Source organism: Misgurnus anguillicaudatus, chromosome 7, assembly GCF_027580225.2.
Source record: "Misgurnus anguillicaudatus chromosome 7, ASM2758022v2, whole genome shotgun sequence".
NCBI classification, from domain to species: domain Eukaryota; kingdom Metazoa; phylum Chordata; class Actinopteri; order Cypriniformes; family Cobitidae; genus Misgurnus; species Misgurnus anguillicaudatus.
The window spans coordinates 26,623,670-26,695,758 of NC_073343.2; the positions used below are offsets into that span (position 1 = coordinate 26,623,670).

Genomic DNA, 72,089 nt, shown 5'->3' on the forward strand with positions numbered 1-72,089 from the left:
GACATAAACCAATACATCATAAACATGATATAATTATCAAACTTAAGAAACCTTTATGGGTTAACATTACATTAAAATGTTATTAAGTGTTAATATGCTTTCAAAAAGTTTTATAACAGCGTTATTAATATTTTTCTTGACCTCAGTGGTACAAATTGAACTTGTCATTAAAATGTCAATAAGGGTTAATACTATCTCAAATCATTTTAAATACTGTAACAAAATGCAACAGACATGTCAAAAGATTATACTTAACTTTATGTATGTGCACAATACACACAGAGGGTTCTGAAATTTTCTGACTTAATGTAATTAACTGTTTTCCAGTGATATGGACCCAACGCTGCATGGCTTAACCCATTCTTACTGTTTTCATTTAATTTTAGGTGAATTAGTCTTTAAATGCAATAAAATATAATTGTATTAATTTTAATTATTATTGTTGTTGTTGTTGTTGTTGTAGTTGGATGATTGATTTTATTTCTTAAACACCTGGAGGAAACTTAAAAAAAACATTATGAACTGAAGAATAGGCACGACGCTGTTATAAAACTATTTACCAGAGTATTAACACTTAATGACATTTTAATGAAAAAAATCATGTTGTCTTGGTAAGGTCAAGTTGTCATGATAAGTTAAAATGTATTGATTAATAGACATTTCAAGCAATGTCATCTTTGCATTAAAAATGGCATAATTGAACGAATGACACTTAATGACAGTTGTCATAAACATGCATAAAATCACCTTTATGTTCATTACACATGTCATGTCGTGATTATGAAAACCCCTTTAAGTAAAGTGTTACAGAATATTTTTATGAAAATTATTTATTCATATATAATTTGTTAATGAGTTCCTGTGCACTCTCAGAATAAAATGTACAAAAAGGTACACTGAAAAAATTATTCATTCAATTTACTCAATTTTTTAAGGTAAGTGGTTACAATCAATTTCTTTAAGCTATCAATAAAAGTTTTTGTTTTGTTTTGTATTTCTATTTTTTGTTTAAATGTATCTTAAATAAATTGATTCCGACCACTTAACTGAGTAAATTAAATGAATATTTTTTTCAGTGTACAAGCCTTTTTACCTTATCAAAAAGTAGACTTTTGTATTCTGGTACCTTAAATGAACACACTGGTTCATACTGGTTTTTCAGTGGTACATATCTGTACCAAAAATGGTGTATATACTAGGACATTTTTGAAAGGTATCATCCCAGTAACAACATTTTTAACTTTTTTCTGAGTGTGCATCAATATTTATATTTAAATATTTAAAATGAATTTGGTTAAAATCCTATCAAATTTAGCAAAAATATGTAAGGCATACCATGACTAGAATTTGTGTTACCCTGCATGCCAGTGTGTATTGTAATGTAATCAACATTTCTAAAATTGTGAATCTATTCTGAAAGTGGCGGTGAAATTGCAAGAAGACCGCAATCACTTTTCAGAGCCATTTCTGCCGTGATGATGAGCTCATGAGCTAGAGTTAGGCTGTTATCAATGCTAAAATAAAGCTGTGTGATCAGAGAAAATTCAAAGCAATTCTGGAGATATTCAGTTGACGTCACATGTTTGTGCTGGGTCAGCTGCGTTACGTTAGCAATGTTTATATTAGTAATGTTTCAATAAAGAAACATTTCTTTTATCCCTCGAGTCATTGTGACTGACAATATCTTGGCAGCAGGTGTTTTGCTGGATGCCGTCCAATCACGGGGCATTTCTGTGTTCTGTGTGCCGGAGCAGAAGCCACTCAATTTTAGAGAGAGAAATGTTTCAACCGTCTCATCATCCAGCTGAGTCCCGTTCAAAGCACTGTTCAGTCATTTCCCTATCACCAACGCAATATGCCTTGCGTGTCTCCCCAATCCCCAATTCTTTGGTTTTACTCTAAAGAACTTTAATTGGAACAGGCGAGTCACAATATTTTGCATCTGTTTCTTTATTGTAAATGCACCGTGGGTAGAAACTGTATAAAATGTAATATTGCACAATATAAATCAATTGCACTTTCTCAGGATATAACGATGCATCTGTGTTTATGCTACAAGAATAAGTTATTCAGGTGTGGTCCGAATAAACAAGAGGTTTGTATAAGAAAGAAGATATTGTGAGGTGAGCACATTACATTTTTTAAATATTATATATTCCCAAAATATTCTTTAGTTGTGAACGAGGTTTCTTGGGATAGTAACTAAATAAAGCATTTGGCACTGTTGTAAAAGTGAGTGTATTGAAGCTAATGTCTGAATATCTAAAACAAAGCTAAATATATGCTAAGCTCTATTTGTATATACTGTACATAGCCCTCTGTATGTTACCTGCATCATTAAACTCCCAAACTTGTTGTGATCATTTAATAAATATGATTTAGGCGGGGAAACAAGCACAAGATTTCAGTGATTGACTGCCATCATATTGAAAATTTAATGACAAGATGGAACAAAGTGGTGTGTGTTATAAGATAAAGCCTAGATATATTATATTGTGTTCTTGCTTGTCTTCAACATAACACTGCCGTATGAAACACAATTTGTTTAACCAGTCTGGTGCAATTTTACAGACTTATGGTATTAAATCCAAACAACAGAGTTGATGAAAAATTGAGCTGAGTTTTTTTTCACGCTTGGGTTATAAATACAGTGTTATATTTTTCTAAAACATTTCAGAGTTGAATAGCTCCGAAGTGAGCTGATAATTTAATTGTTGTAAATACTTCTGTTGTCCCAAAAAATGGTATTGCAAAAATGCTTGTGGAGTATTATTTGATATATAAATCTAAAGACAATCACAGTATTTTCATTAATTAAATAATTTTTTTTTCATCTTTTTTGAGAACACCAATTTCATTCATACATTTACAACCAAACCATTTCTGACAAACAAATTGTGCATCCTTAACATTTTCCAGCAAAAATATTTCTACAAAGTCATAGATTATTAGTGCATGCAGTCAACTGATACTGCATTCACTCATTAGATATAATCTCTTTATTCTGTTATTGAATAATAATCAATTTTATTCATTTTAACCCTTTCTTTCTAAAATTGAAGAAATGGCCTTAAAGGGATAGTTCACCCAAAAATGAAAATTCTGTCAGCACCTTACCATGCCCATGTTGTTCTAAACCTGTATGAATTTATTTTTTTCTTTTTTCTTTTTGATAAACACAAAATAAGATATCCCGACAAATGATGGTAAACACACAGCTGATTGACTTCTCGCTAACACATTTATCCCAGGGGAAAAACTTTCCATTATTTTACTCTAAGTCAACGAAAATCGTGCAGGACCAAAACATTTTACACCTGATTGTTGTCAAAAAATTTAGTGTTTTGATTAATGCCATTAATGTTTATTTTTTAATCAGTGTATACCACTAGTCAATTAAATGAATATATAAAGATGAATGCAAATTTATATATTGATTCAATAGATTTATAGCATTTTGAAAAAAAAATGTATTTATTTGCATTTTGCAAATTATTATTATTATTTTTTTAAATAATAAATCTTTGAAAATCAAATTATGGATTGGATTATGAAAATGCTTTGGAAGTTTGTAACAGAAAATTGTGTTTTTTATCTGGTCACTTTCTTGGTATAGACGGTTTCAGCAGTAACAACATAAACAAGCGACTGTCGTGGTCCGCACGTAACTTCCGGTAAACTCCGCTAAAAAATAAATATCAACAAAGTTCTTTAAACGTAGTTTATTTATATAAAAAGCAAAAAAACAACACATAGATTACCTAGGAAACCAACACATTTGTTATTTTCGACGAGGCATTTGTTCAAGAGATCAGTTTAGCAACTAGTCAGACCATTAAAAAAAAACGAAACCGGAAGTAAAGTTCGGATCCAGACATGTACCGCGTCAGCACATGTGCATCCAATGAAACCGTCTATAGAAAATAAATTTTTACCAAAATTCGTCAAAATGGATTTATTGTGTTTTGGAACCAAAATTTTCATTTGTTTTCCTACTATGGAAGTCAATGGTTAAGGCAGCTGTGTGCTTACCATCATTCATCAAAACCTCCCCTTCCGTGTACATCAATTAAAAGAAATTCATACAGGTTTAGAACAACACGATGATGAGAAAATGATGACAGAACCTCACTTTTGAGTGAACTATCCCTTTAAGAGAGACGTATGGAAAGAAAGAAAAAAAGAAAGAAAGAAAGACACACACAAAGACGTATGATCTCAAAAAAGGTATCAAATCTACATTTTAATTCTTAAAAGTTTGTGCTTTACTGATTAGATGCCTTTGATGTAATAGATGCCTCCAAAGTATCATTGTGGCAAACTAGATTAGCTTTGAAGTTTCATGTCGCCTCTGCAAAGACCCTAAAGTAAAAAGAGATAAATGTAGAGAGGAGAAAGAAAGATCTCTGAGTTAAACATACGTGAATATTGAACAAAGACATAAACATACCGCATCCCTGCACTCTTACCTTACTAACTTGTTTAAACTTAAGGACCATTGTGTAATCCTTTAGAAAAACGTGATATTGAATCACAGCAGTTCCCAAACACAGCAGGGTTTATCAGAGGATTATGTCAAGAAAACAATTCATATTCCTTTTAAAAATCCAGTCGTATGTTCCAATACAGCGAAGAGCTGTGAGTATTTCACCATACAGGGTATTTATCCATAGCAACGCAGAAATCCACTTGAATTTGCTTGCTGTTGTGGTCTGATGAGGCAGGGTTCCCAAATACAAACAAAATCCTAGCCGTACGTTAGAGGAACCAGAGTTTCCAGCGAGCGTGCTTCTTGGACTCAGTCTTGGTTTTGCGTTTGGGTGTGGAGGTGAACACTTCATGTGTGTAAGGCAGAGAGGGATAGGACGACTCTTCTAGAGGACACAGTCTCTTTATTAAGGGCTGGAGTTTATCCTCTTGAAGTTTAAAATCCAGTTCCACACTAAAAGAGAAAAAACAGCAGCATTTTATTGATGATTCACTTATTGATGTCAAAACAGACGGATTAGACAAAAGTGCCTGATTTAAATAATAGATATAAATTTGTTGTATTGAACAGCACATACTCAAAATAGACAACATTTTTTTGTTAGCACACATCCCTGGTCTTGTTGTACATGATTTATAGGTATCTATCAGACTGTTTCAATAAAAAATATATTTTCCTCTCAAATGACTTTGTATTGACTTTATCAGTGTAGACCCTCAGGCCAGAGTCCTGCATGTAGGTGGGTGAACCACTAATATTTGATGTAATGGCTGGAATAATATTAACGTGTCATTTGCAGTCAGTAGGCATGGGCGGACTGTGGGTCTAAAATCCAAGACCATTTCGACTCGATTCTGTACATGCTGTTTTGAAATGGTCATGTGCTTATTTGTGTTCACGCTTTGTCTGAAGACTGTAAAAAACGTTGTAATGACAGCACTATTTGCAGGTTTGGGTCGCGGTCTTTATGTCAAATGTTAATGCTGCTGTCGGATAATGGTTTGGGTGTTTTGTTAATTACTGCGGGTTTATCAAACAGGCCGTGTGCAGGCCTCAGGCTACTGGTTTTAACAGAGAGGCACCCTTCCGATCTCTCTGATGAAGCCAACATGGAAGTGACTTAAACTACAATTCATTGACGGGCCGTTAGAGGCGGAGTCAATACCTATACACCACGTTAAAGAAAAACAAAACCGCTTTTCAATATTTTACTATGTTCTTCCCTCAACTTAGACAAATTAATACATCCCTATTTTTTTTCAATGCGTGCACTTTCAATCTTTGTACAGCGTCTTGTGAATGTGTTAGCATTTAGCCTAGCCCCATTCATGCCTATGGCTCCAAACATGGATGAATTTAGAAGCCACCAAACACTTGCATGTTTTCCCTATTTAAAGACTGTTACATGAGTACTTACACGAGTAAGTACGGTGACACAAAATAAAACTTTTGTTTGGAGCCATAGGAATGAATGGGGCTAGGCTAAATGCTAACACATTTACGAGGTGCTGTACAAAGATTAAAAGTGCACGCATTGAAAGAAAGGTATGTATTAATTCATCTAAGTTGAGGTAAGAACATAGTTAAATATTGAAAAAAGGTGGTGTTTTCCTTTAAAATTTCCAACTTTACAGCAGAAAAAATATGTTTACAGCCTAGTACAAAAAGTGATTTTGGTCTATATTAGAGATGTCAAAAGATTAATCGCTTACAAGATAAAAGTTTGTGTTTGCATAATATATTTGTGTGTTTATTGTTTGCAATTATTATGTATATATACTGTAAATACACACATACATGTATAAATTTAGGAAAATTTTTGTAAAAATATATATTTTTTAATTTATATATAATAGAAAATATATCAAAATATATATATCCATGTAAATTATTCTTAAGTACATACATGCATGTGTTTGTATTTATATATGCAAAATAGTTGCACACAGTGCAAACACATATATTATGCAAAAACAAACTTTTATTTTGTATGTGATTATTCATGATTAATCTTTTGACAGCCCTAGTCTATAGCCCTAGTATTCGTTTGTAACTCATCCGTTTCAATTATTTTAAGCCTTAAAGTTATGCATAATTAACTCTTTCCCGCCAGCGTTTTTTTTTTTTTTTAAGTTGCAGCATTTTTTTATTATTTTTACAAAAGTTTAATGCCCTCCAGAAAATTCCTTCTTTAAATATATAAACATACTATATTTTAAATGAAAGAACAGACCCTCTGCATTTAAACAAAAAAGTTGCATCCTATCTTCATTAATTCTCTTTTTATCATCTCAGAAAATATGGGTAGGTTTCTTCAACATTACCAAATTTTGAGCAAAAATAAATGCATTTTTGTAAAGGACTTTTATTAGAGATCAGAGTCAGAGCAATAAGCAAAACATACACAAAGTTTGAACTGTTTTTGGCCTTACCGGATTTATAAGTTGGGTAAGAGTGCTACCTGGTGGATAATAGCGGAAATATGGATTGCTGTAAAAACTCGTCATTAGCAGGAAATCGCTTTCCAATGGCGGTGAAAGGTTAAGGGCGTGGCCAATTGAGTGATGGGTTAAGTGCCACTGCTGTCACTGCCATCAACCTAGGTGGGTGTGGTTTCAGCAACCAGTCACCTCAGCTTTATCCATGTCCCGCTTTACCCATTTTCAGTTATATGCGCTGACGCGCTGCCAAGATGGGCGACAGCAAGCCCCGACAACTTTTGACTTCAAAAAAGCTCTTCACAAACCTATGGGTGACGTCATGGACACTACGTCCATATTTTTTACAGTCTACAGTTTTAACCTACAGCCAAATAATATTACTATTTATTTAAGTTTTTAGTAAAATAAAACACAAATTCCTGATGGATAAAATCAAATGTTACATGAAAATGCCATTTCATGTTAAAATTGACTTTTTCCTGCTGTTCTCTAGCAAATGCTGACCTCAAATCACCTCATTCTTTACCTGTCACATTATAACTAAACTGTCCGGCACAGTCTCATTTGGAGTGTCTATGTTTGTGATTGTCCTCGCATATCCAGCTGACCTAGTATTTCCTCATAATCCCATGACGCTCATCTGTCACTGCAGTGGCTAAACTCCCAGATTAACTGTCACAGGCAGCTTTAATCTGATCCTAATGAAATCATTTACAAAGCAGCAGGGCCGACCTCTTTGACTCAGCAGTATGAAGAACACAGAGACTGATCTCCACAGGTCATACCACTTACTTTAAACTGTCCAATTTTTTTACTTTCCTGCACTACAAATGAGCATATTGGAAATCAATGTTTTGGCTCATCAGCTCCATCCATTTATAGTATTTATAATAGATTTGTGCAAATAAGTCTCTCTAGCCAAATTGCTAGGGGGTTGATTATATTTATCTGACCTTACAGTGGTGATTGTTTTGTTAAACAAGAAAGGAATCCTTATGCAGTACCGGGACAGTATGCATTTAGAGCATACTCACACTATGCATACCGTACCGTACCCGAGTACGTTTGACCACCAAAGTCTTCGTTTCACTAATGTGATGCCTCCGTACAGTACTCATGTGCTGTATGCTTAACCATACCCTGGTGAGGTGCGTTACTTGTGCCATGCGTTACTTTCTCCCCAGTTGAAAAAAATGTAGCTCTTGAACTATGTTTGTTTGGATGAAAGCTTTCTCCAAATGCAAAAAAATATAAATGTAACATACTGTTTAATCACTAAGAAATCCCAAGCCAAGGACACTTTACACTGAGCATTCTAATTTACAGTCATTTTTATTGCATAATTTTCCAAGTCTACACTAATTGCGAGCACACCACACAAAACCCACAAAGATATCTGCATCTCATTTTCAAGCCTGTCCTGGATTTTCACAAACTATCAGAAAAACTTTTCTTAGGAATGGTATATTTAGTTGCTGCAGTGTTCGGTTTGTCTATTTACAGAACTTGTGTGATTGTCTGCGGCACTTTCAGATGGAGAGAGAGAGAGAGAGAGAGAGAGAGAGAGAGAGAGAGAGAGAATGGAGCAGCATCGTGTTCCTGCACCGGGTTGAACTAAAGTACTCTCTGTAATTAATCAAAGGGAAAACCCGAACAGTTACTTCATTTGCACATATGGGTGAACAATGCACAGTAAACAGCTGTGGTTGGACAGGAAGAATTTACAAACCCAGCTCTGAGAGGTGATGACTACTTTAAATGCAGATTTGACTAAATAATAAATCCAAGGTGATAATTTTTTACTGTAAATGATAAACAGGAACATGAAACAGCACACGTTTGTAAATACAGTATGAGAAAATCACCTTTAAAAAGTGTCCGAAAGAAGAATGATGATAAATACATGTCTGTAGAAATTACAGTATTAATGGGTATTACTGGCAACTAGCTGCCAGTAACTTACTGTAGATTTTACATTTATGTTATTTACTGGCAACATTTAATGAACATGAAACATTTTTTGACTTTATCTTCTACAAGTTACTGGCAACCAGCTGCAAAATTACAGCAAATTTTTTAGAATGTATCTTCATAGAACATGATCTTTACTTGAAGTTAAACGATTAGTTCATTTTCTTAAAAAAAAAATCCAGATAATTTACTCACCACCATGTCATCCATTCTTTCATTTTAGAAAGAACAGCTCAGCCATTCTGTATTACACGTAAAGAAAGTTTTACAGGTTTAGAGCGACATGCTGATGAGAAAATAAAAACAGAAATCTCATTCCTGGGTGCGCTGGTTGTAAATTCCCAGGAATGTTATTGGAAATTGATTTGAATAAACATTGTGGGTATAGAGAAAGGTGAATGTTAACTCCCTGTTGTTAAATATAAGTGGTCAAGATATTGCTCAATTATTTGCTTCACTGCCTTTCTGTAATCACACACACATAAACTTAGTCATGATGGGGCTACATGTTTTTAATCACAGTAACGTTAAAGATTATCCACAGGGACTTACTACAGTAAACTTGATTCAGGATATGAAAAGCTATTTAAAGTTGTCATACAGAAAAGTTGTCTGTCATTGACACATTTATTTTTGTGCTAAGAAAAATGAATGCAAACTTTCAAGAAACAAACAAAGATATGAAATGAGATTAATAAAAAACACACTAAAAATGAAAATAATAAACTGAAAGGCAAACATTTAAGATGGATTTAAAATCAACCACAATCGGTAACACTTTACTTGAAGAGGTGATCATAAGACTGACATGACACCTTCATAATCATGAGATGTGTCATGAACATGAAGGAGATTTTTTGCACATTTATGACAACTGTCATTAAGGGTCATTTGTTAAATTATGTAATTTATTTAATGCAAAGATTACAGTTTGAATTGTTTTTGTTATGACAACTTGACATCCTGTAAACCAATACATAAACATGACATAGAAGAAAAATTATCAAACTTAAGAAACAATCTAGATTTATGGGTTAACATTACATTAAACTGTCATTAAAATGTCATTAAGTTTTATTACTATGTCAAATAATTTTAAAAACCTTAACAAAATGCAACAGACACGTCAAAATATTATACTTAACTTTATGAATATGCACAATACATAAAAAACTGACAATTAACAACAGAACTTGTTCTTTCTCAGAGGGTTCTGAAATTTTCTGACAGAAAGAAAAAACTAACAAAACATTTCATTTGTTTAATCATTTAGCTTTGCAACGATATGGACCCAATGCTGCATGAGCTTGACCCATTATTGTACTGTTTTCATTTAATTTTAGGTGAATCTGTCTCCAAATGCAATGAAATAATTTTATTAATTTTAATTATTATTATTATTATTGAATGATTGATTTTATTTGTTAAACACATAGAGGAAACTTAAAAAACATTATTAACTGAAGAATATTCATGAGGTTTTTATAAAATTATTTGACAGAGTATTAACACTTAATGACATTTTAATGACAAATTATATTTGTACAACTGCATTTGAGAAAAATATTCATCAAGAAAAATATTCATGATGCTGTTATAAAACTATATTAGAGTATTAACACTTATTGACATTTTAATGACAAATCCAATTTGTATCACTGGTAAAAAGTGGTTAGTTATGTTGTCTTGGTCAGGGGCATCATGCGCCAATTTTTTTTAAGGGGGCACAGTGTCAACAGCTCACAGAAATTTGTGCATACACAGACAATCAATAATGATTTAAAAAAATATGTTTAGATAAAATTATTAGAGGAACGGATTTTTGCATTAAATTTTACCTCATGTGAGCATGTGAGATTCCGCGCCGGCGTGAACTCTGGCGAACTTTGGCGTTGTGCCAAGAAGATGAATCTCTACTATATAACGTTAGACGGTCACATTTAAAACCATACATTTTCTACACAAAGGAGGTTAACTGCACATTACCGTACTGGGGTTTGGAAATGTTGTGAGCGTTTCTAACACGTTTTAATTCCTCAGATAGCCAAATGCAGCAGCAAGCCAGCAACAGCAGAGAGCTCGTGAGCGCGCCCAGACGCTGATGACGTCTGTGACTGCGCTAACTGCAGCGCCAGCTGCTGCCAGAATATAAGTAATGTAACATGATCAAAACACTATCAAAACGGCGAAAATCTCCGAAAAGTGACAAGGATGCAGCACAGAATGTATAATATTGTGCATATTAAACAGATTAAAAGTCAAATAACAGATTAATGGACGCTTATTTGATTTTGAGGTTGGATGCAAAATCCATTGGCTCAAAAAAAACCAAGGGGGCAGGTGCCCCCTCAGTTTGAAATGGCATGACGCCTCTGGTCTTGGTAATGTCAAGTTGTCATAACAAAGACATCTTAAACAATGTCATCTTTGCATTAAAAATCACATCATTGAACGAATGACACTTAATGACAGTTGTTATAAACGTACATTAAATCTCCTTCATGTTCACAGCACGTGTCATATCATGATTATGAACGTGTCATGTCAGTCTTATAAACACCCCTTTAAGTAAAGTTTTACCCCACAATCTTTCTTAACTGTTTTTAAGCAACGTTTTTAGCAAATCAAGGTTTATTTGTTCACTGCCAGAGTTTTTGTTAATGCTTTACAAGTTTACGTTCACCATTCTGACACAAAGCTCTCGTGTGGGCGGGACTTAACCGTGCTTTACTCTCATCAAGATTTGGATTGACAGCTCTCTGATCATGAAGTTTTAAACTGCAATGGAGCAGATTTTGTACTTTTACATAGATTTTTAATGAAATGACCTTGCAGATATTTTTGTATGTTACCCTTTAACCCTTTTTCTGTTTCATGAATTGTTTGTGTTTAAATTTGTTTTTTCCAAAACCAGAAATACTTTCGCAAAGAAAACCACAGTGAAAAACATTTGCCGGAGTAAAAACTGTAAAACTACAGTAGCCCCTTTCTCCCCTTTTAAACGAAAACCTCAACCTCTTGACCGCAAAGCAAAGCTTCTTGACAAAGCGCAACATTGTCAAATATTATGTTCGGCTGCGAGTGCAGATGGCAATTGATTTCAGAAGAGGGTCTACGGGTCTTCAACAGACTGAATGAAGGTCAGAGTGAAAGATCAGCAGGATCACTTCTCAGGGCTTTAGAGAAGAAAGTGGATTATTATCAAGCCATGCCCGTAATTGTTGTTTGAGCGGCACCGCTGTCCATCTCCACCGTGCACATTGCTAGTATCTGTGCCATCTTTAATTCAAAGCGGCCTGCTTTGCCCTCCCCGCTGCCAGCTCGTGACCCATTTGTGTCCATTTGCAGGGATTCACATGCTGCCACGTGGGCATGCTGAAGGACAGCTCCGTGTAATTTGACTGATCGGAGAGTTGTACTTTCAGCCTTGAAATGCACCAAGGGAGCTGCAGCAGAGTCGGGCATTTCAATCAGCACTTCCTCTCTGCCCACTCCCAAGGCAGAATTCTGGCAATCAGACAATCAGACTTCCTCTTGTCTTCGGTTTTCTCTTCCCTGTTTAGCGGCGAGGAACTGGCCTGCTCATTAACGCAGGAAATGTTCAGCAAGGTATGCTCTGGCATCCACAAAGCACAAATGTGCTCACTTTCACGGTTTAGGAAAGTTCTAGCATCCTCTTTCTCTCTTTGTGATTAGATGCATTTCACAGAGCTGCGAGGGTGTTAGGCTCAGACTATGTGCAAGGAGTGCGAAAGAAAGAGAGAGAGAGAGACCTACGCTTTTAAAAACTGTCTGGAGCTTGTACGAAGCGTAAGATTTACTCTGTGTATTTTTGGTCCATAAATACTTAATAGAAACTGACTCTGTGCTTATAATGAGAAATACTGCGGCCTTTGAGAGCGAGAGGAGAATATCTGCATTACACCACATCTTAATAATTCATGCACGCAGGACACTTACAGTAAGTAATGTAAAATACCTTGTGGGGAGACCAGGAAGTGTAATGGTAACAACATTAGTTTAATAAATTAGAAATTTGCTACACGCATGAAATCACGTTTGTACATGACCACGCTCAGAACAGCAGAAATTTGAAGTCTCTGTATAGAAATAAAAAGATTTTGCAGGACATTAAAACTATTTTAAGGGAACATAGTAAAAAATCGGCATAAAACATTAATGGATGTTGAATGACAGAACCCATCAAGCAACAGCCAACAGTTAATCGGTATATACAGATGGTAAAAAGGCTTGTCCTAGAAACGTATGCAACTTAGACCTGTACACATTTAACTTGAATCAAGAGGGCAACAAGATGCGGTTTATCGCGTTTACACTGTGACCTGTAAATTTTTGCCTAGAGCTGAAGCTTTTCATCGACCTTTTCAACAATACAAATATAAATATAACCAATGCATAGTTAAGGCCCTTTTGGTGACTTTGAGATGATATATAATCTTTCTGTCTCCAAAACTCATCAAATGTGAAATGTCTCCTACTGTGTCACCAAATGTTGATTGTTTGTCCGAGTGGAGGGGGAGTGGCTTAGCCATAGGTCAATTTGCTAATCGCTGCAATCTTCTCCCGGGTGATTTGCGTTTTTAATTAAAGATTTGGAAGGCACATTAATTTTTTTTAAATTATGAAGTTCAAAGATAAGTCATTTGTACAAACTGATCTCATGGAAAGTTGTGTTATAGTCACAAAAAATGTGATTAATTTATTCGAGTCCATGGAACGAAATTCAGCTTTTTCAGCATTCAGCACAAATGTCTTTTTCATGTCAATTTCTATAAATAGTTTTTTGTGTCCGTGGCACGGCTTTCTTTTTCGTGGCATTTTATTTATTGTTTTCTCATTGTTTTTCATACTTTCGTACCATTGTCGCTTGTGGTTAGAATCACTTTTTGTTACATTTTTAGACATCCTAACCCAAACCCCAACTCTAACCCCAACTCCAGATGAGAATAGTTTTAAAAGCAGAAGAAAAAGATGTAGAAACCAATACATAAAAGTACATCCCAACCAAACCCCAAATCTAAACCCAATCCCAAGCGACAATGACTTAAAAATAGGAAAAAAATATGCGAAAACAATACATAAAATGACACAAAAAATAAAGTCGTGCCACGGACACAAGAAACTATTTAGAAATTCGTGCTGAGTAACACGAAAAAGACATTCGTGCTCAAGGCACGAAAAAAAGCTGAATTTCGTGCCATGGACACAAATAATTTAATATAATTTTTTGTGACTATAACACGACTTGCCGTAAGATCATGTTGCATTTGTAAAAAAAAAAACACAATATTCCAATTGCTTTTTCATGTCACTTGCACAAATTTCTATAAATAATTTTTAGTGTCTGTGGCACGACTTTTTTATGTGGTATTTTATGTATTGTTTTCTAATTGTTTTTTTTTTTATATTTTCATACCATCGTCGCTTGGGGTTGGGGTTAGAATCACTTTCTGTTACATTTTTAGACATCCTAGCCCAAACCCCAAATCTAACCCTACTCCAGGTGAGAATAGTTTTAAAACTGAAAGAAAAGCATGTAGAAACCAATACATTAAATTACATCCTAACCCAAACCCCAAATCTAACCCCAAGTGACAATAATTTAAAAATAGGAAAAAAACAATGAGAAAACAAAACATAAAATGACACGAAAAAGTAAGTATTGCCACGCACACAAAAAACTATTTATAGAAATTCTTGCTGAGTGACACGAAAAGGACATTAGTGCTCAAGGCACGAAAAAAGCTGAATTTCGTGCAATGGACACAAATAAATTAATACAATTTTTTGTGACTATAACACGACTTGCTGTGAGATCATGTTGCATTTGTAAAAAAACACAATATTACAATTGCTTTTTCATGTCACTCGCACAAATTTCTATAAACTTTTTTTATAACAACTTTTTTGTGGCATTTTACGTGTTGTTTTCTAATTGTTTTTTTATATTTTCGTATCATTGTCGCTTGTGGTTGGGGTTAGAATCACTTTCTGTTACATTTTTAGACATCCTAACCCAAACCCCAACTCTAACCCCAACTCCAGGCAAAAATAGTTTTAAAAGCGTAAGAAAAACATGTAGAAACAAATACATAAAAGTACATCCTAACCAAACCCCAAATCTAACCCCAATCCCAAGCGACAATGACTTAAAAATAAGAAAAAACAATGCGAAAACAATACATAAAATGACACAAAAAAGAAAGTTGTGCCACAGACACGAGAAGAAAAAAAACATTCGTGCTCAAGGCACGAAAAAAAACTGAATTTAAGTATAAATTAATCAAATGTTTTGTGACTATAACACAACTTGCCGTGAGATCATGTTGCATTTGTAAAAAATATTCCAATTGCTTGGTCGGAAGGTTCTTTTGTTTAATTTAATATTTACTGTAAAATCCACTGAAGCTTAACATATAAACTGTTTCTTCACCAGATGTGAGCCGTGCAACACGGCAAAGACAGTAAATCCCATTACAATCAGTTTACTGTCGGGGACTTGTCACATTACATTGTGTCGTATCCAGTGTAGCCTGGATTGCTGATTTGAATGAGTTATATTGTCTTTGATCGCGTCACCTCATGCCACCCGCATCCGGTGTGGACATGGTGATGCTTTCCGAAGAACGTCTACTAACTAGATTGTTAACCTGCATTTGTTTGAAAAATTATTCGCATTTGCTCAAGGCATTTGCTGAATTAGTTTTTTTAGTGTTCCCATATGTGCAGACATGTAATGGCACATTTTGTACTTGACACTAATTTACACAAGAATGAAAAGTACGTTTCAACAGTACTTTGTAGCCGATAAATATGTGAATAATGTTTGAGGCATTCTGAGTTATAGACGCTGCAAACAAAAAGTGTAACAACAGTCCTTGTTCTTCCCACAGAGACAAATCAAAGCACAGCACAAATGTATTTGGCACCATTAATAAGCCGTTTTTAAACCTTAAAACAACAATGGCATTGCCAAAAATGGATACCAGCCAGGCTGTGACAATAAATAAATGAAGTTGGTCGGTCGGTTCATGCAAACGTAGGGAGTTCTGTTGGAGTCTGATGGTTGCTGCTCTTTCAAAACGGCAATGGTTATTTTTTCCTATTTCTGATGAATGAGTCATGCCTGTCAGCTCACCATGAGGACAGAGGCCACGGGTCAGGCTGTCCACTATGCCACTATATGTCTCAGTATGTGTCCAACGGAGAAAAATCACACATTGCTGGCTTTCCTACTGGCATGAGAATGTAAAAATATACAGAAGTGCATGGGCTGCTGTGACATGTACAGTTGCCGCAATTTTACACTGGGCATGATGATACTATTTTGTCATTGTCACATCTTATGCAAGATGCAAATGGCCCAATAATTTTGTTTTACAATCTTCTTTAATCATGCTATGCAATGCTGCCGTTTGTTTTGAAAGTGTATGGCTATCAATAGATTTGTTTTACAGTATATACTCTTGTCAGTGTTTTATTATCCAGCCCAGTCTCAAGAAATTACGTACCTATAGACACGTATTTTTTTTAATACAAATTTCCGTGTTTTTTCGTGATCATATCACAAATTTCTGTTTACGTGTCATTGTCACGTATTGGTTGCTAAACTGTTTTTCCTATTTTCTTACCATTGTCGCTTCGGTTTAGGGTTAGATTTACATAAAATGACATCCTTACCCAAACCCAACTCTAACCCTAACGCCAGGCAACAATGGTTTAAAATATAGAAAGTATTAAAGAAATCTGAAAAAATTGTATAAACCAATACTTAAGGCCCTAACTTGCACCCAGCACAATTGACTTTGTCAGTGACGCATGTATCATTCGTAATTTGCACCGGCGCACAGCGGGTTTTTCCCTCCACAGACGCACGTCGGCAAACTAGGGAATGAACTTGCGCTCCCTGGGCGGTTCAGCGCAAAAAAGGAGGCGTGTTCCGGCGCAAAAAAGGACCATCTCTGATGCTAATTTGCAGTTTCAAAAAACAATTGCGCCACTGACCAAAAAAACTAGTCTAAAGTCAGTGGCGCGTTGCGCGTGGTTCATTAGGCTATTTTAAGGGCGCATGCTTGACCATAATATATAGTGTACACAACGCGCACACACCTTGCATATCTAATCTACACAGATGCAACAGTTATTTTTGCAAATCATAAATTGTTGCAATAAAAAATATTAACACATGAGATAAGGGAAATCATTGTGATGAGCATTGGTGATAGTTTTTATTTATTGTGTGGCTGCGTTAAAAAATTCTCATGCAAATAAGGATTAAAATATTTTCATAAGTTTGTTGTGTGGCTGTATTACGTTTATTTTATGTAAATAATAATTAAAATGTATATGAACTTGATTTGTAAGTGTACTTTGGGGTTGGACTGCCCCCACCCTTCAACGCTTTCTGCGGTGAGGGTGGACGCAGCGATGTCCTCTGCTGGCGTCAGGTCGTGTGTAGAGGCAGATCCACCTCCCGTTACACGGCGTGCCCGATTTATGCTGGCAAGCTTGGGATTCCCCCGTCTCCTGACATCATTATAGCGCTTGCCGCAACGATGGGGATGCCAGCTGATGAGACAATTGTGGCTATTTCCTCTCACGCCTGTTTAACCGACGCTGATTTGGGCGGGTTTCTCCTATCCCCATACAAAACAACTTCTCTGTCTTTGACTGCTTTTACAAGAACGTGGGTCTCCTCGGCTGTGAACCGCTCCTGGCGTGCGCCTGGTAAATCCGTCATAATAATAGAAACCCGCCATGGAACTTGCGCCTTTGCGTTTAAAGGGAATGTTGGATAGCGTTCTGATTGGTTTATTTGACGTTATGCCCAAACCACACCTATGAATAATGAACCTACTTCAGACCAACCCCTTATTGATTTGCGCCTGGCGCAAGAGTTATTTCTCCCCCCGGGAAAATAGCAGCAGCGCCCAAGATCCGCCCACAAAGTCATTTGTGCTTTGCGCTTCGCACTTGCGTTTCAGATCGTTAAAATAGGGCCCTTAAAGTGACATCCTAACACAAACTCCAAATCTAACCCTAAACCAAAGCGAAAATGGTTTGAAAATAGGAAAAAGTAGTTGAGTAACCAATATGTGACAATGACACGTAAACAGAAATTCGTGATACGATCACGAAAAAATGCGGAAATTTGTGCCAGGATCACGAAAAAGAATAAAAAATTACATGCCTATAGGTACGTAATTTTGTGAGACTGGGTAGCAGCATCATAAATCATAACCTATGATGTATTCTTTAGGTTACAGGAGGTCTTTTTTAACTAGTGCACATGTTCTACTTTAAAATGAATATTCAGTAAATGATGTTGCTCAGTAAGGAAAAGTCCCTGTTTTGCCATATGGTCTGCTTTATGGGGCATTTGATTAGTGTTGCTGAAGCAATTTTCTGTGAGATATGACTGTAAACCAAAGCACAAACAATTTCAGCTAAACTGAGCTGATTCAATCTGGCAATATCTTGGAAGCATGCAAAAACTAACCAAGACTCCAGAAAAGGTCATGTTGCTATCATTGCTTATCGTGCTTATTATACAATCTATCAAGAATTAAAGGCCACCTAATATGCAAAATACACATTTGGACATACTGTAAGGGCGCACTCACATTATCCAAACCAAACCAAACATGCCCCAGCGCGATTGTCACCCCTCCCTACTCCCCCAGGTGCACGCACTCACACTGTACTTTTTATCGATCCGAGTCCGGGCGTGCTTTCGTCTATAAAATGAGATTGTTTTGAAAAAAAAAAACAGGAAGTAAAGCTCTCTCTTAAAACTGGAACCCCCCGTAATGATAAGTCTGTGTTTTTTATTCGGAGTCGTTTGGTGCGCGATTACAGACAGCCTTCTCACATGTCATCATATTGCTTAGTTGATCTGTCACGTGCGCAGCTCGGACATTCACGTAACCCCGCTGCGCGCATCAAAAGGTTTTTACGGCGGCAGATGAAGGTGAGTGGTCGCGCACCTGACGTCTTCACCTTTTGAATCGCGCTCAGGCGCGAATGCGCTCACACCACAGCCTTCCGCGCCTGAGCCCAAGTGAACCGCGCTCCGGCCCACCTCTGCAACCCGGCCGTGGCACGATTAACCAATCCGCGCCCGGGCGCGGAACAGAGCGATAACACTTGTCAAACAAACCAGGCTTTGGGGGTCAAACGCGCGTGAGCGCGGTTTGGTTTGGATAGTGTGAGTGCGCCCTAAATGTGTGTTGGCAATGTGTGAACACAACCAATGACAAAAATCCCCATTAAACCAAAGCAGTCTCATTTAACTTGCTGTTTTGATTCTCTTATCAATGTGACATCACAGTGATAAAGCCCAGACTATTCTAAATCATTTGTATAATATGATAATGTTTTATTCCAGAAAAGCAAAGACAAAAAAAGTTCCCCCAATTTTTACAGAATTACAGCAGATTTAGTAATCATGTCTGCATAATGATAACTGCAACATTTTATCCATGCTGATGTTTGGAAGCCTGAATGAAAGAAATAATCACATAATGTGTGTTATAAAGTTTGTGTCAAGGATGTGTCATTGTTTAAAAGAATGCAGTGGTGCAGTGTGCTGCAGCTAACCAGTTAGTTGTTTGCTAGAAGCATTTAGCTTACTGTCCCTTATCTGTTGCTTTGAGAGAGTTGAGATGGAGTAATAGTGCGAGCTCTATCACATACCATGCTGGGATCTATTTTAACCCCTGTATAAGCCTTTATGGGTCATAAAGAGTCCATTGGATGAGCACTTAACTATGGAGGACATAGAATAAAGTTACTGTATAGTATCTACGTAACTACACACACACACACACACACACACACACACACACACACACACACACACACACACACACACACACAGACAGACTGCTTTGATTCATGAGCCCCAACCAAAGCATCTCTCCCCTCTTCACCATATCATCATGGTGACTATGACAACCACATCATCCTCACTAACACCAGGGTTGTTCTGATGGCCTTCAGCTCTTCTGCATTGTTAAGGTCATGGAGTTAATGTCAAGCGAGTTTGCTGGCCTATTAAGAACAGGGATGCCATGGTCCTTAAACTAGGTACTGGTAGCTTTGGCACTGTGTGAAGGTGCAAAGTCCTGTTGGAAAATGAAATCTGCATCTCCATAAAGTTGGTCAGCAGCAAGAAGCATAACGTGCTCTAAAACTTCCTGGTATATGGCTGCGTTGACTTTGGACCTCAGAAAACACATGGTGGACCAACACCTGCAGATGACATGGCACCCCAAACCATCACTGACTTTTTTACACTGGACTTCAAGCAATGTGAATTGTGTGCCTCTCCTTTCTTCCTCCATACTCTGGGACCCTGATTTCCAAAGGAAAAGCAAAATTTACTTTCATCAGAGAACATAACTTTGGACCACTCAGCAGCAATCCAGTCCCTTTTGTTTTTAGCCCAGGGACCCTGATTTCCAAAGGAACCCTGATTTCCAAAGGAAAAGCAAAATTTACTTTCATCAGAGAACATAACTTTGGACCACTCAGCAGCAATCCAGTCCCTTTTGTTTTTAGCCCAGGGACCCTGATTTCCAAAGTAACCCTGATTTCCAAAGGAAAAGCAAAATTTACTTTCATCAGAGAACATAACTTTGGACCACTCAGCAGCAATCCAGTCCCTTTTGTTTTTAGCTCAGGCGAGACGCTTCTGACGCTGTCTGTTGTTCAAGAGTGACTTGACGCAAGAAATGCGACAGCTGAAACCCATGTCTGTCATATGTCTGTGCCAAGTGGTTCTTTAAGCACTGACTCCAGCTGCAGTCCCCAAATTTTTGAATGGGTTTTGTTTCACAGTGCTCTCCAGGGTGCGGTCATCCCTGAAAAAAGTGCTTGTACACTTTTTTCTACCACATCTTTTCCTTCCCTTCGCCTTTTTATTAATGTGATTGGACACAGAGCTCTGTGAACAGCCAGCCTCTTTTGCCATGACCTTTTGTGTCAACTGTCCAGTCAGCAGACTTCCCCATGATTGTGTAGCCTACAGAACTAGACTGAGAGACCATTGAAAGGCCTTTGCAGGTGTTTTGAGTTAATTAGCTGATTAGCGTGTGGCACTAGGTGTCTTCAATATTGAACCTTTCACAATATTCATATTTTCTGAGATACTGAATTTGGAATTTTCCTTAGTTGTCAGTTATAATCATCAAAATTAAAAAAAATAAACATTTAAAATATATCAGTATGTGTGTAATTAATGAATGAATATAATATACACGTTTCACTTTTTGAATGGAAAAGTGAAATAAATAAATTTTTTGATGATATTCTAATTATATGACCAGCACCTGTATAATAACCAATGGTATTTAGCATCCTTAATTGTGAAGTATTTTAATGTATGTAAATTATATTGCACAAAACAGTGACATATACTGCCTAGCATGGCCTTTTGTGTCAAACAGGTTTTTATTGACCTAAGGGTGAATAATTTTTTTGTTAAGTGAACTATTTCTTTATTTCTTCATACTTATAACCTAAGTCAACCAATTACTATCCATGCCTGTGTGCACACTTGAAATTGACAATGTGTTTTACTTTTAATAGTAGCTTTAGTCCTGTGGGCTTGTGTTCAATGAGTGCTGACACGCTCATGTAGTTCACATATGTGTGTGTGTGTGATTTGACTTCCTCACTGTGTAAATTGAATTGCATATTTTTGATTTCTTTTCTGACCCAGGTAAATGTATTCCAGGGCTGTCTCGTAGGCGGTGAAGTGCCGCATTTATCTGATGATAGATGGCAAACACTTGCAGTATGTACATGTCACTGCATTTGATTTCAATGTGTAAATAAATTAATGCAAAAACGCTTTCGAGGCAAAATGTTGTGCGAGCATATTGCTGAAAAGTAAACATTGCACGTGCGAATTTGCGTTCGCAGTGTCACAATACAATTCCAGGAGCCCAGGCCTAAAAAAAATCGAAGTGGACCATAGATGATTGAATTCAGGAGGCCTGAAATTACTAGTGGTACTATGCGTGCATGTAAGGTAGGTCTGGTGCATTTTGGATTGCATGGTTGAATAAGCTCAACTGAAGTATATATACATACAGAGAAAGTCTGACAGATTTACACATAAATCACCAAATTTCAATGAATCTGGATGCCTTCCCATTTTAAGAACACAACATCTTATTTTCATAATGCCCAACACAATTTAAGACGTTTTTATTTGGTGTTAAATAATATAAATACTAGTAAATTTACAAGTGTTAATGTAAGTATTGCATTGTGCACTGGCAACGGCTGGGTTATTTGCAATGGCCATATGCTTTTTATATAATGCCCTTATAAAGGTAAGAAAGCTTCTGAAATTCATTTAATTTGTAAATATTGCCCCTTAAAAACATCAGCATAACCTAATTAATATTCATAAGCTAAGCCCTCACCACACCATGGTGTCATAACCAGTAAGTTTCTCGTTTCCATTTCAGATTACACACACAAATGCGTGTGTGTGTTTAAAAGAGAGAAAAAGAGTAATGTGACCCTCTATTTTTCTACCAAATGAAAGCACTTATACTTTCAAAGCACTGCCTTTAAAGTCAACAAGCTCTTTAACTCCACAACCATTTAAAATTTATTGCTTTTAAGAACAAAATAATTAACTCCGATTCCATTTATTTTGGAAGGAATAGTTGTTTTGAGAATCATGCATTATGTACCTGACATAACCTGCATTCCTATACAAGCGTTTAATTAAATGGAGCACAAATTTAATAGAATTCCAGTTTGCCATCTAAAAGTGGATTTTTCATGTGGTCATGTAAATTCGTATGACCGCAGGCATCAAAGCAACCGAGTCAGAATGTTTTTCATTTCTACCCCTGAAAATTCTCATTGGTGGAGGAGATCAGGCTAACAGCAAGGATTTGGTTCTTCAAAGCTTTGACCAATTGACAGTATGATCTCGCAGAAATGTTTGTGAGGACATATTGGCTTTAGTACGCAAAGATCCTCTTGAAAAAAAGCGAGCGGATTAGGGAGTCAATTTTCTATCGTATGTGCAATTCAAAACATAGTAGTGTACACAAAGCATTTCAAAAAGGGTGTGGATTCCAGCCTACAGTAGATCACAGACTAGGATGTCTTTAGATATTGTTTTAGGCAGAGACTCACCTGTATATGATGCAGGCACTGTTACGACATGTGTCACAGTTGGCTGTATCTTGCCCGGTTCGATATGACAGTCTGTGGAGAAACAATGTCTGATAAATATAGTGCACAAAAACAACAGAACTCAGGGCTTCATATTAAAATAAAACACATTGCCAGAAAAATGGTCACAAGCTGTTACTGGTGCAGCACCCTTTAAAAAGGTCCTAATATGTAGGAACTTTTAGGTACAGATATGCATAGATATGTATAATAAAGGCTAGATGTCCTGCCCGCGGGAGCATTTGGCAGCCATCTTACCACAGGGGGCTCGCTCACTCGTAGTGTTGTAATGATGCATGTACTTTTAAATAACCCTAATTTGCTTAATTTTCTACCGATTTTCAAACAGTTTTTTTATAAACTTCAAAGTTGTACCTATGACACTGCATACTTATACTAAAAAAAAAACATGTTAAAGCATCCAGAATTATCGCCCCGAGAAACCAAACCATTTGAAAATCGGTAGAAAATCGACCAAGTTATGGTCATTTAAATGTACATACATTATTAAAACACAGTGTTACGAGTGAGCGAGCTCCCTGTGGTAAGTTGGCCGCCAGGTGATGACGTTAGCGACTCCGCTGTAACACATCTAGCCTTTATTATACATATCTATGCAGATATGTATACATGTGGTACCAATATGTACCTCTGAGGTACTAATAAATAGATTGAGGTACGCTTGAGAATTATTCAATATCGATATATTTCGCAGTATTATTTCTTTCAATAACTGTGATATGGCTTCTAAACACATTTCTGATATTTATATATATATAGTCACGTCATCACTGGATGACGTGACGGCCACGGCCTACGAGATGCTGTGATATAATATATATATATATCGAATTTAAATCGCTCATCGATACCTTGCGTCAAATCATGTCACTGTCACCATGCGATCAATAAATCTCGCTGGGACCTTGAAGTGTTTGTCCATAGAAGAGCTGTTACTCAGAAGTATGAGAAGGAGGGGCAGGGATAGTTTGCATCAAGTCACAACTTTCAATAGCGTATATACCATATAGGGAGGGAGAACAAGAGATGTAATGCAATAAAAACTGAATTACAGATGAGAAAAATATCAGGTGCCCCAGTGACAGCTATGGGCCATTTTTGACCACTTTTTCTGCCTGCCCCACTGAAAATTCCAGCAAAGACCAGCATAAGCTGGTAGCTGGTTTTAGCTAGTTTTAACTTTTTCACATCTTGATCTCACAAAATCTGTGAAATAGTCACACAATATTTTTTCTAATTTTCCATGTTATTGTAACGTATTTCCACCATTTTACGTGCCCGTGCCACGACTTTCTTTTTTGTGTAAGTTTCACGTATTGGTTACACAACAGATTTGTCCTATTTTCTTACCATTGTCGCTTTGGTTTGGGGTTAGAACGACTTTGTTACATAAAATGACATCCTTACCCAAACCCAACTCTAACCCTAATGTCAGGCGACAATGGTTTAAAAACCTTACGAAAAAATTGTATAAACAGATACTTAAAGTGACATCCTAACGCAAACAGCAAATCTAACTCCAAACCGAAGCAACAATGATTTAAAAATAGGAAAAACAGTTGAGTAACCAATACGTGAAACTTACACGAAAAAGGAAGTCGTTGCACAGGCACGTAAAATGGTGGCAATACGTGACAATGACATGCAAAAATTAGCAAAATATTGCGTGACTATTTCACCGAAATTTGTGAGATCATGTTGATTTTTCAGTAGGGAGTGCATATATCTTAATATATTTAGATGCTTCACAAGAGTACCGTAAACAGATTCTACTTTTAAAGCTTATTCAACTTTAAATCTTCTATATAAAGCAGCTAATTAAGGTAAACAAGTCTGATTAGATGAGATCTGATTAGTTAAAAGCCACTGTGAAATATCTGATAAGGTAAATGCACATCGGTGATTACACCTGTGACATCAGATTAATTCTTTATCAATAAGCCAATTTGCTACATTCATTTGTTACCATAAGTGGCCCATAGACTAATGACTAACTTAGTGGAAGAATTGTTTATTGTGATTCTTATTCTTAATAAATAGAATTATCTTTTATCATATTGCTATTCTGCCTTGTTGAAAATCAGCCCGTAACCACATTAAAGTCACCGTAATGCAGGACTTATTGCTTTATTCTGCCTCAAATTTCAATGCATTATTTCATGATGGAAGACCCCAGCATTGAATTCCCTGTTTCTATCCACTGTTCAATTGTGGCCCCTGGGCTGTAGTGGCATTAATGTATGTACAAGGGATTGATGGATCATGCACTAGGCTGGCACACTTCAAGTGGTTTTGATATATTATTTGTGAGCTGATGTGACACTGTGACACATGCCTCGCAATCCTCCAGAGATGATACGAGGGCCGTACCCGGTAGCCACGCAGTTATGCATTTTCATTAAACCTTAATGAAGGCCTAATTGGATCACTTTATCCCTCTGAGCTCTCGAGTGTCAGGATGGTCATTGATATTCTGCGCTCAGTTCGATCTGACGTTGCCGAGGAGTTTACAGGGAAACTGCTACACACATTATCTGCAAACACAGAGGACTGAAGGAAAAGCAACGATTTGCTGCAACCATGCAGTAGCAGATAACACCAGATGTGCTAAGCTGTATACTTATTTATGGACTTGAATAAATTCTATTTTACCCCATCACCTCAAAAACACAGCACTGCATCTCAAGAGAGAGCTGTAAAAAAATCAATGCGATCAGTGTGATCTGAAAAAAAATGTGAATTGAATGATTGAACCCTTCATCATGGTAGAAGCCCATAAGAAGAGCAATTATCATGAAAGATCAGGAAGGTCAAGCATAACCATGAGTAGCAGGAGAACAGGGGACTAACGGTGGTCAAGGTGACTCCAAGAATAAACACAAGATGTGATCTAGAGGTCTGTCAGGTGTGCATTTGGGTTGCTGCGTTTAGGAATCAGTATATTAAGCTTTATGAGCTTCTCATATGTTTACTTGAGAAACAAAATGACATAAGATACTGTATTAAGACTTGTTTTTTGAACAAAATTATACAAATTAAAACAAGAATAAAAATTGCCAACGGAATAAGAAAAATAAACTTTAAATCCTAATCTAAGGTTGTTGGTCATCTTAGGTTACTTTGGTACTCAAGTAAACATATCTTGATTTAAGAATATTTGGTTTATGATATTTGTACTAGAAAACAAGACAAAATGCTAAAAGTATTATAGTAATTTAACTATTTTCACAGGAGAAGCTTGACTGTAACTTGCCTACTAAGCTTGAAGCTTAAAGGATTGTAGCTGACCGGCGACTTTGTGCATGGAATGAATTGATTTAGTTGAGTTGCTGGGATACGTTATTCTTATCATGCACATTTATAAAAAGTAAGTGTAAAAGTGGACTGTATGGTAATATTATGTAAATATTTCAGTTAATCTTATATAGTTAAATGTGTGTACGCACGTCACTGAATTACACATGAGTGCTGTGCTTTGTCCCTGGGAACTAGATCTTAGTTATTGCAGACCTCAGCTCTGTTGAAAAACACAATCTGCCCTCTAGCTGGAGTTGTGCCCTTAGAGAGCATGGATGACACATTACTACGTTGCTGGAAAAACTTGTGAAAAACTGACACTGACAGCAGAGACGTCTCACATTACTCAATCTATAATATACTAATGGAAATAAATGTGACATACACCGTAAAAAATACTTAAATTGGTAACACCCAAAACATTTATTTATTTCAACTTATATGTTTAAGTGAAAATATTAAGTTGAAAAAATTTACATTTTAGGTGTTACCAACTGAAGTATTTTTTACTTAATCCACCTTTTCACTTTTTACAGTGTACTCCAACGATATAGGGTACTATTTGTGTGTCCGAATCATTTTTGCTAATTTAACAACCGGAAAAATGGTTTGTGCGCCTGGCGCACAGTCTAAAGGGGTGGTTCCTATTCTTGCAATGAGTAATGGGTGTGTTTTAGGCGTAACATGCCATAAACCAATGAAGTCTCAGCTCTCATCGTTTTAAAAGCCAGTTGCGCTGGCGCTCACCTGATTTGCTATTTAGATGGCGGAATTTGTGAACTGAAAAACTAAGCGGAGGAAGAAGACCACCAGTTTAAGAATGATGTTACAAAATTGCATTGTTTTTATTTGTATTGAAATTGTTGTTTTTTTGTATCAAAACCTTTAGTTCTCTTTAAAAGTCATTTTCTTTCAATCATGGAAGTTAAAATAGCAGGCTTTTAATTGTTATAAATATATGGATAGCCTCCATGATCAGCGTAATCTCAAAGAATAATTTAGAAATATGCAAAAAAAGGTTTGTACTCTGAAAATACTTTATTTGTAACATACAGGATATAAAGAATTTACAAACGTATGGAGAGCCGAAACGTTTCAGCACTCGGACAGCGCCGTGTTTTGAAAAGCATTACTTAAAAAGGTTCCCACCTCAGCATATCCACAGGTACAAAGTCATCAATTAATCCGTGGGGTAGCATTTAAAAAAACAAAACTTATATTTAAACAAAAGTTTTTTGTTTTGTTTTTCTAATTTTTTGTTTAAATGTAGCTTAAATAAATCGTTTGCGACCACTTACCTTTAAAAAATTTAGTAAATTGAATGAATCATTTTTTCAGTGTACTGAAAAAAAATCTAAATATAGAGAGAAGAATCACATTTACAGAAAATATATTTGATATAAATAAATGAGGTATTTTCCATGCAAAAATTGCCTATACAATGTTAGGGTGTTGTTATGCATTTGCTAAGCCGTTCTGGGTGGTCTTGTATGTGGGTCACTCAATCGATACACAAAGTAAATGTACACAAATGTTATACCTATCTTTTTAATATAGTGACATACTGCAATATGGCTGGTATAAAATTCAATAAAAGTATTCAAACTATGTTTATATATTTTTTAACACTGTGTTTGTTTACCTCCTGCACCCACTGTCCTCTCATTTGAAAACTAAAATAAGGTCACCCTAGCGTAACACAAACAATGCGGTGCAAGTTACACAGCAAATTTTAATTTGTAGGGTTGTGGGTTTGTTCGCTAGTCTTATTGATTGTTGCTTAATTGTGTTGTCAAGGTAAGGAAATGCATTAGGAAGGTTTAGGAATTCAAATAGCCCACAGCAAAGCAGGCAAAATCCCATTGTTTTCCAGACGCCGGCAATCTGTTTTCAGTCTGGATAGTCATTGACACACTAATGAGCCAGTCGTGATAATGATTTAAAAGCAATTCAGGTGGCTGGCTCTCTATTTGAAAACATCACCAACTGTCTTTGGAAAGCAATGAATGAGGATAAGCCTGCCATCCTCTAATATAATGATGATTCTCAGTGAGAAGAACAAAATGATGTATTATTATTAATTGGAGAGATTAGCAAAGCCAAAGCAGACAAAAACTTTATTTAATGCCTCCCTTAAAATAGGAAATGCATTAGAAAAAAACATTTACAGTTTTGAAGTTGCATATTTCAGTCATAATTTTCACAATTTCAGCCATTGTTTTCAGTTTGATTTATGGCATGACCTTACTCTGTCATTATTAAAGATATCAAGGTTATATTTTTAGATTAAATTTGGCAAATGCATAAATAACCAACAAAGTGCTACCAATGCAAAGGTCATGGGTTTGAGTCTTAAAGAATACAACTAATAAAAATAAACACCAAGTCACTTAAAGGAATAGTCTACTCATTTTCAATATTAAAATATGTTATTACCTTAACTAAGAATTGTTGATACATCCCTCTATCATCTGTGTGCGTGCACGTAAGCGCTGGAGCGCGCTGCGACGCTTCGATAGCATTTAGCTTAGCCCCATTCATTCAATGGTACCATTTAGAGATAAAGTTAGAAGTGACCAAACACATCAACGTTTTTCCTATTTAAGATGAGTAGTTATACGAGCAAGTTTGGTGGTACAAAATAAAACGTAGCGCTTTTCTAAGCGGATTTAAAAGAGGAACTATATTTTATCGCGTAATAGCACTTTTGGGAGTACTTCGACTCGCCTGAAAAGTCCGCTCCCCTTCTCACTCTCATAATGGGAGAGGGAGGGTGTTACTGCGCCGAGTCGAAGTACTCCCAAAAGTGCTATTACGCCATAAAATATAGTTACTCTTTTAAATCCGTTTAGAAAAGCGCTACGTTTTATTTTGTACCACCAAACTTGCTCGTATAACAACTCGTCTTAAATAGGAAAAACGTTGATGTGTTTGGTCACTTCTAACTTTATCTCTAAATGGTACCATTGAATGAATGGGGCTAAGCTAAATGCTATCGAAGCGTCGCAGCGCGCTCCAGCGCTTACGTGCACGCACACAGATGATAGAGGGATGTATCAACAATTCTTAGTTAAGGTAATAACATATTTTAATATTGAAAATGAGTAGACTATTCCTTTAAAAAAAAGTGTCTGCCAAATGAATGCAATTATAATACATATTGCACAGATACTCAATAGTGGATTTGTAGTAAGTTGCAAACTGTTACCTGGAAGCCAACTAACCCTACCAGGCACACCACAACATCCATCAGCACTAAAAGCTGGCTGAACACCTAGGGTCTCTACCTCTGGTGTACCAGATCCATCCATGCCAGGCTCCTGAGTGCTTGGCACTTTGTGCTCTGCCCACCCTTGCTGTCAGCAGCATACAGACGCTTTGTTTGAATTAAAAGCCCTGCTCTCAGACAGGGAGGAACATCAAACCCCTGGCCGTGGTTGGTTTAACCCAGGGAGACCGGCTGAGCTTTCATGTGCCCACTCATCGTTTTTGAGCTCTGCTGCTCTGATGACACCTAGCATGTGGGAGCGAATGCACGGACGTCCTACCTCTAATAATAACCCACACACTCATTGTGGAAGATGGGTGCACGTTTCCTTCGGAAGATGAAAGGCATGCCTGATGAGGCGATGCTAATTGAGGCTGGTTTTGTGTTCGGAAAATACGGTCCGCTTTTCTCACTCCTGGCTCAGGATTAGAAAGAGCTCTACCGCTCCTCAGACTGTTGGTTAGGCTTTGGGGCCATTATCTGCTCAGTGCAATGCCTGAAGGACAGTCAGTGCTGAGGGTTTCTATATCAACTCCACAGCCATAAAGTGACCAATTAGGGACATTTCAAGGAATTTTTTAAAGGGGGTGGATATAAACCATCCATCTGCTGCTGGTGAGGTGTCTACTAACTAAACAGGCAATGTCAATTTGGATGATGTTAAGTAGCAGAATATGTGGACAGAAGCTTTTTATACATTAGTTTAGGATTTAAAACACACCAGGGTACTGGATGGGTCACATACAGAAACTGATACTGTGTATTAAAATAAAGGTTGTATGGTTTCAAGAACCTTTAACATCCACAAAACCTTTCTGTTGCACAACAGGTTATTTGTGCATGGAAAAAGTTTTACAGGCTATTAAGTGTTTGCTAAAGTGACCTAAAGGTTCTGTAGTGAACCAAAAATGCATTTAGCACCTTTACTGTATATGTGAGACTGTATGGCTATAGCTCACTGTATACGTATACAAGGTTTAGGCTGTGATTTGATTATATGCATAGCTAGCATGCACTGAATGCTTTTAAGTAAACAAGCAGCCGTCTGTTCTGCCCTGTACTACAGTAGTTTTGTGGATGAAGGAGTTGCTGACATAATTTCTATTGATTTGAAATAAGGAGCACACTATAGTAATAAAAAGATACCGTCAATGCTTATATCAAACAGAGTGAAGTTTGATTGAAACAAGTGCAGTATAATACAATCAATGAAATATTATTCAAGTGGACTGGGTATAAAAAAGCTATGTCAATGCGACTAAGTGGACAAAAGCAGACACAAATTTGAATGAAAGAGAATCGAATTTAGCATAGGTCTGTATTTTTGTTCATTTAAACAGGATTTAAATGTGAACAATGCGTGCAAAGCATTAACATTAAAGATACTGTTTAAATCAGAAATAATTTCTTGTTTATTCTTAATTAATAAACTGTGTTTTCGTTTAGGATTTGCGCAAAAATTTTCCATTAACCGATGTTATGGTACTCAAAACGCTTAGGTTACTCACGTAACCCCGGTTACCTGAAATAATGGTTCACTTCGCATTGCGTCAGTTGCTGTGGGAGTTTCCCCATATAGCGTCAGCAACTGACGCAATGCGAAGTGAACCGTGTTGAAAGGGAACTCATTTTATTTTCTGGTGATAAATCATCTGAAAACCATGGCGACTGGTGTGTTCAACTTCATACAACGCTTTGCAAACCGATATGCGTATAACATCAAAATACCGCTAGAGCGACTCGAAAGCATACAGCACGAATCGCAACTCACGAATCAATTCACGAATCGCTCTCACAAATCACTCTCGCTGTATTTTCATATGCTTGTCGGTTCTTGTGATGCCACATATATATGCAAAATATCATGTGAGGTTTACGCACGCCAGGTGACCTGTAAATGCCATATATTGCATTTCCATTGCAGTTTTGCGATATATTTAGTTTTTAAGATTTTGCGGGAGAAAAACACTTCACGCAAGCGTAACAACATTTTAGGAGTTTATGTGAAATTGACGTGTTCCATTGGGGGAACTTTCAATTCGCTATTTCATTTTGCACAATTTGAAGGGTAATAGAAATAGCTAGTTAGAAAGGAACACTGTACACACGCTGTAAAAAAATGCTGTAATGCTGCATGCAAGTTTAACTAAATTGGTTGTGCAAGACAATTAAAACTCATATTTTAAGTTTTTGACGTACAGAGCAGTTAACGGTACCCATTGACTTCCGTACACTCTAAAAATGGTTGTGTTATTTTTGACCCATAATAGATAAAAACTGGACAGAACACAACGCTGGGTTAAAATTGACTCAATGCTGGGTTCTTTTAACCTAACTGCTGGGTTATTATACCCCAGGGTTGCATAACAACAACCCAACATTGGTTAATTTTTAAAGGCGCTCTAAGCGAATCTGTGCGCCGTCACTTTTTGTTGATGTTTGAACTGTTTTCAAACAAACAGAGCGTAGCTAACAAAAAATGGTCTAAAATGCATGAATTCGCTTGAAGAACCTTTAACCCAGCATAGGGTCATTTTTACCCCGCCCATTTTTACAGTGTAGTATTTTGTTTTTCCAACTATGGAAGTCAATGGGTACCGTCAACTGTTTGGTCACATCATTTACCAAAATATTTTCTTGTGTGTTCAACAGAATAAAGAAACTCATACAGATTCAGATCAACATGAGGGTGACAGAATTTTTATTTTTGGGTATCCCTTTAAATGGATATTACACTGCAATTTAACATTTAAAATGCTTTTGGGTCAAGTTGTGCTGCCCTGTGATGAAAAGATTCTCAAGAATTTGTTGATTTGTTGCAGCTGGTGCATAAAACATCACAAAAACTGAACAATACAGCTAATACAAATAAATTCCAAATCTAAAATCTGTTTTATATCGTAAGTCATTGTACAGTCAATTGTATAATTCTCCAGAGCTGAAACCTCATTTCTGATGAGGCTTTCAACTGCCTGTGCTGATTTACAACTTATTTAGTACGAGTTATGCACGTCAGTTAATGGCACAACTAGGCCACATCTGAAAAATGTGTTGCATGCAATTTGCATGCCACAATTTCCCATCTTTCTAAAAGCTGTATAGGATGCAGAGACTGCAGTGATCAGGGAATTTTACTGGGAATGTAAAGCATTGCTCCACCAATACAATCCAGTCGCTGTTTTAAATTCAGAAAGTGTGCTTGCCTAAACCATCTTTGATGAATTACTGCCACTAAGATCAACAGAAAATGTTATAAAACATCTCTTTTTAATTAAAATCTGGTTCTGGGATTTGAAAAATATGCCGGTTTGCATACAATAAAAATTAAGGTGCTTAAAAGGCGATGCCATTTTTGGTTCCAAAAAGAACCTTTCAGTCAAAGGTTCTTCAAAGAACCATCTCTTTTCTTTTTAAAATGTAAATTTGTCAAAGATTATTTGGATGAGAGGTAATCTTGGCTCCCAAGAAATGTACCCGAACCGAAATTTTACCCAAAAGAAAGACCTGAACCAAGACAAACCCGAAAATTAACTAGACTCGAGTCCGACCTGACTCAGTGGAATTTTTTTACCCGACTGGACTAATTTAAACAGCACGGACGTGTGTCCAGTCTGCAGCCCTGCACACACCAGAAAGAAACCTTGGTTCCCTCGCAACCAATTATTTTAAACTACCCGCTATTATTATACCCGACCCGTGTCCGAGGCACATGTGAAACCTTTATACCCGAAACCCTTTGGGTATCTGGATCTAAGTGGCCCTGTTAAGACCTCTATTTTGAATGGTAAAGGTTCTTTATGGAACCATTCAGCAAAAAATGGTTCTTTTATGGCATCATGAAGCACCTTTTTTTAATAGTGTAGAAAGGAGATCATGCAGTGCAGTCTGCAGTGACGAGAATAAAAATTGCTTCATTAAAATACTCTATTTCAGCATTTTTAGCACCTGGTTAAATTACAGGTGGTTAATAAATAAAACAGGAATACTTTTACACAGAAATAGTGGCTTAACTTTCATTTCTCCCCATTGTATTGTATTACATTAGAGATGTACTGAGCTGATCACAAAGATCAGTTTCGGGCGATCAAGGCATTTTTAAAGGGACACAAGGCAGCATTTTTATGTTAATAAATCATCTTTGTAAGTCGGTTAAATGACTCATTACATGACGAATGAAGACCCTCTCGCCCGCCCCTACCGTCTGTAGGAAGAATACCCCACTTGCAAGTTCGCTGTATCCGACCCGGTGTCCTTCAGTCTCGTAAAGTCTCAGATATAGAAAGCATTTACTCCCAGACACTAGGGGGAGCTAGTAGAGAAATAATACTCAGACTTGCCTTGTGTGCCTTTAAACTGAATAGGATTTGCTGTATGTATCGGCACGATCCTTTATTTATATCAGCTGCAACGCAGTGTCCTAAACAAAGAGCGCACGTTCTGACTGAATACGCAATTTAACTGTTTGCCTTGTGTTAATACACTCTCACAAATAAAGGTACAAGAAGGTACAAAAGTTGTCAGTGGGGCGGTACCTTTTCAAAAATTACACTTTTGTATAGGGCTGGGAAAAATAATAATTTTTCGATTAATAATTTTTTTGTTGTTGTTGTTGTTGTTGATGATGATGATGAATCAAAATCAATTCTCAAAGGCCATGAATCGATTTTTTTTTCATATTTATTGCCGCAAACATTAAACATAAGATTGACGTTAACAATTTACTAGTATTCTCCACTAGATTTCACCCTCTTTTTTGCCTTGCCCGATGTTACCAAGGAACGAGAGGCAAGCCTGTCATTGGCTGTTTCTCAATTCCAGGAACGCAAAGAACAGACAAAAATTGTGATCAGGACATCATTATATTGTATTATAATTCTGAAAACACTGATGAACACATAACTGTTGCTAAACTCCCAAAATTTCGGATGTATACCAGGGATTAATAGTTGCTCATAAACCATCACGTCCAGACGACTGCTGAGTAAGGCACTTCTGAACCTTCCAGCATTTCAATCAGAGACGTCTAGTTAATGGAGAGGCATTATTATACATGAGGAGCACTGACTGTATCGAGTTCTTCCTCTTATCGGGCTGGCTGTCAGAGGGGAAGTGAGGTTAGCGTCACATCTGTGGACAGCATCAGGTACTGTGAATGTGGGATGACATCTGACATTGAAGTGTCCCTGTGCTGTCTGTGAAAGGCTTTCAACAAGATCCAAAGCATCTTTTCACTTCATTTGCTTCTCAGGGTCTTATTTTAACAGTCACCGCAACCATTGCAATAACCCTGATTTTGTCACTTGCGATAGATATGGTTTTTACAGTAAATGGGTATGTTGTGCATGGTGCCGGTTTTAAAGCTATAAGTTACTTGCACCATAAATACAGTATAATTTATACATATTCAAGCTTCTGAAGTTGAATAGATTCCCTGTTGAACTTTGCACCGCTCTTTTCTCATAAATCCGCTATGATAATTTTAGCAATGGTATTCGCCTTATGTGACCTTGTCTGGTAAATGTGTAAAAAAAGTGTAAAACTCAAGCACAAATAATATTTTTAAAGCTTTGAGTAGCTCTTTACATCACACTGCCAATAATACAAGTAATTTTAACGACCTAACCATTAATATATCACAGCGTTTCCACGAGTCCTTGAAATCCTTGAAAGTTTGTGAATCTGGGGGGGATCAAGGCCCTGGAAAGTTTTTGAAAATATAAATACATATAGATACAGATAATTGAAAGTGCTTGAATGTATTTTATGCAAGACGTTGTCTGGAAAAAATCTATATTATTTCCTGTGTAGTGTAGTGTAGTATAATATCATAAAAATTCAAGACTTTTTAAGCACACATGCTAAACTGTTTGCTTTAAATGCTTATATCTTCTGTATGTGAATGTTGATTCATACCAAAATGCTTTTTTGCATAATTGTGTTTGACACATGAAAACGTCTTCTTGTTCCCTGAGAAGGGACTGAGAAGCTGCGTCTCCCTTGCCATACCTCCTGCATCCCTGTAATGCCGTTTTTGGCAATAATTCAGATAGCGATATAATTCCTGGCTCCCGTGTCACCCTGTCTTTGTCGTTAAGCCTCACCATTGGTTGAATTTGATATACACATTCAGATGCACTTACCCCTGAAGGCGTCCCCAAAGTGTCACCACAGTGACGCAGCGTAAGTTCCCTTGAAAGGGAACTGTAACAATGTATCTTAAAAGGTAACACGATGTAACTTTGCTCTCTCTTGAAATGTGTCCCCACATTTAGTCCTTGAATTTGAGGGTATTAGACCTGGAAAGTCCTTGAAAGGTCTTTGAATTTAAAGTTAACTAAGGTGTGGGAACCCTGATATCAGTATTTTGGTACACTCTCAGAAAAAAGGGGTACAAGAATATACAAAAGTTGTCAAAAAGTACACTTTTGTACCTAAAAGGTACACATTGGTACCTTAGAGGTATACATACTGGTACCTCAAAGGTACACTCCAAAAATGGCTGGGTTATCTTTGACCCATAATGGGTAAATGTTGGACGGAACACAACGTTGGGTTGAAATTGACCCAATGCTGGGTTGTTTTAACCCAACTGCTGGGTTATTATACCCCAGGGTTGCATACCAACAATCAGACATTGGGTCATTTTTTAACCCAGCATCTGTTCTGTCCAATATTTACCCATTATGGGTCAAAGATAACCCAGTAATTTTGGAGTGTACATATCTGTACAAAAATGGTATATATTAGGACCTTTTTAAAAGGTACAAATGACCACTATCATTTCGATTCATGATAGTGGTTGCACGTTTGAATGTTATAAGCATATTTTAATGTAAATGTTGGATTGAAATGAAAATTCTAGTTTGAAAACTTAAAAGTTAGTATAAGTACAGCTATTGCTAAAAAAGTCAAGTGTCTTTATTTACTATTTAGTTAATGCTTTAATGACTTTTATTGGGATAACTATGAGGACATGGTGGGGATTTTTTTCTGGTATTGGTACTGACTTGTAAATGTTGGTACAATGACAAAACTGTATGACTCCAATATGTTATTCATGTTGGTTTATAAACATCTAGTTAAAGCACTCTTGTATTTGAATATTTTTGCAAATGTCCTACAAATTAAAATTTCAATATCATCATATTTTTATAGCTCAATTAAACAAAATAAAACCACAATAACATACTTTCAGGCTAGTGGTGACTATTTGATAAAAAGTATGGACAAGGTTATTTTATTATAATTGTCAGATGGTGCATGTTGTTATTTTTTTATGTTTATTGATACTTTGTGGCACATTGTTTAATATTCTGTTAATATCCCATTTAAACTTGTTTCGTAAAAATACTTATTTAAGTTTTAGTAAAGTGTATTTTTTATATTTTCCTCACTATTTACAGTGGAAAATTCAGTAACTTTTTATAGCCATATACAGTAGGGGAGAGCGGGGTAAGTTGTCACACTTTCACACTGTCTAACATTTACTGAACACCACATATCACAATGGTATAAATCCATGTGACAACTAACCCCGCTCTCCCATACCGTGCAAAAGACTTCGGGCACCACCATCTTTGTTGTTTTACCAAAGTTTTAATGACCATCCATATTTATTTTTCACTCATTTTATTAAAATATAAACCTAAAATACAGAAAATATGTTAAATAAATTTTCAGATCAAAATGACGACTTCTGGCAAAGGTTAGTTTTTAGTGTGACCTCTCTTGTCACTAAGCACATCTTAAAGCCCTTTGAGAAGACTGAAGTCATTAGATCAGAGTATTTGATGTCATATAGGTTTAAAGGAGACATTTCACAAGATTTTTTTAAGATGTCAAATAAAGCTTTGGTGTCCCCAGAGTACGTATGTTAAGTTCTAGCTCAAAATACCATATACAGTTGGGTTCAAAATTATTCAACCCCCCAATGCTGTTAAGGGTTTTAGGGAATTTAGTGTACATTTGTAATTGTATTCAGAATGAAATCATACAACGACTTCTTAAAGAACCATATGCAACTAAAATGACATCAATTGGTGTTGTAATATAGTAGTAAATGTTTCTTTTGTAAATTCTTCATTAACACAATTATTCAACCCCTTAAAGAACTACCACTCTGAAGAACAGAGGTTCATTGAAGTGTTTTCAATCAGGTATTGAAAACACCTGTGGATGTCAGGGAACAGCAATAAAGCCTAATAAGCACCAATTAGGCAGCTTTAAAATGACTGTGATACTCAACTCCTTCTAAACATTTACTGGTGTGGTTACAAACATGGTGAAGTCAAGAGAATGGTCCAGGAAGACAAGAGAAGAGGTGATTATTCTTCACAGGAAGGGCAATGGCTATAAGGAGATTGCAAAGATGTTAAACATACCAAGAGACACCATAGGAAGCATCATTCACAAATTCAAGGCAAAGGGCACTGTTGAAACGCTTCCTGGTCGTGGCAGAAAAAAGATGCTAACTGCGACTGCTGTGCGCTATCTGAAGCGTAGAGTGGAAAAAAGTCCCCGTGTGACTGCTGAGGAACTGAGAAAAGATTTGTCAGATGTGGGTACTGAAGTTTCTGCTCAGACAATACGGTGCACCCTGCGTACTGAAGGCCTCCATGCCAGAACTCCCAGGCGCACCCCCTTGCTGTCTCCAAAGAATAAGAAGAGTCGACTGCAGTATGCCAAAAGTCATGTGGACAAACCACAGAAGTTTTGGGATAGTGTTCTGTGGAAAATTAGAACTGTTTGGGCCCATGGATCAACGCTATGTTTGGAGGAGGAAAAACAAGGCCTATGAAGAAAAGAACACCTTGCCTACTGTGAAGCATGGTGGGGGGTCAATCATGCTTTGGGGCTGTTTTGCTTCTGCAGGTACAGGGAAACTTCAGCGTGTGCAAGGTACCATGAATTCTCTTCAGTACCAGGAGATATTGGATGACAATGTGTTGCAGTCCGTCACAAACCTGAGGCTTGGGAGACGTTGGACCTTTCAACAGGACAATGATCCCAAGCATACCCCCAAATCCACTAGAGCATGGTTGCAGAAAAAAGGCTGGAACATTTTGAAGTGGCCATCGCAGTCACCAGACTTAAGTCCGATTGAAAACCTCTGGTGGGACTTAAAGAAAGCAGTTGCAGTGCGCAAGCCTAAGAATGTGACTGAACTGGAGGCTTTTGCCCATGATGAATGGGCGAAGATACCCGTAGATCGCTGCAAGACACTTGTGTCAAGCTATGCTTCACGTTTAAAAGCTGTTTTAACTGTAAAAGGATGTTGTACTAAGTACTAAGATTTAATGTCACTTGGGGGTTGAATAAAACTGATAATGATGTGAGCACAGAAAAGACATTTGTGGTTATTTCATTATAAATGTTATGTTATATTTGTTTGACCTACACATGCCTCTTTGATGTAATTGTAAGCAGGATGACTGAATGATCAAAATCAATGTCAAACCGACCAAAACAATCAATTTCAGTTGGGGTTGAATAATTTTGAACACAACTGTAGATAATTTATTATAGCATGTTAAAATTGCCACTTTGTAGGTGTGAGCAAAAATGTGCCATTTTGGGTGTACTTGTAAATGCAAATAAGCTGATCTCTGCACTAAATGGCAGTGCCGTGGTTGGATAGTGCAGATTAATGGGCGGTATTATCCCCTTCTGACATCACAAGGGGATCCAAATGTCAATGACCTATTTTTTTCACAAGTTACTGGGTTGATCTTTATCACATTTTCTAGGTTGATCAAAGCACTAGGGACCCAATTATAGCACTTAAACATAGAAAAAGTCAGATTTTCATTATATGTCCCCTTTAAGAGAGCCTGCAGGTTCCTTAAGTGTATCATTTTATTTTGTTTTCTTGCGTTCTGCATAAAAAATGTCTGTATTTTCTTGTTGTATTCTAATAAAGAGATAATAATTATATATGGTCAGTGGTGACCTAACCCAATGGTGGCACTGGCATGCATAGCTTTGGTGGCCTAAGACTTTGTACAGTACAGTACATATATCCAGCAACACCTCTCATATCAAAACGCAATACAGGTCCATGAACACATAGCTTTTTATCACATAATAACTGTGTAAATTAGCTTCTTTTATATAAACCATGCCTTACCCCTCACGTTGTGCTTCTCCTCTTTCCAGCTCCTGTATGACTCCCAGCAGCACTTTGATGGTTTCTTGGCTAGAACTGATCAGAGCCTCCATGGCTTCAAGCCTGGCTTTTACATTTCCATCTGCCCCGGGGAGAGCAATCAGCTGCCCCCCTGAGCCCTGCTGGGACGCCGTGGTACCCAAATTCGGAGTACTACGACAGTGAGCTTGTATGTGAGCCTGGGAAGCACAACTGGCAGAATGAGACGAAGCCTGAGTCCGCGCTTGCAAGCCGTTCACCAGCGTAGCGTCTTTTTTGCGTTTGCAGCTTCCTGAGGGACTCTCCAGGCATTCCACTTGTGTCAAAGATGTCCATGCAATAGGGCCAGAAATCTTCGAACAGTCACCTCTGACCTGCAGAGGTTGATCTGTGGTAGAGGAGGCACCCTTGGCACAGTTGGACTGCTGGCGGGCCTCTATCTCACTCTCACCGGATAATCCTTTGTGCTTGGCCCCGCTCCCTAGGTTGGCGCCCTCACTCCTCGAGTCCAAAGCTGTATCCGTATCTCCGCCCTGACATGCCGGATCAGGGCACAGCTTTCCATCCGAACAGTCTGGTCCAGTGGATAAGTCAGAAGCGGTACCACACTGTGGTGTGCTGTGGAGCAGCACTCTGGTCTGCTGCACCCTTCCGTCGCACCTCACCCGCTCCTCTCCACCCTTCACACTACCCAGGAACCCATTATTCTGATCCGGGTGGTTTTCCACTAGAGCAGTGTGTTTAATGACATTTGACTTTTTGCGTTCGAAGGGGAAAGTCTGATAGCGTTTCTTCAGGTCGGGAGAGGTTTGCACGCCTGTGCTTTTGGTGACGTTGGGGATGGACCTGCGGGCAGGCATGGTCATGTACCGTCTGTGGATGACCTTGCAGGAAACCGAGCGATCCCTTGCACCTCGGTGGGCGGCCTCATTTTGAGCATCGCAGATGTCTTTGAAACGCACCTGCAGGGCTTTGTTCCGCTTCCGTACCGTGTCCCCTCGACCGCCACTTTCTCCTGCCAGCGAGGGACCTCCAGACTCCGAGTCGGACTCTGAGCTTGACAGAGTGCACCGACCTGCCTCCTTACTGACCATAACTCCTGTGACAGAGAGAGACAGAAAGAGAGAGAGAGCGTTTACACATAATAAAATGCCAGTGATTGCAACTCAAACACAGATGGCCTAGTTTTGTCTTTTCCTCAGAGCAGAACATCCTGGCAGTCAAAGCTTGTTTTTTGTGTGCGCGTGTGTTTTGTTTAGCAATGAAAGTCACAGCTGACACTGAGCGACCTGCATTCAAAATTTCCCATTACAACTAACCCTCGTCTCTCTAATGAGGCTGCCAGTATATGTGAGATGGAGGTTAAAGCACAGACTGGAATGGGGCGTTTGAATAGACAGATATAAAGTACAACAAAATTTTTATGGCAAATACAGAAACACAGAAGACATTAAGAGAAATACATTTTTAACATGTCTAAACATCAAAAATACATTTGAAACTAGAATCAGTGTAGATTAAAAAATACACTTTTTAAATAGAACCAGATTATGTTGTTTATGTAAATTTACTTTAAACAAACATTGTACAGTAGCTGGTTACATACAGTACAAAATGGGTAATGAATAGGTAACACTTTATAATAAGATAGAATTTGTTAACATTAGTTAATGCATTTGCTAAAATCAGGGCCGGATTAACCATAGATGGGATTGGGTGAGTGCCCTATAGGGCACCAGGCAATAAGGGGGCACCAAGGGCTCCAGACTCTGACCAAATGGATTTTTTGACACAGCACAAAAAGTTTTTTAAAGGAATATTCAATTTTTTTAAAAGGAAAATCCAGATCATTTACTCACCACCATGTTATCCAAAATGTTGATGTCTTTCTTTGTTCAGTCGAGAAAAAATTATGTTGTTTGAGAAAACAATTTTTAATTTCAATTTTAATGGACTTTAATAGAGCCCAACATTTAATACTTAACTCAACATTTAACAGTTTTTTTCAATGGAGTTTCAAAGGACTATAAACGATCCCAAACGAGGCATAAGGGTCTTATCTAGCGAAACGATTGTCATTTTTGACAAGAAAAATAAAAAATATGCACTTTTAAATCACAACTTGTCATCGAGGTCCGGTCGTGATGCGCCAGCGTGACCCCACGCAATAAATCATGACATCAAGAGGTCACAGAGGAGGAACGCGAAACTCCGCCCCAGTGTTTACAAGTGTGGAGAAAGAGGACCGTTCCTACGTTGTTGTGTGTCAACTGATACTAATTAATGTTTTTGTGTCAGTTTATTGTTTAAAATGGTCCGCAAATGTGCATTTTATATATGTAACACGTGACCTCCCTACGTCACTACGCATTTACGTTAGGTCGCGCTGGACCGGACCTAGACGAAAAGTTGTGGTTTAAAGAGCATATTTTTATCTTTCTTGTCAAAAATGACAATCGTTTTGCTAGATAAGACCCTTATGCCTCGTTTGGGATCGTTTAGACCTTTGAAACTCCGTTGAAAAAAAACTGTTACGTGTTGAGTTAAGTATTAAATGTTGGGCTCTATTAAAGTCCATTAAAATGAGAAAAATCCTGGAATGTTTTCCTCAAAAAACATAATTTCTTCTCGACTGAAAAAAGACATTTTGGATGACATGGTGGTGAGTAAATTATCTGGATTTTTCTTTTAAGAAAATGGAATATTCCTTTAAGCACTCGCGAACAGTGTTGGGGGTAACGCATACAAGTAACGTGCATTACATAATAATATTATTTTTCTTAAGTAACGAGTAAAGTAACCCATTACTTTTTAAATGTACACATTAATATTTCAGTTTCTTTTTTTAAAAAGTAATGCAAGTTACTTTTCAGTTTAATTAATTTGATTTAAAAAAATTCTGATTAAAACTAAATGTAGTGCACATAGAATTACACACTATGTGCATGAGCGGGAACAGTTTGAGTCAGAAACGGAGATGGCAGGCCAGAGCTTGACATTTTTGGATGGAAATATGCAATTTCAACACTGCTCACGAATGTGTACAATATAAACATAGTTGCTGTAATGGCATGAAAAATACTCTGTAAAAAAAATTCCGTAGAAATTATAGTGTTACTTGCAGCTGGTTGCCGGTAACTTACCGTAGATTTAAATTTATGTTATTTACTGGCAAGAGTTTGTTCAAAGTTAAATAAATTTTAAATATTAACAAGTCTTTATATTTACAGAATAAAACTATACAACAACAGCCTCATGCAAAGCATTCTGGGAACCAGAAATCATCCTAAACCTTTTTTTGTTTTTTTGATTCAGATTTTGTTTCCCAGAATGATTTGCTTGATGCTGTTATTTTAGTTTTAGTTTGTAAAGACAAAGACTTGTAAATGTTTAATGTTCATTTAACTTTGAACAAAATGTTGCCAGTAAATAACATAAAGTTTAATCTACTAATGTTACTGTAATTAATACAACCTTATAGTAAAGTGTTACCGATGGATGGCATGTGTCCCAAAAATGATTGATGCTTTAATGTGCCATAAATAATTAGATAAAGGCTTTCCATTTTAACTAATATTTGATTGTATGATGACAAACAAATTTTTTTAAAATATTTGCTAAAAAAAATCTAAATGCTGCTCGCCCATCTAAAACCCAATGCCACATTTCTAGGGTGTCATGGGTGGTTGCCAGGGCATTGGTACTGTATGTAGTTGCAAATGTGTGATTTTTTGGTCCCTATACTGTATATTGTTGCCTATTTGATCAAGTCACATTGCTCATAGCATCTCTGCTTAGCAAACTGCACACAACCTTTACATCTATTATCCTGTCTTTAACTTCCCAACACTACCTAAGATCAATAGTAAAACTAATTATGATTTCAATCTCAGATCACTAAGTGCTAGTATTATAAATTTCACACTTTGTATCAGTTGTAAATACCGTTTAGACAAACTTAGTGCCAAGACAGTTTTTATTCTGCATCATATTAATTTCACCCAGCTTATCCATCGTCTTTATTAATCAGTGCAATATCTGGCAGCCACAGTAACGTGGAAGAATGCCAGCAGACACCTTGTCATCCGTTAGACGGCCACGGTGTCTTTCGCTGTGCGGGATTTACTCCGCAAGCTTATCGGTGGTCGACAGTGCTGACAGTGATAAGACTCATCATCCTTCAGTCATTGAACTGGCCCTCAAACAATTCAATCTGCTCGATTTTGCATCTCGAAATAATGAACCCCGCACAAGTCTATATGATGGGTATACTTTGGAGTATTATTGCACGGTGTACTTTGTGCATTTCCAGATTAAAGTTTGTTAAACATTACAATCACCTGTGTCAAAATTGTATTGTATCACACACATGGCAAAAATCTGAAAATCCTAAACAGCATCTGCACTCCCTCCAATTTCTGATTTATAGCACCATCTGTCCTTAAACAGATGGTGATGGCTGATTGATTCATTGATTTTGTAATTTAATTAAATCCACATGGTTGTGGCTCACCTGTGTGTCTTGTAACTGCCAACTGGATTGCAACTATGATTAGGATTAAAAACAATCTTTCGGGCATTTATTATAAGTAGTCACTGTGGTATTCAGGTTATTGGTTTGAAACATCTTGGCAATAGTTTTAAAAGCAGACAGAAGCGATTAAACTCTTTAAGGAATAGTTCCACTCAAAATTAAAATTCATGCATCCTTTCGGCTATTTACATAAGAAAATTTTGAAGCAACTTTATACATTATGCAATGCTACTTCAGTGACCATGTCTTTCTCTACAAAGAACCATAAAAGTGCTGCTTGTTAGCCCATCCATTTTGTGCACTACATTCAAAGTCTTCTGAAGCTGTACAATGTTTTTTTTTTTTTTTTGTAAAGATAAGACTGGAATTTAGGCCTTCACTGAAACCGCTGATCAGCTCTCTCTTCAGAAAACTTGAAATATGGTGCATGAGATGTATGGATTAGGAGCAGAGGTCTTTAACATCATTCAAGCTAAGGACTCCATAATGGTTACAGAGGAGGAGCAGGTACATCAAAATATCAAAATAAGTATCAAAATAAGACTGAATTTTTTTGTTAGGATTGTTACATCACACACTGTAAAAAAGTTAAAGTTGGATCTACTTCAAGAGCAGCTATTGTCCGATTTACGTTTTTTTTTATTTCCTTTGGTGTGTAAGTGTTTATTAGTACATGTTAACGATATGCAAAAGGTACAAACCCCAAAGTAAACGATGAAGTGAGTTATCATCTCCAACGTAAATCTCTTCTTGGACTACAACAAACACACGGATTGTAGGCAACAGTTTACTTCCTGGGATTGGTGATGTAGACAAGACCGACATTATCATAAGTTAACACCTGTTAGCATTGCATTGTGAGCGAATCTTTCAAACATGGTAAGGAGCGTCACATTTCCGGCTGACGTCAGAGGTATTCAGGCCAATTACAGTAGAAGATAAGTGAAATCTGGAGCTACAAAAATGTACGCTAATGTGTTTTTAACCATAAACCACACAAACACATTGTATTATACCAAATACACAAAATAACGTTGTTTTTTGCAATGAAATGGGTGTTCTTTAAAAAAGTGAAAAGTTGGATCAACTTAAAAAATTATTTCAATTGGTAACATCTATATTTTTTTACTTAAATTTTTCACAAAGTATTTTTAGGTGTTACCAATTTAAGTAATTTTTCACTTTTTACAGTGTACTTCAATTGGTAACACCTAAAAACTTTAAGTTTTTACAACTTAAATTGTATCACTTACAGTAAAAAAATGTATGCTTAAAACAAAACAAAAAACAGCCTTCAACACCTAAATATAAATGTAAGGTTTTTCAACTTAAAGTGAGAAAATTTAAGTTGAAAAAATGTAAGTTTTTTAGGTGTTACCAATTGAAGTAATTTTTCACTTTTTACAGTGTACTTCAAGTGTACTTCACCTAAAAAAAAACGTAAATTTTTTCAACTTAAATTTTCTCACTTTAAGTTGAAAAACCTTACATTTATATTTATTAAACATTTATTAAAGTTTTTACAACTTAAATTTTCTCACTTACGGTAAAAATGTATAATTAAAAAACTTTTTTAAAAATACTTCAATTAGTAACACCTAAATGTAAATGTAAGGTTTTTCAACTTAAAGTAAAAAAATGTAAGTTGAAAATGTTTCATTTTTTGAAGCTTTCACTTTTTTCACTTAACAGACTTTCACTTTTTAAAAATATTTTTTTGTATACACAGTCTGTTAGCATACAGCTTAACATTAACTAATTACTGAATTAATTAATTACTAAACATTTATTTTACTGAATTGTTTTTATAGTGGGAACTCATTTTAATCAGGTTTTAATGTTTACTATTATCCTATTAATGCATTTTTGTTTGAAGCCTCGTTTCATTTATCCAAAAAATGTCATGCTTTAGCAGAAGCCTTTAATCCAAAGTGAATTTTCTTTTTACTTCACATGGTCACTATATATTCATAGAAAAAAAACTGAATAGGGCTTTGCTGCTAAATGAGACTATCCAGGGTCAACTATTCATGTAAAACTAAAAAAATGACCATTTGAGCATTTGACTGAGGTATTTTTAATAATCAGTATCAGAAAGTCATTTCTAGTTGTAATAATGTTTGAGGTTGCTATCATCATTACAGTCATCACATATCTACCTCAGTCTAAGTAACTTTTGGTGAGTGCCCTATGGGACGAGAAATATAAACTAAAATTATGACTATATGTGATGACTATTATGATGATAGCAACCTCAAACATTACTTTTGGTTACACATTAGGCAGATGGAGCAGAGTCTGTGCTCTTATTCCTGCCTCTGTCTCTGTGTGTCTCTCTCTCTTTCTCTCCTTTCTCTCGCCACACACAGAGGTCCCCCTTCGACCCTGACAATTTGGCTACATCAACCCCAGGATTATGAGTAATGCATTGAATCTAAAATTGCAAAAGTAATCCTCTTAATTCTCCGCATGTAGCAGGATGTTGGTTCAAACGGACCCACTGGTCCTATTGAAAATGGCTGGTGAAAGAAAATACTTTAAACACAATGACTCTGTGTCATTTTTATATGTTTTTCAATGTGTTTATTTAATAATTGAACACACAATACTATTCTGCCTTGTCTTGAAATGGATAGTTCTGGCAGCAGGAGGCACTTAAAGGATGGAGATTGCAATGCTCTTCCTTTTGCAGAGGATAGAAATCACAAACTATTTTTTTTTACTTCTAACGGTATATATTACATTTATAACAGTATTGTTGGTAATCCTTTTCTGATACTTCGTTTCAAACCATAGTTTTTGTGTTACATCCTATCAGCTTAGAGCACAAACTGATATTACATTTCGAAACCTCCACTGTGGAGGACAGTTACATCAGGTATTTTCCTAAAACATCTTTCCTAATCTTGTGATTTCGGTGGGTAATAAGATTGCCCGTGGATTTGTGGGCTGACTGGACTTTTACACCAAAGTGATGAAATTAGTATCACGTTTTACATTACAAAGATTCACAGGCTGATTTTATTGTTCTGCGTGTTGTGTCGGGAGCTTTATTTTATGATTTGTGTTCAGCTGTTGTGTTAAACATACAAATATTATTCATGCTTTGTAATGCAAATGATGCATGATCTGTGAATGACACGATGTTTAGTTGTATAATGATGTTAATGTTTAGAAATAACAGGAAGCGATTGCCTATAAAACATAATATGCCTCATATATTTTTTTTAATCATTAAGACTTAAATGTGGAGTTTGTAGGCTAGAATCTTAAAATACAATGTAAACAATACTATTTTGCAATTGTTCCTCCATTACGCATGCTGAGGTGGAAATGCAAAATATCTCCAATGCAATCAATTGTTTTCTTTAAATGTGTCTGTGTGCACGCGCGTGTGTGTGTGTGTGTGTGTGTGTGTGTGTGTGTGTGCGCACGTGCGTGCGTGTGTGTCAAGGTAGACAGAGAATGAGAAAGTGTAGAGAGAGAGCCCATATTGACTTCTCCAATGTGCAATAAACATTATTTTGTGAAATGTGCTTGCAGCAAAATTGTACATTCAAAATCAAGATTGTACATTCCTCAAATACTAAAAGGAAAATAATCCAGCAGTTCTTATTGAAATACTCGAGAGGTTTTGAAGATGGCAAATATGATTAAAAATAAATAAAGCATAACACTGTTTGTTGAAGTAACTAATGGTAACACTTGAAGGGATGTTCATAAGACTGACATGACACATTCACAATCATGACATGACATGTGCTATGAACATGAAGGAGATTTTCATGCATGTTTATTATGACAACTGTCATTATGTGTCATTCGTTCAATTATGTAATTTTCAATGCGAAGATGATATTGTTTGAGATGTTTTTGTTATGACAACTTGACATAAACCAATACATTATAACTTGTCATGACAACTGACCACTTTTTACTAGTGATACAAATTGAATTTGTTATTAAAATGTCATTAAGTGTTAATATTCTGTCATGTAGTTTTTTAACAGCGTCATGAATATTTTTCTTGACCTCAACTACAGTGGTACAATATAATTTGTCATTAAAATGTCAGTAGTTTTATAAAAACATCATGAATATTTTTCAGTTCATAATGTTTTTTAAGTTAAAGTCAATCATTCAATAATAATAATAATAATAATTGATAAAATTATATTTAATTGCATTTGGAGACTGATTCACCTAAAGTTAAATGAAAACTGTATAATAATGGGTTAAGCCATGCAGCGTTGGGTCCATATTGCTGCAAAGTTAATTACATTAAATTAAAATAATTAAATATTTTGTTAGTTTTTTCTTTTATGTCAGAAATTGTCAGAACCCTCTGTGTGAGGAAAAACAATTTGTTAGTTGTCAGTTTTTCATGTATTGTGCACATACATAAAATTAAGTATAATATTTTGATGCGTCTGTTGCATTTTGTTAAGGTATTTAAAATTATTTGACATAGTATTAACACTTAATGACATTTAAATGACAGTTTAATGTAATGTTAAGCCATAAAGCTATGTTTATGACAGATTAATGACAAGTTATGATGTATTGGTTTATGTCAAGTTGTCATAACAAAGACAATTTAAATAATATCATCTTTGCATTAAATAAATTACATAATTGAACAAATGACACTTAATGACAGTTGTCTTAAATGTGCATAAAATCTCCTTCATGTTCATGACACGTGTCATGTCAGTCTTACGAACACCCCTTCAAGTAAAGTGTTACAGTAACTAATTAAAGGTGCACTATGTACATTTTAGCAAGTGGTGAGGTTGCGAATTGCAACCAACGGCTCAGTCCACTGCTCACCCCTCGCTTTCAAAACGCATAGAGAAGCTACGGTAGCCACCACCGGAAAAACATGTTATCGTCAGAGACAACTTCCGTTAAGGGCTTCTGTAGAAACATGCGGCACAAAATGGCGACTTCCACATAAGGGGACTATCGGTGTATGTAGATAAAAATGTCTCATTCTCAGGTAATGAAAACATAACGGTTCATTTTAAAAAGGTCTTTATACACCCCTGAAAATATAGTTTTGTATGTTATTTTGCATTTCTGTCAAGAGATCATTTCAAATATTACACACTGCACCTTTAATGTCTTGTCGTATGAAACGTTTTGTATTGACAGAGTAAGGTCATGCCAAAGATTGCAATCAGCGTGAAATCAAACAATGAAGATCCTAATCTCATAATTAGATTATGAGACTTTTGCCTGGACTCCTTAGGCAGGAGTTTTGTTGCCCTATCAATATTCAATAAAAATGTATATTTTTTCTCTACATTCTCATTATTATTTCTTATGAAATACTATTAGTATAATACCAGCAAACTTTCAAAGCAGCAAAATGTCTATGTAAGAGATGTAACAGAAATCGGGTGCGTAATAACATCTGCTAGCTGCCATCGCCATAGATAAAACAGACTGTCTGTTAAATCATACAGCACCTGTCTCGCTGCTAAATCATGCTGGGGTCCTCAGGCCTCCCTGTCTGTTGCTCTATTGATAACGCACTAACCTGACATATTTCATTACGTCCCTTTGAAGAAGAGTTGATCACTTTGTACTACAATATTGTTTGAAATGTCACAGACGTCACGATGTGACATATTTGTGCGAGACGTTAATTAGCATTGGGGTTCATAGGGATTAAAGGCTGACCTGTTTCTGTTCTGGTTTGTCACGTCTGAACTTTGTCATTATTTATCAGAAATGAAATGCTTGGTCCTCATGAAACAAAACTGACAATTCTTATTTTTTTAATGGAATATTGCAGTGTTTATTATAAACAATATTTTTTTAATTTATGTGCCCTCTTAAACTTTAATCAAAATTTAATTGTGGCGCTCACACTACACTTTTCTTTTTATTGACTTCATTTCACTTTACTTTTTCATGCATGCGAATGCATCAGACCGGAAACGCAAGCTCGTGTGAAGATATTCCGCATTTCGCTGCGTATCAAAGTTAAAGTCTGGTGAATTCTGACCTGCGAATTTGTATCATGTGGAGCAACCCTGTATCACGAAATTATGTAGGCCTACCTATAGTCACGTAAATTTGTGAGTCTTTTCCGTGACACTGACACGTTTTTCCGTCTTTTTGCGTGAACATGTCACGCATTTTTGTGTGACTGTCACGTATTTGTTACTCATCAGTTTTGTCCTATAAACGGTTGATGCTTCGGTTTAGGGTTAGATTTGGTGTTTGCGTTAGGAAGTCACTTTAAGTATTGGTTTATACCTTTTTTCATTATCTATTTTTTTTATATTTTATGATTTTTAAACCATTGTCGCCTGGCATTGGGGTTAGAGTTGGGTTTGGGTAAGGATGTAATTTTATGTAAATCTAACCCTAAACCGAAGCGACAATGGTAAGAAAATAGGACAAAACTGTTGAGTAACAAATGTGACATGTTCGCGCAAAAAGGCGGAAAAACATGTCAGTGTCAAAAAAAGACTATAGGTACGTAATTTTGTGATACTGGGTTGTGTGGAGACATGTGACCAATAGAAAACCCGTACGTCATGGGATGACCTTTCTCTCCTGAAAAGTAAAGACGGACAAAGCGCTCCCCGGCCATATTCACAGTAACTTCCGAAAAAATTTGGCATGCTTAAAGTCTAACGTGACCGCTCCTTAAGGCAGACCATCCCTGTCCCGCCCCTTCCAACTATCAGTCTGTGACTTTCATTTTTAAATAAAATGCTTACATTTCAATATTCATTCAATTCACAGTTAAAACACACGCCGTGTCTGATATTTTCCTTGTTTGATATTCCATTTCACTCGGAAATACGGAATACGGAAATAAAGTTTATTGTGAATTTCTGTTCACGGGGACTTTAAAAATGTGTGGTCTAGCTTGTGTACTGGCTTTGATGACATCTATACTAGAATTCCCTAGCAATAGCAGATTTAATTTAAATCAACATTTTCTTTTCCGAAGAAATAAAAAACAGTATCGATGACTCATTGTGCACTACATTGTGTCTTATTAAATGCTCTCTGAAATGACATTCACATTTCCACTAACATTCCCTTTCACTAAAATGCCACCTGAAACTGTAGCAAGTAGCAAATTATGGTTAATGAATCTGACATACTTAAAATATTTACGCTATTTATTATTATATTTTTAAATACATGTTTTAATGTAACATAAATAATGAAACAGCAGTAATTGTGTCTTTTATACAAAAAAAGGGTACAGTACAGTACAATTATGCTATGAATATCACCAAATAAATCCCATCAGCCAATGTTACAATGATCCTGTTTATCCTTTCCTACCTCCTCCCTTTATTATAACCCAAAACTGTATGTGGTGTACCAGTCATTAATATTGAGGGAGCTCTAATCTCTGTTTTATTGCGCATAGAGCTTTAAGCCCTCTCCGGCTGAAACGTTAGCATAGAAAACAATCTAATGGGTTTCTTTTGCTAGCGTAGCCTTATGTTGTCACCACATGGCTGCACAGTCTGAACCCCAAAAACACTAACGCTGCTGTACAGTGAAAAGTTATGAGTCATTGAAAGGTTGCTCGCTGGGAGGCCAAGCGTCCTCAGACTGCTGTCTAGCAAATATGTTTGCCCTATTAAAGGGAAAAGACGAATGCAAATGTTTTTATGTGGTAGCTTTACAGTTTTTTGAAGATATGTAAATGTGTAGCTCAGTGGTATTTGTGCAAAAGGTCATGGGTTCAAACCCAGGGAACACAAATACTGATAAAAATGGATCACTTTGGATAAAAACATCTGCCAAACATATAGTGGGACATTAAAGCTAAAATCTTAGTTTAAACATTACATTCATGATTTTGGATTATGTAAAATAAAGAAATGTTATATTAGATAAACTATTTCAGATATTTGCACTAAGTCACTGATTTGTGACATTGATCGTGCAGCTCCTTTATACAAAAGGTCAGATTTCCTTGATTTTATTCAAGCACACCAGATGCTCACATTTTCACATCACGCTAGTATAACATGGATCATCAGGTTTTGCACAAACTTGTGGAGTCTGTGCCAACTCCAGAAAATTCTGTCATTAAAGTAAAAGGACATAACAAATGCTGAGAATTTCTGAAGTTTACGTCAAAAACCAAATCTTCATTTATTTCTTTTTGTAAGTTATGCAAATTAGATATGATCTGTAGATTAACCTAACCCTACAAAGTATTTATTTCAAACCATGTTATTACAAGTGAGTCAGCACAGCACACCTGCAAGGCTAAAGCTTCTACAGTAGCTCTGCAATTGGTAGTCACCACAATGCATCACTGTGTGTTTGCATACAATTGAAGTCTGTTTAACTGTTACATTGCCAAACTACTGTGACAGCTTTAATTGTCAATTAACTTTTCAGGGGTTACATTCTTGCTTCAAATTTTGGACGACCCCTAAAACATAATCAGGAGTTTATGATGGGGAGACTGCAGATGGTCCATTTAAACTTAATTTTTGTGATTTTTATTGGACAAAATCAGGTTTATGTCAGCCAAAGCTGAACCAAGACTAAATGTTTCATAGTCTCTTCCACAATAAAATGTATAAAGTAAATTTAAAATCTAGTAGGGGTGCGCAGGGCAAAAACTAACGCGGGGTTAGTTGTAACACGAACTGTTTACATTGTTGCACAAGGTTGAGCGTTTTGTTTTGTTTTCCAATATTTTTTTTCAAGCTGCCAAAAGACTATCTCCCGCAAATTATTGGTAATGTTTAATGTTTTTCCAGAGAGTCATTGATGAATGAGTGTTTTGGTGGCATGCAAACAATTTTTTATCATTTGGTTTTTTCGGTTTTTAAGTTGGGTGTGTAAGACCAAATCCAATGTTATGTCATATTAATCAGTGTCTTGTTGACTAAAACATAGCATCGTTTTGAAATATGTCTGCAGCTCTTAGCAACTTTTTGGTGGGCTTGAAAATATTTTGACCCAGCGGGGTTACAGTAATTGTAACGCTGTTACAACTAACCCCTCAGCACTTACGATATGAAAACCGCTAACGTTAACGTAATTCTTGCCGTTGTTTTAAAGGTGCAGTGTGTAAATTTCAGCGGCATCTAGTGGTGAGGTTGTGAATTGCAACCAACGGCTCAGTCCACTGCTCAGCTCTTGCTTTTGAAACACATAGAGAAGCTACGGTAGTCGCCACCGGACAAACATGTCATTGTTGGAGACAACTTAGTAAAAAAAGTTTGTCCGTTAAGGGCTTCTGTAGAAACATGGCTGCACAAAATGGCGGCTTCCATGTAAGGGGACCCTAGGTGTATGTAGATAAAAACGTCTCATTCTAAGGCAATAAACACATAATGGTTCATTATAAAAAGGTCTTTATACAGCCCTGATAATATAGTTTTGTATATTATTAAGCATTTCTGTCAAAAGATTCTTCTAAAAATGACACACTGCCCCTTTAAATAGGCTACACACGAATGATTGCTGGCTGCCAACAAAATAAATGTGCTTGTCTTATCAAAAATTGTGTGTCAAATTTATTTTGTTCATATCTGTAATATTGATTGAATAAGGTCACGTCAAAGATAGAAATCATAATGAAATGAAGGGCTAAAATCAGACTTTGATGCTCATTAACTCAGAATTTGATTTTGAAACTGTAGTTTGGTTATTACAGACTGGGTCACATATAAAAAATGTTTTGTCATAATTGTGCTGCTTTTCTCACATATTTAGACATTTGTATCCATTTATAATTGAACTATTGTTAGGAAAGGGCTGGATGAATGAATACATTGTGGATACCCATCTATTACAGACAGATATATAAACAATATCCACTTCAAGTAGACAAAATAGTATTGAAATATTTCCCTGCAAACTTAATTTTTAGCAAGTGTTACAACTAACCCCCTACCTGTTACAATTAACCCCATCTATGGGGTAAGTCACATTTGGTGTAATTGTCCAAGAATGGTAAGTAATAGAAACAAACTTCAAATGTTCATTTGTAGCAGAGATGTGTGTGTCGCTTGTGTAAAAATAGAATTAATCAAACTCAAATATTTTTTGAATGATTGAGCCAAAACCAAAAAGGTTTTTCTATACTGTACAAGTGCATGAATCACATCAATAATGATCATTTTAATGGCTTTAATAAGCATTAAACATACAGTACACACAAGCGTTAATTTATACAAGATGTAACAGGGAATCCCCCTTTGATCACCCAAGGAGTTCTTGGCCTAAAAAAACAGATGAAGCAATAGATGAAATTTGAATATGTGAGTATCTTAGTCTGTAGCCTAGCATTTGCTGTCTTTCTACAACTGCTGGGTCAGAGTCAGCTATAATGCTGCAGGCTAGCACAGAAAAGCTGCATTTCATAACCGTACGACAGACTTATCAGCAAGTCACGTATTGAGGTACAGTTTGCTCCAACAACCATTACAACGGCTTTATGAGAAGACTTGAATAAGAAATTTGGCACTAATCCTAATAACAAGCTACAGCATTAAATAGCTGCAAAGGAATCCTCTTTTGGATTTGTGATTTATACTGAGGTGTTATTATCAAACCCTGTAAGTATTGGATGTGAGGGGAGTTTAACCCTTTAATTTATGAATTATTCAACTTTTCCCAACAAGAATAAAGAAGCCATAAAATAAATGTGTTCAATCTGAATTTAGGTAAAGGCCTGAGAATGTGGAGTGCAGGATGTTGGAGGAAAATGGTACAACCAGTGCATGTCGAATATGATGCAGGATGTAACGCACCTCACTGCTCCTCTCAACAGGTGACTTTATAGGAGGATGGTGAATGAATGATGGAAGTTGGACTTGAAGGAATCATTTTACTCAACGAAAAATAATATGGATTTTTTTTACACTGGCACAAGCACTAAAGACTAAATTAGATTTTGATTCATAGTAAAATATAAGTGAGATTTTCAGATTCTCAGAATGTGGAAAACAGTTGAACCCCAGAATGTGACATGGTGGAAATATATTTTCTCTCTCTCTCTCTCTCTCTCTCTTTCTCTCTCTCTCTCTCTCTGTCACACAATACAATATTACCCAAAAGAGATCTAATGACTTAAAGAGATACCTCTCATGCCATGTCAAGTTCTCTGTATGATACCTGGACTGTTGCTTTATATGATGTCTGTAAAATAAAATAGCTAGGCCTACTATTAAATGCTTATTTTACTAGTATACGGGGTAACTATATCAATGACATGAATGCATTATTCTTACCAATGTGCTCACATAATTTACAGCACTAAAAATGCACCAAGCTACATACAGTTCGGTCCAAGCATCTAATCGTAAACACATATTTTTGCTGTGCCTGTTTAGGTGTGGGAGAGAAAGGTCTCACCCACGAAGGGCATCCAGTGAGCCAAAAGATATCAAATTGCTTTTACGCTTAGCAATATCAATATTCTTGATTTCGGGTCTTATGAAGCTTTCATGTGGGTTATTTAAAGCTTCGAAAAGACTGTCAAAACCAAAACGTGCAATTCATCAGGCTGAATCTGCTTCTCTATCCATAAAAAATATTTATTAATTGAATACATTGAAATAGTTTTAAACTTAAATCTACAGCTGATGTATCCCTCCAGAGATATTAATTATATTATCTTGTGTAATTCAAACCAGGCTCACTCACTCAGCCCAACTACAGTACTGTAAGTAACCATCAGCCAGTCCAGAATTTTAAGGAAACCTCCAGCTTTCCAGCACATTGCAATGCACAAGCACACCTTTCCGTCCAGTCTTTGATGTCAAAATATCCATGGGTGCTGAATGGAGGGCACACTCACCCTAAGAGGACCATCAGAGGAGGAGAGGAAGGCAGTGAGACCGTCAGTCTCCGGTGGCGATGAGACATATCCGCTTCTTCAGCAGCGCACCCGTGAGGAGCGCGCACAGGGGAGCCATGCGAGGCGGTCGGCTGCAGCAGCTTTGCCAGACGCGCAGCAGTGAGGGACGCCGGAGCTGCAGCGAGCAGACACCCTCAGACGCGCACACGCGCACGCACACTCTCGCACACACGCGCGGGGTTCGCGCCGTGTTGCACATCCACTGCGTTTAGTGCGTCAGATTGAAATCCACCACAAGGAGGCTTAAGAGATCAGATTCCAGTGAGCTTCGCTGTGTCCCACTTGATTTCTCACATCGTGGAGAGAGACATGCGTGAGCGCGCGCACACACACACGCGCGGAGTTGGCACGCACGCACACTCACAAGCGCGCAGATGCTGCTGCTGCTGCTGCAGACCCGGTGTGTTTGCAAGGGTGTGCGTGATAAGAGAGAGATGAAGGAGAAAGGGAGGGGTAGTTTTGGGAGACAAAATAAGAGAAAGAAGAGAGAAAAGGCGAAAAGGGGGCGTTTAGGGTTAAAGTTTTTTTGTCATTCCACAGAACAGCAGGAAAGACATACAGTATGCACACGTTATATAATCAGAAGGGTTGGTTAGGGATTTCAAAAGATGAGATGTAATAATTCGTCTCCGTTTTAATTGGTTGGCCTGTGTATTATCAGACTGATTACACCTCGTTACAAGTTGACATGATTTAAATGAGGACGGGATGGAGAGATTGCACGATTACAGTGTGAGTGGGAAAAATGAAATGTAAGGAACTGTAATTGGATTGTTAATTAACGAGTCAACACTGTTTTATAATTACCAGAATTCTTCTAGGCCTAAATCAATCTTGTTCACGCTCACACACGCACACAAACAAACAAACCACGACAGCATCCTGCATGCTTAACAGTACATGCTCAACATTTTCTTTTGCTTCCAAAAATACTAGATTGCTTTACAGATTCTGATTATTTTGCAATAGCTAAAAGTGTTGCTAAACATGCTCATAGATTTATGAACTTGTCTTCAGAAAAAAATAGGACTACAGCAGTAGCCACAGAGATTAGGGATTAGACTCTGCAGGTACCTGAGAGAAGGATCTTCTCCACCTTGTGCCTCAGGCCATTGTCTGTTATTAAAGTAAAATGAAACTGTTCCCTGAGAATATTTTTCATAATTCAGCAGGAAATATATGAAGAATTGTTCTATGCACAAGCACATCTTAGAGTTTAAATACACACAAAAATGATTTGTGAAGGGAGACATCATGACTCCACACTTTTTAAAATACTAGGATTTTCTAAAACTTATTTTTCTCAAACTCAGGTTTTTGTTGGTTTGACGTTTTGTGTGTAAACTACAAAAATCTGCAATAATGGTGACATCATGTGCATGTGTTAATTCAGTCTATACAGACGAGTATAACCGAAACAACAATGACCAGCATGATCTCACGAGAATTTTTACATATTTCACGAGTCGGCTAATTTGTATAAATTTGCACAACGTGAATCATACAAAAACATATGATTATCATAAAAAATAATAAATAAACCCCATCCCTAACCCCAGTGTTACAGGGCTAAAAGCAAATCGTACAAAATTGTATGAATGTGATTGTGTGAATTAATGCAAATTAGCCACAAATTTCTACGTTAGCGATATTTACATGAAAACCTTTTGTTTCAATCGGAATTAAATCATTCTGATTATTAAATCCTATCATAGCGTTTACATGAACACTTATTGATCATTTGACATGCGAACATTACACAAATATAGTTTTGCGCTGTTTCAAGATTTGCATACACCCATCCTCCTAAAATCGCATCTATTTCAGATCATAATTAATAAATGATGATCACACGGAGCTTTGTGGCATGCTGATTATCAAGCAGGAGCAAAAATATCCATTCACGTGTGCCCAAAAAGCGTGTTTGACTTCACGCATTGCTGCAGAGACCGCCGCGAGTCGAAAGCAAGTCCAAACACACGCGTTTGTGGATCAGAGTATAAATCATGGACTGACCGCACAACGTTGTCTCGTATCACTTTACAGATGATTGAAAAAGAAGATTAGGAAAATTTAAGAATGACAAGACAGCAAGCTTGGGTTCGTTTTGTCATTACGCCAATTCTACGTCATTGCACATGCGCATGCTCCACACTCCAGTCCAGTAGGTGGTGAAAATGCACCTTTGCATTTTTTTTTAAGTTGCCAGCCATCCCCAGCATTTTTTATGATTTTCACAAAAGTCCAATGCCTTCCACACTCTGTTAGATTAGATTCAAAGCGATGATCAAAACATCCAAAGTTCTTCTTGTTTGCCGTGAGGGGTTGCTTCTAGGTTTTATAAGTTGGGTAAGAGCACCACCTGATGGATAATAGCGGAAATATGGATTGCCGGAAAAATTTGTCATTGGCAGGAGAGCGTTTTCTCTTAATTGACAAGTTAACTCATCACTGGCAGGGAAAGAGTTAAGGGGATTTGCCAACCGCCATTAAAAAAGAATAGAAGAAGAAGATCACACATGTGCAGAGTGTCCCAGTTTCATTTAACAATCCGATCAAGTGTTTACATGTCCTTTTAAGCGGATTTCAAAAGGTATAAACCACCCCAGTTTGACACTTTTTATTCTGATTGAGGTGTTTACATGGAGCATCTTCATTCGGATTGAACATTTAAACTGATTACAATTGTCCATGTAAACGCAGCTCATGATGGTCTACAGGACTGTGTTTCTGCTGTACAGGGATATTGAGTTCATTAACACTTCTCCAACAAAATTTATAAAATATTGCCACTTTACCCAGGCCACTTGAAGTAAAAAAAATCTACCTCATTGTCCGTTTCAACAAAACAGCTTGATGCAATTTGTTTTCTTGATATTTGTATTTATCGAATATATGTGTGCACAGGTGTGTAGTGTTTCTTTACAAAGTAGCATTGCCATCTACTGGCCTGGCACACAAAATACAGTGTTTTTAGTTATGTTAATGAATTTGTGTAAACGTGAATATTTTTGAGTGTTGTCATGTATATTTAAAAAAAAACAGCCTTAGGGAGCGTGCACATCAAAACTTTTAAACCCATCTGAAAACGCCTGGAGGACGCCGAATGCCAGCTGTTTTTTCAGCTGAGCGCTTTGGTAGCTGTGATACTTCAGCTGTGAGCCGGTTGGTTGCTGTGGTAATGTCCCCCCCCTCCTCCACTGTGATTGGATGGCCGGTGAGAACTAACATTGACGAGCGGAGCTTTTCACCCAAAGTTTAATATTTTTCAACTTTCGGCGCTCTGGGCTAAGCGCGGAAAAAGCGCTGAGCGCCGTATTTCAGCGCGGAAGAAAATCGCTACACTGCAAAAAATTATTTTCAAGACAAACAATTCTTAGTATTTTTGTCTTGTTTTCAGTAAAATATCTAAAAATTCTTAAATCAAGATGCTTTTTCTTGATGAGCAAAGCGGCCCAAGAAAATAAGTCTAGTTTTTAGACCAAAAATATCAAATTTGTGTGATTTTGTGCAAAAAAAAAACAAGCAAAAAAATCTGCCAATGGGGTAAGCAAAAAAATCTTGAACATTTTTCTTAAACACTAAATTCGAGAAAACTTCAAGAAGGATTGCTTACCCCATTGGCAGAGTATTATTTTTTGCTTGTTTTATGCACAAAATCACACAAATTTGATATTTTTGGTCTAAAAAATTATTTTCTTATTTTCTTGGCTTTTTTGAAAAACGCTGAGCTTTCATTGGAAACAATTAAAAACATGCACCGAGCGTAAAAGTTTAGTGTGCATGCCCCCTTAGTGTAGGTTCATATAAACACTCAGCAACAAAACATAATGTTAAACATGTGCAATAAACACATGCAATACCAATATTATTTATTTAAACTAAGCACACTATTTGTCTTACATTTCCTCCATTGTATAACATGCCTGTATATACATATTGTCTATTTGTATATTGTTTATTTTTAAATATTTTTTTACAATTTTTTGTCTTTTTTATTATCTGTGCCTTGTCACTGTCATTCTGTTTTTGCTGTGATAGCTTCTGTCACCAAAACAAATTCCTTGTACTGTATGTGTAAACATATACCTAAAAGCTATTCTGATTCTTCTGATGTCAGGTTTTAAAGACAAAACGCAATCCATTAAAATATATTCATATTGTATTAAAATATAAGCCAAACTTAGATAGTAAGTTCCCATTACATAACTTAACTGTGATCTCTTTACTGATTTATTATCTTTAATTGTTAAATGTACAGTATATTTTATTGGAATAAAACAACAGGCAAAAGAAGAACACATTGTCAGGGTGAAATTCCCTTCTGGTTGTTTTAAGGCCGATCTGTACAGGCCCTCCGGCGTGATCCTGGGTACCAGTGAAGACAGCGCTGAGATGTTTGCAGAGATGCACCACTGAGCTCTATTACTCAGCAGGGTGAACAGAAGAGAGGGGGGAAATCCTCTCTGTCTTTCCTGGCTTGAGGCCGTGAGCTCATTCTCCCGCGTTCTCCTCACGCTGCAGCTAAGAGTCGCTTTCACTGCTTGATCCCCATTGGATCAGCTTTCACAGGCCTCTGGGCTTTCTCCTATTGTTACAGAACCAGATCATCCTCTGCTCATTACTTTCATAATGCTTGTTCGTATTTCCTAAAGACTTTAACGATTATGTGCCTGCTGCATTGCTATATTTTCATAATAATACTAAAACAGAAGGGTTTTTACTATACTTTGGTTAATGTCATTAATGCTAATATTGTATTCAAAACCACTTCAGCATCCACTGGCATGTTTTCTATTTATTACCTACAGTTGATAAATACAAAATTTTTCATATGCAAAAATAGATATTTTGAATGAAAATTTTAATGCAAAATGAGCTTCACGGGTCTGTGCAAAATCTAATCACTCATGCCATGTTAAGGTAAATAATATATCAGTGCATTCGTAATAAATACATTTTAATGCAGATTTAATAGTTGTTTTCTATATGACAAATGCTTAGATTATACATTCTTTGATCTTCACAGAGGAATTTCTATGCAGATGTTACATGTGCTGAGGGATCGAGGACATTGAATGTTCTTCAGGCTTTGTGGAGCGTGGTGCAATACAGATTGACTTTGATTAACAGCATCACCGGTGAGTTTTTAAACCTTTTCTAATGCTCACAGCTCTCAGAGAAGCATGCGTGATTAAAAAAACAATGCAGGTGTTTTGCCCAATATGAACATTTTACATCTACTGAAGCATTGCTGCCCCCTGGCTACAGTAATCTAATCTTATTGTACCATTGTATTTAAACATGCTGATTTTTTTTCCATGATGACAGGGATCACATGCTTGCTTAGACACAGATAGTTACTGTGCAGTTGAGCACACTTTAATCGTTAACCTACCCTTGTTAATAGCTGAAGGCCGAAATCTTCCTTCGAGGGACGTGGACACATCAGAGCTAAATCTGTATAGGGCAGGTCCAATGCAATCTATGACTAAGAAATTGTTTTTGTAAGCCGAATCGAATTGGACTTTGATAGGGACATGTTTGATGGAAAAGGGTTTGGTAGTCAAGTAAGTTAATGCAATTTGCTGTCACGCACTTATATGATTGTAGGCATTTTTATCACGAATAAGGTAATATTTTATTCTTACAGTCTTTAACAACATGTAGGGAGAAGAAAATTATTGTAACACCTTTTATCTACTGCAGTTGCAAATCCCTCTAGGTGTTTTTATTATAAAAGCAATAGTCAATTATTAACTACAGTATAATGCTGAAAAGCAAAATACAGTATCTCACCTGATTACAATAAAAACACAGCACTCTTAAAAATGAAGGTGCTTCACAATGCTATAGAAAAACAATTTTTGGATGAATGCTTCCATAAGATAACCTTTAACATCTGAATTTTTCTGTTACAATTTTTTGTTTTAAATATTACAATGTAAGAAAAATAGTTCTTCTAAGAACCTTTGACTGAATGGTTCTTTGATAAACCAAAACTGGTTCTTCTACCACATTGCTGTGAAAGATTCCTGTTTTTTCCTGTTCCGGTTTTACCAAATGGTCCTATAGACGGTTTCATCAGACGCACGTGATACACGTCTGGATCCGAACTTTACTTCCAGTTTTGTTTTTTTAATGGTCTGACTAGTTGCTAAACTGATCTCTTGAACAAATGCCTCCTCGAAAATAACAAATGTTTTGGTTTCCTAGGTAATCTATGTGTTGTTTTTTTGCTTGTTATATAAATAAACTACGTTTAAAGTACTTTGTGATTATTTATTATTAGCGGAGTTTACCGGAAGTTACGTGCGGACCGCGACAGCCGCTTGTTTATGTTGTTACTGCTGAAACCATCTATAGCAATATTGTTATTGGAAAGCTAATTTTACTACTGTATATGTTTTTACTGTATGCAATGTGAGACTTGGCATCTAGTTGTGAGACTGTGAATTGCAACCAATGGCTCAGTCCACAGCTCACCCCTCCCTTTCGAAACGCATAGTGAAGCTACGGTTGCCACCGCAGGACAAACATATTATTGTCTGACTGTGCGTTCACACCAGATATGGAAGAGGCGGCAAAAACGCATTATTTGCACGTAGTTGGACACTTGAACATTTTGAGTTTACTTGCTTCATTCGCACGTGACAGTCGCGCGTGAAATTCTAGTCATTCGAGATATTTGCTCAAATTTAGTAAACTTGGTTGTTCGACCTCTTCACTCACTTTCTTCCAAACAAGATCCTTTTAGTTCCTGTAAAAGTATGAAGATGTCTCGTGTAGCAATGATGATTGCCCTCCATTGTTATTTTGTTTTTCTGCCTCCGCTCGCTTCTTGTAATTACGTCACTGCTAGAGCAAGCTCCTAATTGGTTAACATGGCGGCGAAAATCTAACAAAGTTAAAATTTTTCAATTTGCGCGGATCATGCAGCAACACTCAATTTGCGCGGAACGTGCCGCAGGATGCCTATTTGTGTCTTTGCATTGACTTAACGTGCAAATCATTTGCGCTTGCCGCCTCTTCCGTGTCTGGTGTGAACGCACCATTAGATAACATAGTAGCTGCGTTTCCATTACCCTTCAAATATCACAATTTTGCAAAAACTCCCATATATCGCAAAAAAGTTTTTCCGGTTGCATTGTGGTTTTTGAGCCAACTCGGAAGAAATGTATTTCGCAAAACAGCAATGGAAACACCCGGCATCACCTGATTTTAGTAAGTCACATAATTATTATTTGAATATAACGCAGTATGTACTAAAACCAGATGTGATACTGTATTAGTAAACCTACCACCATCAGTCGCTGTGATGTTTGAATCGACTTATCGCGAGAGGAAAAACTAAGTTTCATTTGTATGGAAACGCAGTCATCTCGCAATAGTCTTTTGTTGACATTTAGAAATTCATGCAAAAGTTTTGCGCTAATCTGTAATAGAAACACGTATACTGACATAGAGATGTAGAAACATGATGGCAACTTCCATGTAAGGGGACCCGAGGTGTATGTAGATAAAAAAAAGGCTCATTTTAAGGTAATAAAAACAATACAGTTCATTTTCTAGGATCTTCACTGCAAAAAAATGACTTTCTTACTTAGAATTTTTGTCTTGTTTTCAGTAAAAAATATCTAAATATTCTTAAATTAAGATATATTTTCTTGATGAGTATGCAACCTAGGGAAATAAGTCTAGTTTTTATACAAAAAATATAAAGTTTAAGTAAATTAGGGCTTAAAACAAGGAAAAAATCTGCCAATGGAATAAGAAAAAATTTCTTGAAATAAGTTGACTTTTTTCATAAACACTTCATTCAAGAACATTTTTCTTATTCCATTCACAGATTTTTTGCTTGTTTTAAGCAGAAATTCGCTTAAATTTTATATATTTTGCCATTTTACTTGTCAAGAAAATATATCTTAATTCATGATTTTTTTTATATTTTTACTAAAAACAGGACAAAAATACTAAGTAAGAAATTCATTTTTTGCAGTTTTTGTACATCACTGGTAATAAAGTTGTGTATATTATATTGCATTTCTGTCAAGAAAAGATCCTTTTAAAAGTCTCACATTGCACCTTTAAATAAACAAATGATGGTGCTAAAAGCACTATTTAAAAAAAACAAAATGCTCAAATGTTCATTACTATATTGGGTTAAATGTCCTGTTCAAAGACGCAATGATGATAAGATTAACCCTTGCGAGGTTTGAACATACATCATCCCAATCTACACTGCAAAAAATGACTTTCTTACTTAGTATTTTTGTCTTGTTTTCAGTACAAATAGCTAAAAATTCTTAAATCAAGACGTATTTTCTTGATGAGAAAATGACCTAAGAAAATAAGTCTAGTTTTTAGACAAAAAAATATCAAATTAAAGTGAAATTGTGGTTACAACAATGAAAAATATCTGCCAATGGGGTGAGAAAAAAAATCTTGAAATAAGTTAACTTTTCTCTTAAACACTTAATTCAAGAAAAATTTCCTCACCCCATTTTCACTCAAATTGTATTTTTTGTCTAAAAACTAAACTTATTTTCTTAGGTCATTTTGCGCATCAAGAAAATGCATCTTGATTTAAGAACTTTTTGATATTTGTACCGAAAACAAGACGAAAATACTAAGTAAGAAAGTTTTTGTTTTTTTGCAGTGTACTGGATACCCCCCCCCCCACCCACCCACCCCGTCAGCTTTCAATCATTGAGGCTTATCTGAATTTAAGTCATTATTTGCAAAACTGCTGAGAGATGTGGGGTCAACGTAGATATCCTATCTGTGCGCCACCAAATCCATGATTAGAGTCATTCTGAATATAGCTGACTGACTTTTACCAGTCAGAAAGTCATTAAACAGTAAAAACTCAATCTTTTATGCAGTGACTCTGACAATTGAATTTAACTTTGACTCTGTGAAGACAATTTGAAAAAGCAGGGGCTGACCTTCCTCTATCAAAGGCCATTACAATCATTTTTTATAATTTAGTAGAAGTCTTTGTTCAACATGCCTCACAGTCCAACAAAATAATCATGATTAATGTCCTATTTTCTTTGGAGAGAGAGAACAGACCGTTTTTCTTTCCTTTAAATAATATCGCATTACATCTTTAACTTAAAAACACTTTTAGTCAAAATGCTGCTATCTAACTTCATCAATCAGAGGCTATTAAACGCATTCGGTAGTTCCGATTCACTTTGCACTTTGACATCAACCATTTGACCTTGAGTCATTTTCATTTTTCCTTTAATGCAGGCATTTGTTTGAAATAGTGCACAAGATAAAACATCATAACACTCCTGCTGGAATACTAATTAAATCAGTTCAGATCAATGGTTCTCAACCTTAGCCGACCCCCAACAGTATTTGGATGTCACCCTGAATCACCTTCCTAGTCCAAAACCTGAAATGGATTTGTCAGAAGCCCATCCAAAATGTAGTGTCCTCCAGGAGCCATCGTGGTAGAGTATACAGCTCTCTTGTGTTTACCATCAGTCGATTTTAATATCATCACTGTTGTCGGGACCGATTTCATCTGCTTCAGTGTTTTCAAAACTGATTTTTTCTTCAGAAACCACTTCATATTAGCTACATGTACAACAGCATTCGCATCTGAGACGAGGAACACAAAACTAATCTGACAGCCGCAGGTCATTGTGCGTCTACAGAGACGATAAACCAAAAACCAGAGGTGCCTACAATAAAATATAAATGAAATACAGGTTACACTGAATTGCACACTTTGTAATATTTCAGTGCCGTTTTGCCCCAAGCCCCTGGTTATTATCTGACCCTTTCTAAATCAAAAAGCCCAAACAAAACTATGTAAGTAATTTAGCAACAGACCGACGTTACCAGTCAGCCCAAATAACAATCATCGACATCTTACGGTGCATTCACACGGGGCGTAAGCGTTAACGCTTGACAGAAGGCTTGTCTGAAGCGTGGCCAACAGCCAATCACAGTGGCCGCAACACATGCTCCATTCTTCCATAAACGTAATTGGCTGGCTCTGCCTAGGTTATTTGCATAAGGCCATCTGATTGGCTGACGCATGCGTTGCCGCTTGAAAAGTTGAGAAATGTTCAACTTCTGCCGCGAGCAACGGCACTAATGCGGCGCCGACGGATCCACAATTCAATTCGGCAACGCATGAAGTCAACCATTAAAAGTGAAAGGGAGGCATTAACGCTTACGCCCCGTGTGAAAGCACCGTTAGACTTACAATGAATTTCATGTACACATTTTATCAGTAATGTATGAGCATTCCCAAAGAGTCAAACCCAAGACCTTTATACATCTAATGCACTATTTAACCAACTATGATACAGGAACACTTTCCCATACTCTTTTTTTAATATGCATATGAAAAATAGGTCATTGAAATTTGGCTCCTCTTCTAATGTCAGAAGGGGATAATACGCCCCTTAATCTGCACAATCCAATCACGGCACTGCAGCTTTAGTGAAGCTCATTTGCATTTAAAAGGTCACACCCAAAAACTGCACATTTTTGCTCACACCTACAAAGTGGTAATTTTAACATGTTATAATAAATTATCTATATGGTATTTTGAGCAAGAACTGTACACACATGCTCTGGTTATACCAAAAATATATTTGACACCAAAAAAAGTCTTGTGAAATGTCCCCTTTAAATTAGGATATCCTTAGAACATCAGCGACCGATGGGAATAATGTCAAGATATAAACTGCTGTAAGTACATGTCTGTTTAACATACTGTAACACTTGTTCTGTGGGTTGTTCCTGCAGATATACACAGAGCACTGAGGCGTGTTGGCAGGACATGACAGCATCTTACAGATCTTGCTACATAAGAAGTATTTGCTGTAAAGGCAGGACTCCTGAAGAGAGTTTCAATGCTGTCAATGCCTCTTTGTCACTACAAGAGGGAGTGTATATTCTGATACTGGCATGTCTGTTCTCTCTGACTGTATACAACATACAGAGATGTAATGTAACAACGGAAATGCTTTTTTGCTTAGTATTGCCAGTGCAGTTTTTTTCATGAGGATTAAGTCATTTGGATAGTGCAGATTAAGGGGTGGTATTATTATAATAAGGGCTCCTTATGACATCACAAGGGGAGCCAAATTTCAACTACCTATTTTTTCATGTGCTTGTAGAGAACGGTTTGCAAAACTAAGTTACTTGGTTGATCTTTTTCACATTATCTAGGTTCATAGAAGCACTGGGGACCCAATCCCCATGGTCCCTTTAAAGTAAAGAACTAACCAAAATATCAGGTTTTTCAAAGGATAATGTATAGGCAGCAGGTTGTTATCACAAAAATAAGCCCCGAAAGTGTGATCAAGACCTAAGTGATTAAAATATTTGGTTTAGTCAATTTTAAATATAATGTTAGATATGTCATTAAAATACATATTTATATTTAGAATATAAATCATAATCTAGCATTTTAGAGAGCCGTGTAAAAAATGGGCTATAACAAGTGAAGCTACACCTACTGTACACACACACATACACACAGCCCAGTAGAAATCTATGTCAATATTGACGCAAACTACATTACAGAGAAAATGGGAGTACAGATTGTGTGTACAGAGCTCAGAAATCCTCATTTGCACGTTTCCTGTGTTTACCAAAAAATGTGCCTTGGAAAAATATGGCTTATATAAGGTAATTTCCTGGAGTTCTTCTTCTGCCTGGTCTGTTAGAACGTAATTACGGGTCCTTAAATTAGATTTAACGAGTCAACGAACAGCTTCATTGAGCGTATTCCCCCGACAGCGAACTGAACTGACCCTTGTGGACTGAGAGATTCAGCTTGTCACATAATGACATCGCCAGGGACAATTTGATTTCTACAACACCCACCGCACACCCACATAAATGTCACAAGGCTCAACGTTGTGGAAGCTTTCTCGGCTTTAGATTACAAATTAAAGAAGCTCACATGATTTTTTAATGAGTGCTGCTACAATCAGAAGTGAGATTTCTGGTTTAAACTAGAATGCAATGGGAGCTTCGACTGGGGCCACATTCTGAAACATTAATCTTCATTGATGGCTGATCTGGTGTCTGTGGAGCAGAAAGCTAACATTTGCACTGTGATGGTAGCTTGCTCTATAGCCCACCTGTCTTATTCATGCAAAAGACGATCTGAGCTGGGGGAATACTTCATGCCTTTATTATTTTATCTGAACAGGTGATGCATGTAATATCGTGTTTGTTAACTTCTATAATTACTATAGAAATTATTCAAATAAGTTGGAATAAGTCTTGTATCACCCTTAAGGGGTTTGTTTTGCAATAATGGCCAACTGACTGTACATATCTCACTTATTAGAAAATAGCTTAGGAGTAAAATAAAATAATAATTTGTGTTTATTTATTTTGTGTCAGAATAAAGAGACTGCAAAGTGATATGAACACATGCAGTTTAACAGTCATTCAAAATGTCACAGCCTTAAAGGATTAGTGCATTTTCTTAAAAAAAAAATCTAGATAATTTACTCATATCATCCAAAATGTTGGTGTCTTTCTTTGTTCAGTCGAGGAGAAGTTGTGTTTTTTTGGGGAGGACATTGCAGGATTTTTCTAATTTTAATGGACTTTAATGGACCCCAACAAGTAACAGTTTTAATGCAGTTTAAAACAGCTGTTTACAGTATATATTTGCATTTTAATAGAGCCGCAAAACCACTTTCAAGCATTTTTTAATAAAACAATGCCCCTCTGTCTTCTTCTTCGTTGGATAACTCCTATCCAGGGGGATCATGAGAGATAGAATGAATCGAATGAATACTTTGGAAACTTGACAGAATTAGGTCAACCGGGTACTTTTCACCTATAATTTTTTTTAATACTATGAATTCGGACATACTACTCTGCCCTACAAAGGCTAAGTGCAGTAACTACGCAAACACTGAAACTGAGAAAAATGCCCTTAAAGTTTTACACCAGCCAGTAAAACATGTTATTGCAATTTTGGCACACACGTTTTCTCTGAAATGCGACAAAATTGAACCAGGAGACTTTGTCACAAGACACAACAGATCTCACAAAGCCCATTTCAACCCTTAACCCAAAATCGACCAAATGCGTAGTTACTGCGCTTTGGCTTTGTAGGGCAGTACTGACCTCACCTACTGTACTGCTTTTTGCCTACTTTAAGGTATGGAAGTAGGCGGTTTCGGACACATCCCATGCGCAAAGTCACTCCCCCAGAGGATTTCATTCGTTAAAGGGACACTGCACTTTTTTTGAAAATGGGCTCATTTTCCAGCTCCCCTAGAGTTAAACATTTGATATTTACTGTTTTGGAATCCATTAGACCGATCTCCGGGTCTGGCGGTACCATTTTTAACATAGCTTAGCACAATCCATTAAATGTGATTAGACCATTAGCATTGCGATAAAAAAAGACGAATATAGTCCCCAGCTATTGAAAGTTACCAAGTCCTTGATTATTACACTGGAATGAGAGTATAGTTCCTAGCCATATCGGCCTAGAAAAATGCAAATTTTAATTTTACGTCAGTCTTAGTACACAATGCAACTACAGAATAGTCAAGTTTTAAATAGAAAAAATATTGAAACTCTTTAGTCATTTTTGAGCACAATTCTAATAGTCTAATCAGATTCAATGTATTATGCTGAGCTATGCTAAAAGTGCTAGCGCCAGACCCGGAGATCGGCTGAATGGATTCCAAAACGTAAAAAAAAATGTTTAACTCTAGGGGAGCTGGAAAATGAGCCTCTTTTCAAAAAAAGTGGAGTGCCCCTTTAACGGTTGACGATTGGCTCTTTTTACTGGAAGGCGGGACTAGAGCGATCATACTGACTGTTCCCCTATACACACCAGTGACGCATCTTGTTAATATTAAATATCTTTTATTGGAATCACTTGCATGTTGGAATCAAGAGGGAGACCAGAAGGTTGCCGCTTGATGTAAACACATGAAAACAGGTTTCTATAATAAGCTTTTTTTAATAGATATCCGCTTATGCATGTAAATGCAATAATTATAAATGTTTGACCAGATAACGCCAATTAACCAATCAAAATCAAGTTTGTCAGAGAGTCATATAATAAATTTGTGATAATGTAATACATTTGCGTTATATTGGCTATATAACAAATGTCTTAGAAATGGCTTCATGGGGCAGAGAAAGACTATTTTCATCTGTCTCTCTGTAATCTGCATCACAGAGTTAATTAATACTACACAGTCGCACCTCCTTGTTATTAGTGCTTAGCAATTACAATCAGCACATTGTCACACTGAGCACAGAGGAGGACAGAGACAACATTAACCTCACTGACAGTTATCAACTTGAACTTCATTTTTTTTCACGTAAAACACCATTAGGGATGTCATGACATAAAGGTATGCGCCCTTGAATACTTAAAGAGAAGGGGAAAAAACATCCCAAGTGTCACCATGTAGCAGTGTTGTGTGTGTGCGCGTGAGCGTGTGTGTGCCCTGCGATAGACTGCCCATTTATCGAGGATGTACCCCGCCGGTGGCCTGAAGATAGAAGCCAGCCTACCATGACTTTGCAGAGGACAAGCAGGTTTGAAGAATGGATATTGCATTTTGGAGCTATTTATGCCTTTGTGTGATTCGAACATTTTCGGGCCTCGAGACAAACATGAGATTTTACATGGCTGATGCTAGAGGCTGTGATCTTTAGCCATCTTGTTAGTGCACCTGAGCCATTTAGGTCGCCTGTTTGAATCGCCTTGAGTGAAACCATTTATAAAAACATGCACGCGTAGTGAAGAATAATTCCTCTAAGGCATCATGTTGTGTGAACAAGAATGACATTTCAAATAATAGCTTATGATAAAAAAGTGTGGCAACATATTTCATCAACATAAAAGTCATTAACAGTTACTTCATGTACATAAAAACATATGAATCAAAGTCTTATGACATTTCTGTCTATATATGAATATTAATCAGCTAATGATCTGTTAAAGAATATGTATGTCATAATGTTTGTTATTGTTATTTATGAAAGCTATTATGATGTGTTATTCCTCTAAGGCTTATTTTTATGCAGGCTGTTTAAAAAGACATGCCATGTCACTTTTCCTTAAGATATACTGTAGATACCTGCCATCCATCCTCCTTATCAGGCACACACACACACTATATATGAGAGAAATGTGCTGTAACATAAATATCACCACAGTTTGATTAATTACAAGGCAGGACGTGTGCAAATGTGATTTCACAAGAGACACAGTGTGTAGCATGCAGAAGGGAAGCAGGGGGGTGGGAAAAACATATAATGACAATCCCAAATCATTTTAACTGTGTCTGTTTGGTGCCAGGGGAAAAAAGAAATGAACTGTACAGAGCTGCTGTAGCATCACAGAAGTCATTTTAAAAGGTTTCTGAAGAATATCGTTCAGTTTTAATTGAACTTTACTCAAAATGAAATCAATATGACATATCATTTGCTTAACTCGGCTAAGTCATTGTGTTTTGCACTTGCTTTCAGTGGATTTAATGTAGCATCAATCTGATTGATTCCATATAAAATGGTCTCAGATCTGTGCTGGTTACATTTTTGTCAATTTTACTGAGAGGAAATCTTCCGATTCTGAATTGGGATTTAATGTTGTACTGTATTGAGTGGTGTATGAGGAATGTTAGCAAACAAGACTGGGAATAAAATCTAAGGAACTAATTTACTAAAGCAATTAGCATGTCTAATGGGCTAGCTTGTGAAATGTCAGTAACATTAATAGGGGCAGCTTTGTTGCACAAGACCCCGGGATCTAAACAGGCTTGCGATTTGAGACCTATGAACATTCTCACGACTG

The 72,089-nt window shown here is 36.7% G+C and overlaps 1 protein-coding gene and 1 long non-coding RNA gene across 2 annotated transcripts; one reads left to right on the top strand and one right to left on the bottom strand.

Moving 5' to 3' along the window:
• Nucleotides 1–4,155: 4,155 nt before the first annotated feature.
• Nucleotides 4,156–56,661, bottom strand: insyn2ab (inhibitory synaptic factor 2Ab). Its single transcript, XM_073869663.1, has 5 exons — nucleotides 56,204–56,661; nucleotides 39,840–40,956; nucleotides 23,089–23,160; nucleotides 4,470–4,942; nucleotides 4,156–4,362 (listed from the first exon to the last, which is right to left on the bottom strand). The coding sequence occupies exons 2-4, from the start codon at nucleotides 40,949–40,951 to the stop codon at nucleotides 4,759–4,761; spliced, it is 1,368 nt and encodes a 455-aa protein (XP_073725764.1). The 5' UTR covers nucleotides 40,952–40,956; nucleotides 56,204–56,661; the 3' UTR covers nucleotides 4,156–4,362; nucleotides 4,470–4,758.
• Nucleotides 21,422–40,001, top strand: LOC129418024 (uncharacterized). Its single transcript, XR_008635947.2, has 3 exons — nucleotides 21,422–21,721; nucleotides 21,850–21,958; nucleotides 39,869–40,001. It is a non-coding gene; the product is annotated as an uncharacterized lncRNA (long non-coding RNA).
• Nucleotides 56,662–72,089: the final 15,428 nt, after the last annotated feature.

Coding starts and splice junctions, on each gene's coding strand:
- insyn2ab (XM_073869663.1), bottom strand. CDS start 40,951: ATGGTCAGTAAGGAGGCAGGTCGGTGCACTCTGTCAAGCTCAGAGTCC. Junction 23,161..39,839: donor GGAGAAGCACAACGTGAGGG/GTAAGGCATGGT, acceptor GTTTCTCCACAG/ACTGTCATATCGAACCGGGC. Junction 4,943..23,088: donor AGTGCCTGCATCATATACAG/GTGAGTCTCTGC, acceptor TTTCTCTTTTAG/TGTGGAACTGGATTTTAAAC.